The sequence below is a fragment of the Protopterus annectens genome, chromosome 3.part1 (genome assembly GCF_019279795.1).
Source record: "Protopterus annectens isolate FY-2018-M chromosome 3.part1, PAN1.0, whole genome shotgun sequence".
Lineage (NCBI taxonomy): Eukaryota > Metazoa > Chordata > Ceratodontiformes > Protopteridae > Protopterus > Protopterus annectens.
The window spans coordinates 1,628,262,318-1,628,334,406 of NC_056732.1; positions in this window are offsets into that span (position 1 = coordinate 1,628,262,318).

Consider the following 72,089-nt stretch of genomic DNA (forward strand, 5'->3'; position numbering starts at 1 on the left):
TGGCAGTTGCTAGGCCTCCCGTGTCCCTCTGGATTGCTAGTAAACCTTCCAGCCGCAAACCTACTCACAAGCAGGCATCGGCCTCCCCTCCTGTACCTCAGTCCCAGTTGGTAAAGATGGCTGGTGATCTTCTTTCCCTGAGTAGGGGCTCTCATCCCTCCTCCCCTTCAAAGAGGGCTAGGGAATTATCTCCTGATGTTTTGTCTGTCTCATATTCTGAGATTTCCAGTATATCTGCTGGTGAAAAAGGAAATTCTCAACTTTTTTCTGGCTTTGAAGATTCTGATGCTGAGAACTCTATCCCTTCTGCCTCCCCTCCAGAAGATTCTTCCTTTGGGGATGCTTTGAATACACTTAGGGAGCATTTTAAATGGGAATGTCAGGATTTTCCACGGTCTAAGAAAAGAATCAGGGAATTTTTAGATTTGCCACAGCATAAGCCTCTGGCTATACCTCCAGTTTTGGAAGTTGTGGATGATGTTTTCAGGGAAAATTCTTTAACTCTTAATTCTGTTCTCAGAAAACCAGATTGGTATTACAGGGTTCCTGAATCTCATCAATTCCGTTTTAAAAACTCTACTGCTGATCCAGAAATTATTTCTCAAAGCCCCAAGGGTGTTAATGCTACTATTGCTAAAAACCCTGTGCCTGCTGATAAGGAATCTAGGGCCTTGGACAGGTGGGGTAAAAAAGTCTATACCTCTGCAACTCTTGCCATTAGATCCGTGAATTGCCTTTTTCACATGCTTAAGAATCAGCAGCATACTTTGGAGGCTGTTAAGGCTAAACTTGGAGATATTCCTTCCATGACGGAGATCAAAGACTTACAAGACTTACTGAATTTTGCCACTTTAGTTAATAAGCATTCACTTCATTGTGGTTTTGACACTTTGGAGGCTTCCTGCAGAGCAGCAGCCACTGGTTCCGTAATTAGAAGGCATGCTTGGCTCAGGGAGCAGCCTCTTTCTGAACCAGCTAAATCTAAATTGCTGGATGTTCCTTTGCACAAGAACAGTCTTTTTGGTAATAAGGCTGAGGGAGGTACTAAAGAAGTTGGAGGATAAGGCAAAATCAATGCAAGCTGTAAAAGATTTCCTTCAGGTTCAGCCTCCTCGGTTTAGTAGGCATTATCCTTCCAAAAATTGGTCTTTCCGTGATCCTGGCAAGCAGATTCATCTGCACATAAACTTAAAAGAATTGATGGCAGTGCAGCAGGCCTTGCTGGCTTTCAAGGACGTACTCTACCCTGGGACTCTGCTGATCAGGACAGACAATACCACAGTCATGTGGTACATCAACAAGCAAGGGGGGACTCACTCTTACCCCTTGTGCAGACAAAGCATGAGACTATGGTCCATAGCAGCTTCCATGGGCTTACATCTAATAGCCCAGTATCTTCCAGGGAGGCTGAACTCCTTGGCGGATCATTTGAGCAGACATGTTCTGGATCCTCACGAGTGGCAACTGAACAGGGACATTTTCCATTGCATCACTCATCATTGGGACACCCCACAAGTGGAGCTTTTCTCCTCTCGCACCAATCATCTCCTTCCAACCTTCTGCACCAGGGAGTTTCACAACAAAGCTTGGAGGGTGGATGCGTTGTTCTACCCATGGACACATCTCTCAGTTTATGCATTCCCCCCCTCTGACTCTTCTTCCCAGAGTGCTGCTAAAGATAAGGGACGAAAAATCAAAGGCTATTCTGATAGCTCCAGATTGTCCCAGGCAGCATTGGTATCCCCTCCTTCACAGCCTTTCTCAGGCTCAGCCTGGGCATCTTCCCCTGGTACCAGATCTGTTGGTTCAGGGAGGGGGGGAAGTTCCTTCATCCTCATCTTCAAACTCTGCATTTAACTGCCTGGCTAATACTTTATATCTTTCCCAGCATGTGGTTGAAGATGTTCATCGTGTTTCACTGTTGCAGTCATAACTGCCAGAATCCAAAGTCTGGGGTCCGGCCGGGCTGTACAAACCAGTACCCTGGCGTCAGCACGGCTCTGGTACATAGCCCTCAGCCAGTCTTTCTTGCCGTATTGGAAAAAGCAGCTCGCAAGTCGTTGGTTGAACAGAGTTTTTGGTTGTTGTCGGTCAATCTTTTCTTGTTCCTCAAAGATTTCCTCTTACTGTCTACCTTGCTTAGGCCCTGACCATCTGTGCCAGGTTTAATTCTCATACTATCAAACCCAGGTACGACTGGGCTCTGAATTACTTTGGCAGACACTTCAATTATAGAATGTGTCATCAGTGAGGCACTTAGCCATCAAGGCCTTCTATTTTATCTGCTGCTTTCGCCCGCTCCTCGATGGGTCTCTCTATTTCAAAGGCAAAGGTGGATTCCTCTGACCAGGCTTCTATATCTTCTGTCTCTTCCTCTGATCAGGAATATTCTTTTCCTCCTTATGAGACATGAGATGAGGGAACATTTTCATTGGGAAGGTCAGGATTATTCTGCTTCCAAGAAGAGGCTTAGAGAATTCCTTCTTCTTCCTCAACATAGGCCTTTGGCTATCCCTCCTGTTCTTGACATTGTGGATGATGCTTTCTAATTTGAATCCTGACTACATGCGCCTGATAGGTTTTATAGGGTTCCTGAGTCTCATTTGTTCTTTCCTGCATGTGCAGAAGATAAGGAACTACAGGATGTATTGCATGCAACTGAACAACTGAACAAACATAGCTTGCATTGTGGTTTTGATGCTTACTGTTATCAGGGAGAGATGCTTGGCCATTGAGCAAAGTTTACCTGAACAGCAGCATGATGTTCTTTTGGATCTAAGGCTGAGGAGGTTATTAAAAGATGGAAGAAAAGGCAAAATCTATGCAAGTTCAGCCTCCTAGATTTTCCAGGAATTGGCCCTCCAAAAATGGTCAAAATCTTCCTCCCTTGACAGGGCCTCAAGGGAAGATATAGAGGCTCCCAGAGTTCGTGCCAAGCTCTCAGGCCCCTACAGATCGAGACAATGACCTGGATGCCCTCGGAGGAAAACTTTTCTTTTTACAGAAATTGGACTCAGATTACCCAGGACAAATGGATTCAAGACTGTTTCTGGTTCCAAGAAATGGATGGTGACATTGGAAGGAATCTTATATACACATTTACATCAGCCCAGTCACCAGGCAGGTTCAATTCCTCAAGGCAGGTTAGGTTTTTCTTTTTCTTCTTCTAAGCTTATTTACATTACACATTCCCATCAGCCACAGAGGAAATTCTTCCTCAGGTTTCAAGGCAGGTTCAGACTTCACTTTCTCTCTACTGCCCTTTGGTTTATCTACCTGGCCCAGAGTCTTTACCAAGTGCCCAGTGAACACAAAAAGTCACATTTTGATCCTTCTCAAACAATGGTATTTCATGGCCCTCCTCTTAACAACCTTACAACAAAGGGCCTCACTACAGAAAAAACAATACAGCTGGCTTTCAATTTTCAAGTCCCCTGCTCCAGAAGGAGTCCTTTGGGTGGGGTGTGTGTGTAAGTAAAAGGAAAAGAAGCCTTTTCTTCTCCTCAAACCTTCTAAATCATAACCACGGACACCCGGATTATGCTTGGGGAGCACATTTTCTAGGCAATTGCCAGCAGGGAACCTGACAAAGGATCATCTTCACTGGCACATCAATCTGAAGGAAATTGGCAGTTCAAAATGCTCTTCTAGCCTTCAAGAACCTTTTTTTGCATCAGGACCTCTTTTGATTTGCACACAACACCACAGTCATGTGGTACATAAACAGCAGGGGGTTCTCATTTGTACCCCCTTTGCAGACACATCTCCAGGGCCCAATTCATACCAGAGACAGAGTCTGCAGGAGCGTTTTAGATCCCTCACGAATGGATGCTAGACACGATAAAACAGGACAAGCCCCAAGTCCTCATCTTGATTGCTCCAAATTTTGGCCCTCGACAGTTTATTATCAGTTTTTAAGCCCTGTTCTTGGAACCTCCTGGATTCTCCCTCTGTATCCTTCTCTTCTGTCCCAGCATCAAGACCCATTGTCTGGCAGCTGGCTCTTCAAAAGGAATTTGATCTCTTCTAGTCTTCCCAACAAGTTTTGGATGTTCTTTTGGAAGCTAGATGATGCCTTTAAATGGAAAAGATTTGCATTTGGATGCAGGACCGAGGCTTGGACTTCCATTAAGATTCATGCTCTGCTATTTCTGCTCATTTTCGATACTGATCCACCTGTTTTTTCTCATCCTTTGGTGAGACAATTGGCCTCCCAGAACCCCTCCTGTTCCTGCTTGGGATCTTAATTATGTTTTAGAAAAACTTACTTTGCCTCCTTTGACAGTTCTTTTTGTTAGCTGACTTCTGCCAGGGTCTCAGAGTTGCAAGCTCTCTCATGGCTATGAAGACAGTTTGTTTAGCTTGACTTCTGCCTGAAGAAGGGTCTCAGAGTTACAAGCTCTCATGGCTATGGAACCAAGTTCGTACTTTTTTTTTCCAAGTCTACAGTCTCCCTTTGTATTCTAAGACCAGGGATGGGGGCGTACTGGGGCAGTTGCTGTTGCCAGCCAGGTACTGGGTAAAGTGCACGCCGGCCGGACCCAGACTTTGGGGGATTCTGCCGACCTCGGGCTGCTTCTTCATGAGGCCAGGAGGCCTAGCACAAGAAAATCCTATGCAGATAAATGGAAGAGAGTTTGCTCTTGGATGCTAACTAAAGGAGAAGAATTCTTCTATTTCACTCATTTTTGATTACCTAGCAGGATTGCTTAATGGTGGACTTTCTTTTTCTTCAATTACAATTCACGCTTCAGCAATTTCAGCTCATTGTTCTTTTGAGCAACCCATTTTTTCTCACCCCTTGATGAAACAGTTCCTGAGGAGAGCTAGTAATCTTAGACCTCCCAGAAGAGCTCCTACTCCTGCTTGGGATCTTAATTTTGTCCTGGAAAAACTTAATCTGCCTCCCCTTGAACCAGCTGCCTCTGCAGATTTGAAGTTTCTATCCTGGAAGACTGCTTTCCTTTTAGCTATTACTTCAGCTAGAAGGGTATCTGAGCTGCAAGCCTTAATGGCAGTAGAACCTTTCATTATGTTTCACTCAGATCGGGTTTCTCTGAGAACCTATCCCTCCTTTATACCTAAGGTGGTTTCCAGTTTAACCTTTAACCAGTCTATTCACCTGCCTACATTTTTCAACAGTCCCCAAAATAAAGGGGAAAGGATTCTGCAATCTCTTCATGTGCATAGACAGCTGAGATTTTACTTGGGACTAAATCCTTTTGAAAATCTGAACAGTTGTTGGTTAGCTTTGCTCCTGGGGCTCAGGGTAAAGCTATTTTAAAACAAACCATCTCCAAATGGATTGCTCATTTTATTCACTTTTGTTACCTGCAGCATGGGAAGGTTCCTCCTCAGGGTATTAGGACCCATTCTACTAGAGCAGCCTCTACCTCTGCAACCTTTCTGAGAAGTGTGCCTACTAAGGACATTTTAGAAGCAGCTACTTGGTCTTCTGTCTATACTTTCACAAAGCATTACAGCTGGTTTTGCATCTGCAGTTTTGCAGGGCCTCCTTACCAACCCTTAATCTGTGATCCTTTCTCCCCCCTTTGTTTTTTTTTTGGGGGGGGGGGGCTTTGGGAATCAACCCATATGTGAGGACTGCAACAGTGAAACATGAAGAACATAGTACAGTTGTGTACACTTACCATAAATGTAGATGTTCAAGTGTATTCACTGTTGCAGTCCTGGTTTCCCACCCTCCATTCCCCCTTTTTTCCTAAGGCACAGACTATAGATTTTTATTTTTTGTATGACGTGTCCAGGGTGCTACCATTCCTGGGTTAGCCTTCTTTTGGGGGCTCCTGACAATTAAGGCAAGAAAAACTGAGGAAATGGCATTGGCTGCCTCCCTTTATACTTGACATACTGACATCAGTTTTACAACCGGCGGCAGCCGACGTCATATACCAAGGACTCTGGTATTCGGGCTGACTGAGGGCTACCGGGAGCCGGATAACCCATATGTGAGGACTGCAACAGTGACTAACACTCTAACATCTACATTTATGGTAAGTGTATACAACTGTACTTTATTATGATTTTTGCAAGTTCTTTTATGTTCTTTGTGATATAATATTAAACAAGTACATTTGTTTCATTTTGGGATACCCTAGGGCTGAAGCTGAAGTGGGTTCACAGAGTTCAGTGCTCTACACCAGGCAAAAAGATGTAAATAAATAAAATAAATGTACTTTAAACAGTCAGGGTTGTTCCTGAAAACTGACAGCAGTTTATTAATTGTACCTATCCATGTATATTTAAGCACACTAATCTTCAGGACTACTGTAATAGGAGCCTGAATAACATCTGGCTTTCTTCTGTGAGTGTTTAAAAAAAGAGCTTGGACTCTAAGCTGTTTTATTCCTAAATATTTAAAAACTTTCTTTTATTTTTCCTCTTTGTCATGACTGAAATATTTTCATTCCAGATATCATAGCTGTTCAGACTTGGGGAGTTGAACTTGACTAAACACGTAGTCATGGTGATGTGTTTTGTAACCCTTGTACTAGTCCAAGAAAGTAATGGGTGCTTATTTGTTTATTTTTCCAATGTAGATAATTGACAAGGAAATCAATCCCTTTGTTGATAAATGGGAAGAAGACGAGCAGTTTCCAGCACACAGAGTGTTCAAAATCCTTGGCCAGGCTGGTTTCCTGGGAGTAGATAAGCCAACAGGTAGTACATATTTATGTACGGATTCAGGGTTTTTTATAATCAGAATGTTTGACCATAGTGTTTCTGATGTGAAAAAAATGTATAAAATAAGTCGCCTTATGGTTCTGCTTTGTGGCATAAGTTTTCATTGAGAAAATAGATACCTGCACCTCCAGTGATAATTATTTTAAAACATGAGCCTTCCATGCGTACAAGAGACATATGGCATATGTTGTAAATGTTAAGTATTGTCTATTAAGTGACAAAATAAAACCACAATTAATTAACGGTTTCATATGGCAACTAAGCACTAAACTAAGATGGTTAATAATTAAAGCCTAGTGACATTTACTGTACTGGCTAAGATTTAGCGAAAATACATGGTCTAAGCAATTTCTGAGAATAAATGCAAAATGGGAAGAAAGATGAGGACCTACCATTAGCTAGCTTTTAAGTTTTATATCTGTATTTAACTGTCCATCTGTCATGTAACTTGGACAGTGTTTATGGTCTGCTATCATTGTTATATGTGAGATACAAAATTGATGTAAGCAGCAACTTGCATTAGTAGTTTCATTAATAATTTGGACAAAACAGTGATATTTATTTTTAAATGTATCAGAAAATTTAAGAAGTTAAGGCTGACAATGTAGTATGAAATACAAAACTCACATAAGTAGTCGTGGTAGTCAGAGTGCTGTTAAACTCCATCCATTGTTTTCACAAATATGAACACTATTCACAATTTGTTGGTACTAGTGTTCTATCATAGAGGCTTGTTTCTCCATTTCTCCAGAGAATCCAGTCACCAGTGGAGGTCCCCCAGAGTTCTGTGCTGAGACCTCTCCTGTTTGCAGATGAGTGCAAACTAACTGGCTCATCCAGACTCTGCTACACTTTGCTGTGAGGGAAAGGTTAGTTTGCTTTTATTTTTTGTATTACTGTATTGCATTTCTATATTTTGAATACTGTAGTTTGTTTTGCTTGCATTCTGTTTTAACAGCATATTAAAACTTCAAAAGAGACCACAGCTCTCTCTGTTCTGAGTCAGGCAGAATTTTTTCCCACCTTCCCACCCATTTAAGTTGTCTTGTTAAATACCACTGTCTTTCTAGTTGCCCGCCTCTTATGTTAATCTGACCATATATCTCATTTCTCTCTACTTTCACTGGCTTATGTGAGTAATCACAAATTCATCATTTTTGAAATCCCACCCCTTCAATTATTTAAATTTATTGGCCATACTACAGTATTTCATAGTACCAAAATAAAAAAGTGACCACCCCTTTCAATCCATCTTGCTGTTTTAAAAATAGTAGCTCTCCACTAAACCTTAACTTTTTAAACAGGTAAAACTCAAGTTACCTACTTTCACATCTAACTTCTCTAGTGCACACTGCAGAGTGCATTCTTTTCAATCTTACCTTTAAGCATCCCTGTGACTAGCACTTTCTCTAATACCTGCTGGAAAGCACTAGGAAGCCTTAAACTCATACAAACACTGAACTCTCCTTGTTAACAAGGAGAAATTAATAGTAGGCACTAAACAGCCTATAATTGCAAAGTACCTTGCTAAGGAAACAGCTCCTATACTTTACAAAGAAAAAAAAAGCCCCAAACCAGTCATGTCCAAGGGTCAGCTTCCGGTGATTTCTCCTGTCCACCTGGTGAATCTGGGCATACTGGGGCAATGCAGCAATTGCCTCATGTACACAGACAACCCTCTCCTCCTACCACCCAACACTACAACCTGTGAGAGATGCACTTACATAGCCAAAATGGAAGCAAAGCTCTCCACCCAAGATTGTGCTAAACAGTCAAGAGGAGAAGGTTAACACCCACACTACACCTCAAGCAACACATAGCCCTTCTAAACCCGCACCACCAACACCCACATATAGCAACACTAAATCCACATATGCAGAGGCCCTTAACTGTAACCTGCCCAAGCAACAAAGACCTCTGAAGCTGAAACGCAAACAAACACCAATCACAACCAATGTGTCACATAGTTCAAAACACCAGTGTGCCACCCAGCAACAGCCCCTAAGGCAAGACAATGTACCTAACACTTTAGTCATAGGTGACTCTATAGTCCGACACACTGATGTCCCTCTCTCCAGGTTGAATAAGGAGAAAATTACAGTCAGCTGCCTGTCGGGTGCCAGGATCCGCCACATAACGCATGCACTCAAGTCACTCCACAACAAGTACAAATATGACTCTGTCATTGTCCATGTTGGAGTGAATGACTTGAGACATACCTCCCTGGAGTACATGAAAAGAGACATGGAAGAGCTCTCGGATCATGTGGCCCAGGCAGGTATGACCCTAGCCCTGAGTAGCATCCTACCTTCGCCCAGAATGATACCACAATATAAGGATAAAATGATTGACTTCAACAATTGGCTAAGCTTATGGTGTCATTCAAAGGGGATCCAGTATCTGTCTGCCTGGGATGACATGATTGACAGACCACGATGCTTTGCCAGAGATGGTCTGCACCTGTCGCCCCTGGGATTCAGGTTACTGGTTAAGGCTCTTGCCACCTTTATAGTGCCTTTTTTAGGCAAACTTCAAAGGACAAAACCACCACTGTAACAGGTACAAGCATGCAAAATCTGAAGGTAATGCTACTCAATGCTAGAAGTCTAAACCTCGAAATGCACTCTCTCGAGGCACTCCTAAAAATGGAGAACATCGATATCTGTGCAGTAACTGAGACCTGGTTCAAGGCTCCAGAGATCACCCCTGCAATACCAGGCTACAACTCTTACCACACTTTTCGCCACCAAACCAGGACCGAAACACTAAAGGTGGAGGAGTGTCAATATTCACCAAGGATATTCACGCCACCAGGCTAGTTGGCCAACACAATGTGTCTGAAATTCTCCAGGTGCAACTAACACTAGGTAAGACTGCAATCCAAATTGTAGCTTGCTACAGATCCCCCACCATACCCCAAGATTCTCACTACACCTTTCTAAACATACTGGAAAATATTAAGATAGAACCAAACACCCTAATACTGGGTGAGTTTAACTACCCTGCCATTAACTGGGAAAACTACTCATGTCCCAACACCTTTGCAGCGGTTCTTGGAATTCATAAATTCCAATGCCCTGGATCAACTAATCCATAGTCCCACCAGGGCTCCAATATCCTAGACCTGGTCATTACCAACATGGGAAATCAATGCTCCATACCTATGGTCACCCCCTCGTTAGTCAGGTCTGACCATAAGCTAATCACCCTTAACATCCACATCCCACCCCCCCCCCCCGTAAAAAAAACACCATAAAAAATTCTCCAAAGCCAACTTCATGCTACTCCAGTCAGAAGTGGGAAACTTCATGACACCCATGCAGGCAGGAACTGAAAGTTCAACTGCTAAATCCTACACTAAGTCACTGTCACGAGCACATCCACTCATGCATGAATCGTGCCATCCCAAATAGAACCAAAATGCTCTCATCCAAAAAAGGAAGCCAATCTGGTGGTCCCCTGCCATAAACAAACTTTACAACAAAAGGAAGAAACTTTTGCAGAAAAGAGGAAAATCCCAGGATGCAAAAACTCCTTACTAGCCTCAGTAAGAAACTGAGATGCCTCATAAAATCCTCCAGAGCTAGTTACGAAAATAAAATTGCCAAAGATTCCAAAGACAACCACAAAGCATTCTATAACTATGTCAAGAATCTAAATGGCAATGCTCAGATCTGCTCTGAGCTAAAACAGAATGGCATTAAATATACTGATCCGAAGGATATTGCCAATATCCTGGCAGATCGATTCAGTGCCAACTTATGGTTCTGCTTTGTGGCATAAGTTTCAAAATAGAAACCTAAAATTTTCAAGCCTTCCAGCTAAAATATGGCATATGTTGTAAATGTTAAGTATTGTCTATTAAGTGACAAAATAAAACCACAATTAATTAATGGTTTCATATGGCAACTAAGCACTAAACTAAGATGGTTAATAATTAAAGCCTAGTGACATTTCCTGTACTGGCTAAGATTTAGCGAAAAATACATGGTCTAAGCAATTTTTGAGAATAAATGCAAAATGGGAAGAAAGATGAGGACCTACCATTAGCTAGCTTTTAAGTTTTATATCTGTATTTAACTGTCCATCTGTCATGTAACTTGGTGGATAATGTTTATGGTCTGCTATCATTGTAATATGTGAGATACAAAATTGATGTAAGCAGCAACTTGCATTAGTACTTTCATTAATAATTTGAACAAAACAGTGATATTACTTTTTAAATGCATCAGAAAATTTAAGAAGTTGAGGCTGACATGTAGTATGACATACAAAACTCACATAAGTAGTCGTGGTAGTCAGAGTGCTGTTAAACTCCATCCATTGTTTTCACAAATATGAACACTATTCACAATTTGTTGGTACTAGTGTTCTATCATAGAGGCTTGTTTCTCCATTTCTCCAGAGAATCCAGTCACCAGTGGAGGTCCCCCAGAGTTCTGTGCTGAGACCTCTCCTGTTTGCAGATGAGTGCAAACTAAGAGCAGTCATTGAATCCACAAATGACTTAGCCATCCTGCAGGAAGGTTTGTCTTACTGGTGCCAAAATCATAGACTGAAACTAAATGCCATAAAAGGAATTATTGTGTCCTTTGGAAAGTCATCTACCCTAGCGAACTACGACATTGACAATGTTGCTGTTGTTGTTGTTGTGTCTTTCGGCTTTTCCTGGTTAGGGGTCGCCACAGCGGAACTCCGGTCTGCTAATGATTGGCAGTAGATTTTTACGTGCCGAGTTGCCAACTCTGACACACAACCTTCAACGAAGGTACGCCCATTCACGCATGTCTCCACGCAGAAGACGCTCTAGCTGAGAATCGAACCGGACAGCGTCTTACTGGGAGGCGACAATGCTACCGCAGCACCATATGCCCATAAAATCAACCCAGTAGCTTGGGATTTGGCAACTTAGGTAAACAGTGATCTTACTTTTGAACAGCATGTCTGTTGTTTTAAGAAAGCCTTTCTGTATTCCACAGCTTATAAACAAAGGAATTGTGTCTAGATCTAGGGATGTCATTGTCTCTCTTTACTCAGCCCTTATTAGGCCAGTCATTGAATATAATGCCACCTTTGCATGAATCTGTCCAGACACATGCAACAACTGGAATGCCTGCTGAGACACCTTACTAAAAGGATGCAAGGCCTAAAGAACGTGTCCCACATGGACCAACTCAGAGCCCAGTCACTGTACTCAGTATCCTGCAGCCTGCTAAGAGGTGACCTTTGTCTGGTATACAAGGCATCCTCCAACCCATTACAGATGGACTTACTGCACATCAGCAAGTCAAATGGCATCAGAAATGCTCAGTCTTGGGATCTAAACCTTGTTTGCTACTTCAAAACAATGGTTTGGAGAGTCAGTATGTCTCACAGAGGATATCACTGCTGTAGAACAGACTCCCCATCCATATAAATTTATTTATTTGTTTAACATTTGTTTACTAGGAAAGTCCAACTTGGAACAAAGCCAATTTTCAGTGGAGGCCCGGAGAGAAATGCTCTAGACACATGCCTTTGTAACGTGAGAGGAAACAGTAGCAATAAACCAAAAACAAGCTTAAAGAAGCGGTTCACTCGAAGTTATTTGATGAAATTATTGTTTAATAATGTTAGCACACGCTTTCGGAAAGCTCCATGTCCCTCCTTCCTCAGACACAAAGATAAAAGTGTGATTAAATGGGTACATTTTATACACTCAAATTCAATTAATTAATTATACTAAACAGATACAATTACACAAACCTACACACTAAACCGGAAGCAACTGCAAGTACATTTGAGCACTATGTTTCTTCATAGGGGGTATCCTTTTTGGTTTGTTTCAGAAATAAAATTTGAAGTTATTCGTAAAAGTCAGTCTCGTTTTTATAAACCAATTCTGTCTGGCTTTTGTAATCTTCCTTCAGGTGAAGGGTTTGTGGCTAATAAGACCCAGACCAACAACAACATTGGGGATGTTTTTGGCACTAGTTTTTTGTGTACATTTAGTTTGGACCATGGTAAGATTAGGAATGTTGTCCATAAGAATTGGGCTTTTATTGTTGAAAACCCTTTTCTGTTTGGACAGTTAGGTGACAGTCCAAAAATGATATTTAAGAGAGGGTATAACTTGAAGGCACTTTTGGAGAGTAAGCCTAAACCCAGCGGTCACCATAACCACGGTATGAGTAAATGTGGAGCATGTAAGCAGTGTAGGTACGTATGTACAGACCCTAAAGTTAAACTAAGAGACTAAATGTATAATGTGACAGGTAAATACAACTGTGAAACTAGAAGCGTTGTGTATGCCGCTGTTTGCCAAAAATGTGCTGCTTTTTATATCAGTAAGACCGAAAGTAAAGTGAAGCAGCGCATTTAAGAACATGTTTATGCTATAAATAGGCTTGATCTTAATAACGCCCTGGCAAGGCATATTAATGATTTTCCGGACCATCATTTTAAATTTACGGTCCTTAAGAAAATCAATTTCGATATTAGGGGTGGTCCTTGGCAGAATAAGTTAGAAGTGGATGAACTTTTTTGGCAAATTCGTACTGCTTCATATATTTTTCCTGGTTTGAACGATCATGTGTCTATTAGTTGTGTGTTAAACACTACAACCTGTGAGAGATGCACTTACATAGCCAAAATGGAAGCAAAGCGCTCTCCACCCAAGGTGTGCTAAACAGTCAAGAGGAGAAGGTTAACACCCACACTACACCTCAAGCAACACATAGCCCTTCTAAACCCGCACCACCAACACCCACATATAGCAACACTAAATCCACATATGCAGAGGCCCTTAACTGTAACCTGCCCAAGCAACAAAGACCTCTGAAGCTGAAGCATGAAACAAACACCAATCACAACCAATGTGTCACATAGTTCAAAACACCAGTGTGCCACCCAGCAACAGCCCCTAAGGCAAGACAATGTACCTAACACTTTAGTCATAGGTGACTCTATAGTCCGACACACTGATGTCCCTCTCTCCAGGTTGAATAAGGAGAAAATTACAGTCAGCTGCCTGTCGGGTGCCAGGATCCGCCACATAGCATGCACTCAAGTCACTCCACAACAAGTACAAATATGACTCTGTCATTGTCCATGTTGGAGTGAATGACTTGAGACATACCTCCCTGGAGTACATGAAAAGAGACATGGAAGAGCTCTCGGATCATGTGGCCCAGGCAGGTATGACCCTAGCCCTGAGTAGCATCCTACCTTCGCCCAGAATGATACCACAATATAAGGATAAAATGATTGACTTCAACAATTGGCTAAGCTTATGGTGTCATTCAAAGGGGATCCAGTATCTGTCTGCCTGGGATGACATGATTGACAGACCCGCGATGCTTTGCCAGAGATGGTCTGCACCTGTCGCCCTGGGATTCAGGTTACTGGTTAAGGCTCTTGCCACCTTTATAGTGCCTTTTTTAGGCAAACTTCAAAGGACAAAACCACCACTGTAACAGGTACAAGCATGCAAAATCTGAAGGTAATGCTACTCAATGCTAGAAGTCTAAACCTCGAAATGCACTCTCTCGAGGCACTCCTAAAAATGGAGAACATCGATATCTGTGCAGTAACTGAGACCTGGTTCAAGGCTCCAGAGATCACCCCTGCAATACCAGGCTACAACTCTTACCACACTTTTCGGCCACCAAACCAGGACCGAAACACTAAAGGTGGAGGAGTGTCAATATTCACCAAGGATATTCACGCCACCAGGCTAGTTGGCCAACACAATGTGTCTGAAATTCTCCAGGTGCAACTAACACTAGGTAAGACTGCAATCCAAATTGTAGCTTGCTACAGATCCCCACCATACCCCAAGATTCTCACTACACCTTTCTAAACATACTGGAAAATATTAAGATAGAACCAAACACCCTAATACTGGGTGAGTTTAACTACCCTGCCATTAACTGGGAAAACTACTCATGTCCCAACACCTTTCTTAGCGGTTCTTGGAATTCATAAATTCCAATGCCCTGGATCAACTCCAATATCCTAGACCTGGTCATTACCAACATGGGAAATCAATGCTCCATACCTATGGTCACCCCCTCGTTAGTCAAGTCTGACCATAAGCTAATCACCCTTAACATCCACATCCCACCCCACCCCCAGTAAAGAAACCACCATAAAAACTTCTGCAATGCCAACTTCATGCTACTCAAGTCAGAAGTGGCAAACTTCATGACACCCATGCAGACGGGAACTGAAAGTTCAACTGCTAAATCCTACACTAAGTCACTGTACGAGCACATCCACTCATGCATGAATCGTGCCATCCCAAATAGAACCAAAATGCTCTCATCCAAAAAAAGGAAGCCAATCTGGTGGTCCCTGCCATAAACAAACTTTACAACAAAAGGAAGAAACTTTTGCAGAAAAGAGGAAAATCCCAGGATGCAAAAAACTCCCTTACTAGCCTCAGTAAGAAACTGAGATGCCTCATAAAATCCTCCAGAGCTAGTTACGAAAATAAAATTGCCAAAGATTCCAAAGACAACCACAAAGCATTCTATAACTATGTCAAGAATCTAAATGGCAATGCTCAGATCTGCTCTGAGCTAAAACAGAATGGCATTAAATATACTGATCCGAAGGATATTGCCAATATCCTGGCAGATCGATTCAGTGCCAACTTCACCCCCTCTCACCCCCTAAATGGCCCATCTCAATACCGGAAGATTGCCAAATTCCAGTAATAACGGCCACACAGGTACAAAACACACTCTCTAAAGCCAAGAATACAGCATCCATGGGACCAGATGACATCCCGGGCTGTGTACTGCATGAACTACAATATGAACTGGCACCTCACCTAAGTGTCATGTTTAATCATAGCCTCACCTCAGGTTTCGTGCCCACTGAGTGGAGCAGAGCTACAGTTATCCCAATCCACAAGGGGGGGATCCACCTTGGATCCCGGAAACTACCGTCCCATCAGTCTGACGAGCCTTATCTGCAAGGCCATGGAACGTATTATCATGGAACTTATAAACAAAGACATTGGCAACCTTCAAACACTGGACCCCACCCAGTTTGGGTTCGTGAAGGGCCGATCTTGTCTCCTGAACCTGATTGACTTCTTTGAATCAGTCTCCAGAGCCATGGACAAGGGTAAGGTGGTCCACACAGCCTATCTAGACCTTGCCAAGGCCTTTCACACCATCCCCCACTCTGGAATCATAGATAAACTTACTAAGTTGGGCATTAATCCCTATGTCACCCAATGGGTTGCTAAATGGCTTACTGAAAGAACCCACACTGTAAAAGTAGCCGACTCCAAATCCAGTTCCAGACAAGTGACAAGTGGAGTACCTCAGGGTTCAGTCCTGGGGCCGCTCTTGTTTGGCATCTACTTCTCTGAAGTACAGGTCAACACTAAGGGACTCTGGCTAACAAAGTTTGCAGATGACTGCAAACTGGGAGCCATTATTGAATCCCCAAATGATGTGGATACTCTACAAAAGGGCCTTACTGAAACAGATGCTTGGTGCCAGAGCCATGGGCTCAAGCTCAATGCCAAGAAATGTATTGTTATCCCCTTTGGGAAAAAACATTTATCCATGAATTACCATATAGGTGGCAGTACACTAAACACAGAAAGTGTGATAAGAGACTTAGGGGCACAGGTGGACAGTGGTCTCACCTTCGATAACCACATCGCCACAACAGTCAGGAAATCCTTCTATGTGGCACACCTCATCACGAAGGGCTTTTCATCCAGAAAAAAGGAGGTCATTGTCCCACTGTACTCATCCCTCATTAGACCCATTATAGAATACAACGCCCCATTTGGTATGTACCTCTCAAGACATCTGCAACAACTGGAAAGGCCTCAGAAATACCTCACTAAAAGAATCACAGGCCTAAAGCAGATGCCTATGCTGACCGCCTTAAAAAACTCCAGCTATACTCTGTCGCATATCGTCTACTCAGAGGCGATCTCTGCTTAACATACAAGGCCATGTCAAACCCAGAGCTTTTGGACATGCTACACTTAAAGAAATCCCAATCCCTCAGAGCTACACGCTCCAGGGATCTAAACCTTGTCATCACAATAAACAAAACATGCTGGAGGGATAGGTTCCTGACCTAGAGACTTTCCAGACTGTGGAATAGATTGCCCATACATGTCAAGCAGAGTGCCTCTTTGGACCTCTTCAAGAGGAACCTTGACGATTGGATGGGAGAAAGGAAATTCACCCCAGGGATCACGTCAGTCGCCCTGCTAGACAGGGGTCCAGGAAAGTAAATAATGTGGGAAGAAATAGCCAGGGAATTCTTATGGCTAGGCTTGTATAGGCCCTAGGGCTGATAGCCTAGTACCAACCTATGAACCTATGAATCCACAAATGACTTAGCCGTCCTGCAGGAAGGTTTGTCTTACTGGTGCCAAAATCATAGACTGAAACTAAATGCCATAAAAGGAATTATTGTGTCCTTTGGAAAGTCATCTACCCCAGTGAAACTAATACATTGACGATGTTGTTGTTGTTGTGTCTTAAGGCTTTTCCTGGTTAGGGGTCGCCACAGTGGAACTCCGGTGTGCTAATGATTGGCAGTAGATTTTTACGTGCCGAGTTGCCAGCTCTGACACACAACCTTCAACAAAGGTACGCCCATTCACGCATGTCTCCACGCAGAAGATGCTCTAGCTGAGAATCGAACCGGACAGCGTCTTACTGGGAGGCGACAACGCTACCGCAGCACCATATGCCTGTAAAATCAACCCAGTAGCTTGGGATTTGGCGACTTAGATAAACGGTGATCTTACTTTTGACCAGCATGTGTCTGTTGTTTTAAGAAAGCCTTTCTGTATTCCACAGCTTATAAACAAAGGAATTGTGTCTAGATCTAGGGATGTCATTGTCTCTCTTGACTCAGCCCTTATTAGGCCAGTCATTGAATATAATGCCACCTTTGCATGAATCTGTCCAGACACATGCAGCAACTGGAATGCCTGCTAAGACACCTTACTAAAAGGATACAAGGCCTAAAGAACATGTCCCACATGGACCAACTCAGAGCCCAGTCACTGTACTCAGTATTCTGCAGCCTGCTAAGAGGTGACCTTTGTCTGGTATACAAGGCATCCTCCAACCCATTACAGATGGACTTACTGCACATCAAGTCAAATGGCATCAGAAATGCTCAGTCTTGAGATCTAAACCTTGTTTTCTACTTCAAAACAATGGTTTGGAGAGTCAGTATGTCTCACAGAGGATATCGCTGCTGTAGAACAAACTCCCCATCCATATACATTTATTTATTTATTTAACATTTGTTTACTAGGAAAGTCCAACTTGGAACAAAGACAATTTTCAGTGGAGGCCAGGGGAGAAATGCTCTAGACACATGCCGTTGTAACATGAGAGGAAACAGTAGCACCCAGGGGAACCCACACGAACACAGGGAGGATATGCAGACTTCGCACAGAAGGCACCCCAGCTGAGAATCGGACTGGAGGACCTCTTACTGTGAGGCTACAACATTAACTGCTGCACCACTGCGTCGTCCAAAACAAAGTTCATCCCTGTCCATATTCAAGTGCAACTTAAATCTGTGGATATGAAAATAGAAAATTTACCCCACGACTGCTGCCTGTACTACTAATGGGCAACAGCAGCTCCTGAATGTTTTGGTTTCACTCAAATTATCTGTGGTATGATTCCATTTATTCTTACTATGGAAAATACATACAGTAATTATTGACCATGGGATGGTTAAGACTGGTTTATAACCAGTCAGGATAGGTTATTTTGAGCACAAAAAGGGAAACTGTCTAGCCTTAAAATGGCCTGTAAGGGCAGCTAGCCTGGTACTTACCTATGAGCCTAAGAAAGACAGCACCTTCTTAAGCAGTTTTGGGATAGACTGCACTGTTTAAACCATGTCTCTATAATGCATACTTCTTAACTATCCAGATTTTTGTCTCATATTTTGGTCAGTTCCTCATAAAATGTGTGGTTTTCTGGAAAATCATTGAGGATTGAAGTCACTAAATAATGACACACATTTTAGTTTCAGACTTTGTATCCTTCAGAAAATGCATACTAACATAAATCTTGTTATTCTAGTAACTTTCTAAGTTTATAAGACTGATGTCTAAAATCTGTCTCTATTTTTGGGCCTTACACACACACACACACACACACACACATTATTTTAGGCGTTATCCAGATTTCTTGAGAGGTATACTGTAGTGATATGTGTTAATCTGTGAACAGTTGAATCTGGACTCTACCTTTTGTTACTCAATTAGGGTGTAAAGTGTAATTTTAAATTCTTGATTTAACCAAAATGTAACTAAACAGCGCTCAGAAATGGCTGTATGTACCTCCTGATTTACCTGAAGTGCAACTGATTGATCCTGGAAGCATTAATCTTTATATACAGCAGGTCAGTTGGCAAAGAGGAAGGGTTCCAGTCTTTTTCTCCCCATTGCCTGCCAACCATCAATCCTACTGTGACCTAAGAAGCAAATTCTTTCCTAATGGGGAGGAGTCAGCCTTAGGAAGTTATGATCTACGCTTACACTGAATTTTTCAGTGCCTTACTACCTCTGCTGCAGAAGATTTAACCAGAAGAAATGTCACAATGCAGGTTGTATTGGGCCTCCTTCATGCCTAATGCCTTGTTACACTGCACATGAACTACTAGGTTAATTTGAACATAAAAAAGGGAAATTGCCTAGGCTTAAAATGGCCCTTAAGGGCATCTAGCATACTACTTACCTATAAACCTGTTATGCTGAATTTGCTAGGCAACCAACCTCTGGTTGTCAATAGCACAGTGGACTGTAATGACATCCATACCCCACATGTAAGCTAACCTGTATCAAATACTTATTCTGTGTCTCCAGCAGAGGTCCATCCTGCTGCTGTATCACGTCTTGTGTCTGGATCACAGTTAGGGGTTTATCCTATTCTGCCCCCATTTGGCAGAGGGAGGAGTTGGACAGCCAGCTGCTGACCTTCATTTCATAAGGGAGATTCCAGATTCTTGTGCTGCCTAGTAATCACTTGGTGGAAAGCTGTAGTCCTCAGTGAGCAGGCGGTTATTTTTGGGTGGTCATTGGCAGATATCTGCAGTGAGGGACATGTTCGTGTTAGTACAAGTGGTATCACTGCCAATCTTACAGTAAAAGGTGTAATAGTAAAAATAAGTACCTTTCCCTATAGTTTAATGGTTGAGGACCTTCCTTACCTGCTGTCATCCCTGATTATTGGAGAGAATGGGAAGGATCCCATAGCAGGCTGGGATCTCAGAAATGACACTATGGCAAGTAATGGCAATTAAAAGTGAAAAATTAGGCAGAGTATCATTAATATTCATATGAGTACTTAAAAGTATTGCATAAAAATCATTAATGAAGGTGTAAACAGTGCCTCTTACCTGCATTGTTTCCTCATCATGCAAGCCGAGGTAGAGTCATGCAATTTGCGTCAGTCAGTCTTGTCATTTCCAAATAAAAGTCTGCAGATTGTGCAAGTTCCCGATTCAGCAAACGTGCTACTGCTACATCTCTTGCCTTAAGGTGCAACAACCTCATACTTGACTATTACCTACACATAACTCCAAGAGGATAAAAATTTAGGTTTTGTGTTTTTCTGAGTTCACTGAAATGTCTTTTCACTATTGTCAGTTAACAGCTGGCCTTCATATGCCCAACCTACAACCAAGTTTAGGAAAGTAATGCATGAACCATGCGTGAAGACAACAGAGAGGGACAAAAAGCTGAGTAGTAAAACAAATTCTGTTACTATTGAAGCAGCAGCTAGAAATCCTAACCACTGGACCACAAAAGACTCCCCTAAAAGCACACAACCCTGCATTCTTTGCTATAATAAGCAAATATGTGAAACAGTTAGACAAGAAAGCAGGAAAAGCAGTCATGTAAAGTAAATAGTGAGATGAGGCTGCCACCTCTGGTCAGTGATTCCATTGTAACCAAAGAACATGATGGAACTTAAAGGAAAATAATGCAAAGTGCAAGGATTATGGACAGAAAGTCTCAAAGCCATGTCCTTCGTAAAAACTACTTTTGAGGCGCAGGATATAATATTTGAAAGGGAGAGTCAAACAATGCGTATGAACTGTGGGAGCTATCACATGGCATCTTTCATCCAACATTGGCTGAATAACAGAACTAATGAAAGAAAAACAGAATCATGTAGGTGCAATTAGTAAAACAAATAAGCCTGAGATTTAGTGAAGTCCACGATACACGTAGCTAGAGGAAAGGAGTGTGCATGCATCAAGATGGCTATTCATATTTTACTATTGTGTCAGCACAACATAAAACACAGCTACTTTGTTCAGTTTTGCTCTGTAATGGGTAGATGAGAAAGAATGTGAACCAGGAAGCCCATTCTGTGTGATGATTGTGCTTTTGTGTAGACTTGGATGGTCAAATTTCTTTGGGTTGGCAAAAACAAGCGAAGATATTAGACTGCACTTTAGAACTGTTGGTCTTGTTTTTCCTGTCTAGCTGCGAGGAATTCTTCAGCTGGCCTCTGATGCTCTTTGTAACTGAAATAAGTTATGGCAGCGTTTACAAATTAAATTCCTGACCATGCAGAAACAATGACCCTCACAAACAGGAAATCGGCTTGATAAAAAATGTGAGGCAATTTTATTAGCATGTTTGTGGTTCAAAGCACAGCAGATCAGTTCAGATAAAAGTAAGCGTTCAGAATAGTTTGAAAGTTTTGCCCAAGAGAAGGCTGCAGATCTGAAAGCGATGAGATTGTTTTGATAGAAGGAAGGGTGTAATCTTGAAATTCATTAGTAAATATAGGATGATGGTAGATAGTGGTATTAAAATGCCATCAAATGGAAACTAATTAAAAAAGCAGTAACATTTGCACATAATTAACATAGCCAAATTAATTTTGTGTAAATGAAAACAATGTGAAAATGCACTAAAAATGAAGCGGAGTGCAAACACAAACAGTTTTTTAACGTTACAGATGATATCAGGAATTATTGTTTCCAGAGAACACACTTTTAAATTCCACTTTTGCATGAACACTTTGATATGTCAGACACATTCTGTAATTTTAAAACTCTAATGCATAAGCACAAGTCCTATTTTTTTCTGCAACAGAAAAATCTGTTTTAATCGGTTCTTTAGAATGCTGTTAAAATTTTGCATTTGAATCGTGTTGCGTCTTTGCACGTTAATGGTTCTTACTGTCAACTGATACTAATGAACAATTGGACTAGGTAGGGATGCCCCAAATCCAAAGCAAAATCATGTATAGAAGTCTGAAGTGACAGACGACGTTTGATCTTGTCATTCATTTCACTAATTTCTTTTTCAAGTGTCTTAACTCATTAACATCTGTGTGGTGTAGAATGTCATACCTCTAGCAGCCGACACACATCCTTGCAGTCCATAGCCTATCCATCCTTCCATCACCCCTTTTTCCCATTTTTGGTCATGAGGTCAGGATGTACTTCAACAGTGACAATCATTTAGAGCCAAGGTTTATACCACCTGGTGGCTAGCCCTACCCCAGTAGTTCTTCCACACCACATACTGACAAGCACACTCTCACCTATGGCCAGTTTAGAGTGTCTGGTCCACCTACTGCATGTCTTTGGAATGTGGGAGGAAATCAGAGCACATAGAGGAAATCCATGCAAATACATGGAGGACATGCTGACTCTGCACAGAAGCCACCCAAGAATCAAACTGGAGAACCTCTTGCTGTGAGGTGACATTGCTGTCCACTGTGCCACTATTTTCTGAAAAATAAACTTAAAAAGCAAAAGATAAACAGATGGAAATATTTTGCGAACAATCTTTTTCTTCTTTCGGCTTTTTCCCAGTTAGGGGTCGCCACAGCGGATCACCTGTCCGCTCATGGTTGGCAGTAGAGTTTTACGGTGTTGAGTTGCCAGCCCAGCGCCCAACCTTCCACAGAAGGCACACAAACACACACACACACAAACACACACACACACACACAAACTTAGGACCAATTTAGAGTGTCCAATCCACCTATAGCATGTCTTTGGGATGTGGGAGCAAACCGGAGCACCCGGAGGAAACCCATGCGACTACAGGGAGGACATGCAGACTCCACACAGAAGGCACCCCAGCCGAGGATCGAACCAGAGAACCTCTTGCTGTGAGTCGAGAACGCTAACCGCTGCACCACCGTGGCCATTTTGTGAACAATAAAAGCTACTAAAACCGTACAAATAGCAATGTTATCAGAAAGAAGTATTCTTTATAGTGATAATAGTCAGTTTATTCATAATTTTTCCATAAATTTTATAATATTTTATGATGCACTCAAACCTAGAATTGCATTTTTGCTAAACTTTCATAAGCAAACTGTCATATCTTAGAAACCGTACAACCTAGACATATATTGTTAGAGCACTTTTGTCAACCAGACATAAGCTTTCACATGACAGCAAGAAATCCCTGTCTTAAGTACATGTTCACTAAGATATTTACAGAAATATGAAAACATGTTTGATTGTATAATTGGCAATATAAATAACATTAAATACCTCTCAGGATGTGCATCTTAGAGTGCAGATATCATTGGCAGTTTACTTAAACATCTAAGGTTTTACCTTATGCATTGCAGTAGTTTGTAAGTCACTTTTTTGAAGTATTAATTATGTATATGGAAATATTGCTTATTTTTTTATAATTACTAGCAGTGAAGTAGCAATATCTCCAGTATTGTTGATATAAATGGATAATTACAATTAATTTTTCTGTTTCACACCATGGCACTTCACACCATACCCCTCAATACCATGTAGGTCTCTCAGGTAAGAAAATATAAAAATATGTAAATATGAAAAGTAAGTGGAAAACAGTGATTAATTTCTCTACTGCAGGACATCCTACATTAACAATCTTAATCTAGTTTTGTTAATTACTCCTTCCCTTTCCAATGATGCCTGTTACTATCCATTAAGTAAAACCCAAAAAAGTTCTAGATGCCACAAAGTAGTGTGAGTGTTAACTAGAAGTATACAGAAATATACAGAAAGGCATTATAGGCTTCATTGAGTTAATAGTTTGACATTTGTGTTTCTGTCATTTTATTAGTTGCAGTAATGAGCCATTAAATAGTTCCATAACTTCTTTATAAGTGGTATCATTAATTGTGTTACAATAAACTTATACATTCTAATCCCACAAGGGATCTCCTTAGCCTAGTAACCTCTTATGATCATATCAACCCGGTCATTTCAAGACTAGCAGTTTCATCCTAATGTAATATCAGTGATACTCAACTCAATACCCAGGATTGTATTTAGTAATGACGGTCCATGTCCAAGAGGGTTGTGGGTGCTGTCCCTGGTAAGAATTTGTGTTGCCCCATCCACTCATATGCACTGGTGAAAATACAAGTTATTGTGGATGAGAGTCTTGTATTTTATTGATTCTCAGTGTTGCTGATCAAATCCTTGATACAACTTTGTCTAACAACATAATTTGACATTTCAGCACTTGCGTAAGTATCAGAAAAGGGATGTATAGGAGTGCCAAGCAAAGTTCCAATGGTCATTTAAGCTACTATTCTCATTAGCCCATTGTCATCTTTGCCTGATTCATCGCTAAATAAATCAACTGAGGCATTATCTGCAACATTCCGATGGACCATATCGGACGGCGCAGTGGTGTAGCGGTAGCGTTGTCGCCTCACAGCAAGAGGTACTCCGGTTTGATTCTCGGCTGGGGTGCCTTCTGTGTGGAGTCTGCATGTCTTCCCTGCGTTTGTGTGGGTTTCCTCCGGGTACTCTGTTTTCCTCCCACGTTACAAAGACATGCATCTAGAGCATTTCTCCCCGGGCCTCCGCTGAAAATTGGCTTCATTCCAAGTTGGACTTCCCTGGTTAACAAATGTTAAATAAAAATAAATAAAATATAAATAAATTCCTACCACTGTTGGTCAAGGAAGCAACAGAACATTGAACTTGCTCATTAAAATTGTTAGGCAGTTGCAGTCCCAGTGGGACAGGGTTCAGTCCGAGGGTCATACCATTAGTAATAGACTGAATGTGTTTTTGTGTCATTGTGGTTCGCCATTTTGTCAGGAAGGAAACTGAAACCTGTGACTAAAAGCACACCAACAGTTCCAAATCCAGCAAAGTGTACAAAAAGAAACACCAAAAAAGAAAACGTACTTAAAATGGACTGTGAACCATAAACAGTGACTTTTATAAAAAAAAAAGTTAAGCTCTCTCATTCCAGCCATAAAATGAAAACTTCATCAGACTTGAATAAAATGTATGTTTTTTTCCTTATATACTCAGAGCTGTCACATAATTTTAGTTGCACGCCTATCCATCCAAATGTTTTATTTATGCCATTAAGAATATACTGTAGTTCATTTTCCTTGCAAATGTTCTGATTAAAGTATTCATTAATTTTCTCTGCTAGTAGTACTGGAAGAAAATATTTTAGACATTAGTTGTTCTTGCCAACAGTTCAATAAACCCTGGTATCTTACTGAACTGTACTTACTGAATCGCAGTGTTGAGTGTATACATTTCAAGAAATTTGTCTTTCACTGTTAGTCATCAGACAAAAGGGAAGAGATGTGGTGATTTTAACAGTAAATTAGAAGTTAAATAATTAAAGTTGCAGATACTACTAACAAACTATAGAAGCTCAGACTTAAGTGTGAGCATAAACATAAAGTAACACTTGAAATATTTAGCCATCAGATATAGTCCAAAGCTGAATGGTGTTGAATTTTTTCGAACTTAGATTATTACTCACTTGCCGGTGCTGTCTTCTCTACCACTTGTATTACAAGCAGACACTGGTTTTAATAATGAGAAAGAAGCTAGCAGGGTCTTGGAAGAAACTCATCCTTTTGCCCAGTATAACTGTGTAGTATTTCGTATTGTCAGTGAGTCGCATACTAGTAGTGGTGTGGCACATAACTCTCAACCTCTTAGTGTAAGAAATCTGAACAAAGCCTGGCAAAATGGGGGGAACAACGGCCCAAAAATAAGGGCACATTTTAAATCTTGCTCTTATAAACTTAAAGCTGCTAGATTAACAGGATTTGTGTTACCATGCATTTTCTGATGGATATGAAGTCTGGAACTGAAATGTATGTCTACTGACTTTTAACGCCAGCTCATTCCAGTGTTTTGACAGAAAACCACACATTTAATGAGGAACAGGACAAAATATAAAGCAAAAATCTGGACATTCTGTCAAATCTGGTCAGTTGAGTGGTATGTATGGGCCGTTTTCCATGAACTACATAACAGTTTATATTAATTGCGAAGTTGTTGCAGAGGGAGACTTGGGGTACAAATGAACGTAGTAGCTTGAGTAGCCTCTACCAGTGACTGTGATAATGAATGACTTACTGTAAATATCCTGTCATCCTCCAGACACTACTCACTTAGCCATCACCTTCCTCCCACCCGCACCACCCCTGACAAATTTCAGAAAAGCTCTTGGACCTCTCCAGTCTTGGGAGACTGTACTATCAACCTTCTAGGTCGTCACAGACATCAAATCAAGAATATCATTATTGCCCCCCCAAATCTTTCACAAATAATAAACTCCCCAACAAGGCCAATGTCCAAAACAAACAATAGCTCCCTATTTGATTTCATTATTACAAACTCTCCAAGCCACATTTCTGACATAGACACCCTACCACTCCAGTGACTACTCACCCATAAGTTTTTTTCTACTCTGGGACCAATTAAAAATCCCCACTGGAAGGGCATCAGTTTCAGCCCAGAAAGTCTAACTAAATTAAAATACTAAAAGCTGAACCAGCCTCCCATCAGCTTGTCCACTATCCTTAGCAACCTCACTGAGACCACCAAAATGCCAACGGCAGAGAAACCAAGCCTGAGTGATGGATTACCAAAGAACTGAAAGTGCTGATTAAAACCAGAGATCTAACCCATCAGGAATGAAAAGTTCCCCAAACCTTAATAATAGAAACAAATTTATTAAGCTGAGAAGCCTAACAAAAAAAATGCTAGTGGAAGACATAAGGTTTTCCATCTTTGTTTGCAACAAACATCCCTCAAAAACTATCCTAAGAACCTATGAAAAACTAATTAATAACAGGATACATCTCAAACAAAGAACAAGTCAAGGAAGGCAGCATTAAAAGCTCTGAGTCAGCCCCCCTTTCACCACTGGACTGAATGTTCATAGTTGCCCAGAGCCTCTTCCATCTCAGATGAAACTAGCGCCTCCTACAGATCCACCTTTTGAAAGACACTTGGAACCAAAAATGAGTTGCTACATATTATTTAAAAGGGAAATTCAACAAGGAGAGTATGGAGAGTTGTGGTAGCTTTAAATGTGGGCCCCTTTTCTGTACCTTTTGTGAGTTTTTATTTATTTTTTTTTATTTATTTTACATTTGTTGACCAGGAAAGTCCGACTAGGTTCCATAGATCCTGTTTTCAGCGGAGGCCCGGGGAGAAATGCTCCAGAAGCATGTCTTTAGAATGTGGGAGGAAACCGGAGTACCCGGAGGAAACCCACGTGAACACAGGGAGAACATGCAAACTCCACACAGAAGGCACCCTAGCCGAGAATTGAACCAGTGAACATCTTGCTGTGAGGCGACAGCATTAACCGCTGCACCACTGCGCCACCCTCTTCATGAGCTGCAGAGATTTTTTCATCTGCTCCTTTACGGGGTAAGAAATGTAACAGTAAGGTGACGGGGAACTGTAACAGTGAAAAGATTTTTACAGAGCTCACTGCCCCAAGTGTCAATTTTTTATGTAGGGAAGATTATTTCTAAGTTTAAAAGGAGGATAGCCCAACACACATCTGAAATTAGAAATTGATTAAGCAAAAAATCCTCTTGCAAACCACAGCACTGAATCACCAGGTCATTCTTTTGCCAGGACATGATCAGGATGTGTCCATTCGAGGGGAACTGTAATGTAGGCATTTATAAGCTACTTCTGTCCATAAGGGACATGGGTGTCACTCCCTGTGTAAATTTCCTCTTCCCCATCCACTGGTCTAGGTTGTGTTTAAACTGGGTAATAGCTTCACATGGATGAGAATAGGAGGTGCAGTCTCAGGGACACATATCTATCTCTCCAGCATGTTCCGTTTGTCACAGACAACTTTTGGGTGGCATAGTGGTGCAGCAGTTAACGTTTTTGCCTCACAGCAAGAGGTTTTCCAGTTAGATTCTCATCTGGGGTGGCTTCTGTGCAGAGTCTGCATTTCCTCCCTGTGTTCATGTGGGCTTCCTCCAGTACTCTGGTTTCCTCCCGCATTCTAAAGACATGCGTCTGGAGCGTTTCTCCCTGGGTCTCTGCTGAAACTAGGCTGTGTCCTAGTCGGACTTTCCCAGTCAACAAATGTTAAATAAATAAATTCAGGTCCCTAGACCTTGTATTTCTGGTACTGTTTGACTTATTAATATGCAGGATATTACAGATGTCTTGTAAGCTAGGCATAGATCACCCCTCAGCAATCTATAGGAAACTGAGTAGAGGGAAAGGGCTTTAAGGCGATCTGCATAAGGCAGGTTTGTTACTCCTTGTATTTTTTTTTTTGTAAGAAACCTCTGAGGTCACTCCAGTTGCTGCATAAGCCTGGTCAGGTACATACTGAAGAGAGTATTGTACTCTATAATTGGTCTGATATTTCTTTTTTGTTTGATGTTCATCGTGCATACAGCTGCAGTCATAACAGATGGGTTGTCCTGCCGTCAGGCGGGTCCTCGGTCGGCCGAATTCCAAAGTCTAGGTCCGGCGTCGGTTGTCATCGCTTCTTCCCTGACGCCAGTGCGACAGGGGTATAAAAGAACCAGCCAACGCCATTTTCTTCTGTCTTTCTTGCTGCGCGGTGCCTGAAGCAGAAGCAGTTTGCAAGTGCCGGTCGGCCAGCTCCTGAAATTACGAAAATTTTGCAACCGAAGTCTTCTTGAAAGCTAAGTACCCCGTTGGGGAAACTTTTCTTGCCTCAGACCGATGTCGGACAAAGTTAATAATTGTATTTCATGTGGGAAGCAAATACCGCATAAGGATTTTCATTCCCTCTGTATTCCTTGCTTAGGCCCATACCACGACATCTCGGTCTGTCGTTCTTGTGCTACATTCAATAAACACACCATTAAGCGTCGGGCGGAGTTCGCCCAGCATTATTTTGGCAAAAAAATTAACTATATTATGTCATCGGATACTCCGACTCCAGTTTTGTCTAAAAAACACAAAGATAAGGACCGACACCACGACAAAGCCGACTATAGGTGGTCCGGTTCTCAGCGAGGTGCCTACGCAGCCCCTGACTACCAACGACACTTCATTGGCGGTGTCTTCTGTGCCCGAGGTCGCAGGCTTCTCGGCCCACACCCCGACTACAGATACCGAAGCCACTCTTGGTGGTGAATCTCAAAATGTAGACAGGTCTGCCTCCTCTCCAGACCTTCCTCTTCTTTTTCCATCAAGGCTTTCACTAAGTCTAAAGTAGCCATGCATTCTAAGAGACAAGCTACACAGGGCCCATCTCCAGGCCCCATGCCTAAAAGCAGATGCTTAAAATGGCTGAGGATTTAATTACTCTTATCAGGGGTTCTCAGGAAGAATCCCCCTCCTCTGACCAGGCCTCCATTATATCAGAGCACTCTGATGAACAGGAACATTCTTACTCCCCTTTTGAAGATTCTGATGCAGAAGAGTCCATTCCCTCTGTCTCCCCCCCCAGAGGATTACTCATTTGGGGAAACCTTGCATACCTTAAGGGAACACTTCCACTGGGAAGGCCAAGAGTACTCAGATTCCAAGAAAAGGCTTAGGGATTTTCTCTTGCTACCTCAGCACAGGCCTCTGGCTATACCTCCTGTCTTAGACATACTAGATGATGTGTACTTGGAGGCCTGCCTTAACCCGGATTCTTTACCTCCAGTCCCAGTCAAGCCTGACAGGTACTACCGGGTTCCTGACTCACATCAATTTTTATACAAAAGCTATGCGGCTGACCCAGAAACTATCTCACAGGGCCCCAAGGGAATTAAGGCCTCCACTGCTAAAAATCCATTACCTTCCAAGAGAGATTCCAGATCCTTAGAAAGGTGGGGAAAAAAGGTATATACCTCGGCCACCTTAACCATGAGGGCATTAAACTGCCAGTTCCATATGCTAAAGTACCAACAGTTTCTGTTAGCACAATTGAGAAGTAAAATGTCACAACCTGAACAACCAGACTTGAAGGAGTTGCAGGATTTGATGCATAGTGCAGAACAAGTGGGTAAACATACCTTGCAATGTGGTTTTGATGCTCTAGAGGCCTCATGTAGAGCTGCTGTTACAGGATCAGTGATACGTAGACATGCCTGGCTCAAGGAACAAACCTTACCAGATCATGTCAAAGCTAAATTACTAGATGTCCCTCTTCATAAGGATGTATTATTTGGTGTTAATGCTGAGGAGGCATTAAAGAAAATGGAGGAAAAGGCTAAATCAATGCAAACAGTGAAAGATTTTCTACAGGTACAACCTCCACGTTTCGGTAGAAATTGGCCTTCCAAAAATTGGTCCTTTCCAGCCACAGACAGACCCCAAAGAGGGAGATACAGGCGCCCGAGGGGCAGAGGGCAATCTCAAGGATTGTTTAGAGGCAGACAATGGCAAGCTCCTACACAAAGAGGTGGTGAGGATAGTTCACAACCATTCAGAAAGCAAGCCCAATGACTTTCCCCTTTGCATGCCAAGCAAGGCTCAAATGGCAGCACCCTTAGGCGGAAAACTGGCATTATTTTCAAAAAACTGGCATATTGTCACAAAAGACAAATGGATCCTGGACATTATAAACAGAGGCTACAGATTCCATTTTCACACCCTTCCAAAAATGAGAGGCATGCCAAACCTGCCACACAATCAAAGGGCAGAGGCACAAAGACAAATTTCAGATCTCATGGACATGAAAGCTATTCAAGAGGTACCTGCTCACAAACAAGGTCAAGGTTTTTATTCCAGACTATTCCTGGTACCAAGGAAGGGAAAAGATTGGAGACCTATTTTGGACCTATCCATCCTAAACACATTTTACTCGTACCAAAATTCAAGATGCTCACTTTACAGCAGCTTCTTTCCATGCTGGGCAAGGAGTCTTGGCTGGTAACATTGGACCTCAAGGAGGCATACCTGCATGTCCCAATCGGACAAAATTGCAGAAGATACCTCAGATTTTTTGCAGGTTCAACCCATTATCAATTCTCTGCATTGCCCTTTGGCTTATCTACTGCCCAGAGTATTCACGAAATGCCTGGCATCAGTAATTGCCTACTGCAGACTTCAAGGGATACAAATATACCCCTATTTGGATGACTGCCTGATCCAAGCGGACAGCAAGCACATACTTCTGAAACATCTGGCTTATGTAATAATGTTGTTGAATTCTCTGGGATACACAGTCAACAAAAAGAAATCAAGGCTAATACCCTCTCGAAAATAATTTTCCTGGGTGCCAACTTGGACACAAACACCCAGATGGCCTACCTCACACCAGAGAAGCAGGGGCAACTAACTCAATACTTCAGAACACTAGCAAATTTCACAAGGCTGACTGCAAGGAAAATCCTGCAGGCTCTGGGATTCATGGCATCTTGCATCCTACTAATCCCATGTGCAAAGCTGCATATGAGGAAACTTCAATGGTACCTGAAAAACCTATGGTCTCAACACAGCCACAGTTTGGAAACAATAATACCACTAATTCCATGTCTTCAAAAGGAATTTCTGTGGTGGGTTCAAGCATGCCAAACAAACACTGGCCTCCCATTCAGCAAGCCTCAAGCAAATCAAGTCATCACAACAGACGCCTCGGACTACGCTTGGGGGGCGCACATGACAGATCGGTGCATTCAGGGCAAATGGTCCCAAAAAGAAAAGCACCTTCACATCAACCAAAAGGAAATGCTAGCAGTAATAAATGCTATTATAGCTTTCAAAGACCTACTGCATCCAGGTCAACTATTGATAAGGACAGACAACACCACCATAATGTGGTACATAAACAAACAGGGAGGAACCCATTCATACCCCCTATGCAGGCTCGCCATGTCACTTTGGAACATGGCTCTGGACTTACAAATCGAACTTCAAGCACAGTACTTGCCAGGCAAGGAAAACACGCTGGCAGACAACCTAAGAAGAAATATGACAGATCCACACGAATGGAAGTTGCATCCTCAAGTTTTTACAGAGATAATTCAAGCATGGGGAAGGCCAGACATAGATCTCTTTGCCTCCCACAAAAATCACCAATTGACAAAATTCTGCTCTAGGATTTTTCATCCAAAGGCCTGGAGAGTGGACACTCTCTCTTTCAGTTGGACAACAATGACAGCTTATGCCTTCCCACCTCTTCCTCTGCTGCCCAAAGTTCTATTAAAAACCAGAGCAGACAGACCAAAGATGATTCTTATTGCTCCAGACTGGCCAAGACAACACTGGTACCCACTCCTGAGGAGCTTGACGCATTCCCCACCATGGACCCTGCCTCTAATGCCTCCTCTTCTGACTCAGCACAGCTTCAAAACTCTTCACAGTCAGCTGAAAACACTCAACCTGGCTGCATGGAAGATTCCTTAACATCACAACAGACCCTACTCTCCAAGGAGGTGCAGGATGTCATCTTGGAGGCCAGAAGGCCGTCTACTAGAAAAGCTTACTCCGCAAAATAGAAACGGTTTTGTGCCTGGAATGAGAAAAAGGGCCAGAATCCTGGAAAACTGAATTTACCTCAAATATTACAGTATCTAGCTGAGCTGCTAAGCAGTGGACTTTCATTCTCCTCCATCAAAATCCATGCCTCAGCCATTTCTGCAGAATACAACACTGATCCACCTTTATTCTCTCACCCCCTCTTAAGACAGTTCCTCAGAGGGGCTAAGAATATGAAACCCCCAAGGAAACAACCAATACCTGCTTGGGATCTCAATTTAATTCTAGAAAAGCTGACCTTGCCTCCTTTTGAGCCAGCTGCCTCAACAGATTTGCAGTATTTGTCCTGGAAAACAGCTTTCCTTCTGGCTATTACCTCAGCTCGTAGCATATCAGAACTACAAGCCCTCATGGCTGTGCAGCCTTTTATCATCTTCCATCAGGACAGAGTTTCCTTATGAACCAACCCCTCCTTTATGCCATAAGTGGTATCCAGGGTAGCTTTGAATCAGGCTATACACTTACCTACCTTTTATCCTAATCCTCAAAACAAAGGGGAGAGATTACTACATTCCTTGGACATCCACAGACAACAGCATTATTATTTGGACAGAACAAAGCCTTTCAGAAAATCAGAACAGCTCTTTGTGTCCTATGCTATAGGAGCTCAAGGGAAGCCAATTTCCAAACAGACAATCTCAAAATGGATAGCCCACTGCATACGCTTTTGTTAATCTTTTCATGGCAAAACTGTACCTGCAGGCATCAGATCTCACTCCACAAGGGCGACAGCTACCTCTGCAGCTTTCCTCAGAGGAGTTCCTACCAAAGATATTTTGGAAGCAGCCACTTGGAGTTCTGTGCATACCTTCTCCAAGCACTACCACCTACCATTATACTCCAAAACTAGAGCAGGCTTTGCCACTGCAGTCTTGCAGGGCATCCTGGCTCCTCCTAGTTCCACCTAGTGCCTACCACCCCTTTCTTAGCTTTGGGATTCTACCCATCTGTTATGACTGCAGTTGTATGCACGATGAACATAGTACAGTTTTGTACCTACCATAAATGTAGATGTTCGAGTGCTAATACAGATGCAGTCCAGGTTTCCCTCCCTCCTTCCCCTCTTGGAACAGGCCTATTGGCTAACACCTCCTCATACAACCTGAATGGGGTATTCATTTATGGTGTATTTGTTTGCACTACTGTATTTTGATTATATGGCATTGCTTTATTACACAAAATTTATGTATTGCCTTCCTTCCGGGGGCACCTGACATCTGGGGCAAGAAAAACTGAAGAAAATGGCGTCGGCTGGTTCTTTTATACCCCTGTCGCACTGACGTCAGGGAAGAAGCGACGACAACCGACGCCGGACCTAGACTTTGGAATTTGGCCGACCGAGGACCCGCCTGACGGCAGGACAACCCATCTGTTATGACTGCAGCTGTATTAGCACTCGAACATCTACATTTATGGTAGGTACAAAACTGTACTTTTTTGATTATATTTTTTATTTTGATTGTATTTGTTATGTGTAATGTTTCTTTTTATTGCATCTTGTCCAACGTTACTATAATGGGTGCTGTTTTTTTGATTCATGTGTTTTATATATTGTGTCTAATTTGCAATAATTATTTAAACTGTGGATGTTTTTGTTTTATTTTTGAAGATTATAAAATTATTCTTAAAATGTTTTATAATAACTTAGAACTTTTTTCCGTGGGCCTCTGCTGAAAATGGGCTCCTACCCAGTCGGATTGTTCTGGTAGTCAAATGTAAGTTAGTTAGTTAGTTAGTTAGTTAGTTAGTTAGTTAGTTAGTTAGTTAGTTAGTTAATTAATTAATGTGCCTATTAATTAATTAATGTGCCTATTTTCATACACACACTTTTCTTCACTCCAGCTATCTGATTTCTTTTTTGTTTTGCATCTTTTTAGTTTTTATCATCCTCTTGGAAGGATCTTGTTACCTTGGTGCTAAGTAATCTTTAGTGATGGGAATTTTGTGATACCTTGTTCTGGTCTGGAGGCACACTAGGAATTATTTATAGTTCTGCACTTCAATTTATTTGGACTTTGTTTTATTAGTATCCCTTCTGTTTCTTATTTTAGTTTGGATTGTAAAAAAAAATGACTTGTTACATCAGGCTAACTTTTAGTGGTAGGTTAGGCTCATTACTATGTAAAAGGTTGTCAGTCATGATTTATGACCTTTTGTGTCTTTTATGTATATATTGGTTTTCCATGGATTAAAGCTGTTATTGAAAAGTTGATCTGATAAAGTCTAGTTTGTGGATGAAAGGGCTTATCATAAATTAAAGCAGAGTTATTCCGATAACTAATTCTGCTGGAGTTTGTTTCTTTGGTACCTTCATAGAAGAGGAGTTAACATCTGATGTTTTGGACAATGCATTACTGTTGCTTAATATTGTAATATTTAACTGTTTTTATTTTTCATTTTTCACAAATAACAAGGACTGAAGTCAGCCCTCTGCCTTTAACGTATTGTAATATTTAACTGTTTTTATTTTTCATTTTTCACAAATAACAAGGACTGAAGTCAGCCCTCTGCCTTTAACGCTGGGGATAGCTATCTCCTCACATGAATGTTGTGGTTTTTGTACATATTGTTTTTTTTCTGCAGACTCCCCTCCCAGTTTATTAAATGAATCCATGGTCATCTATCGTATCCCTTATGCTGCATCTGTAGTGTATGCCTCTGTAACAACACTGTGCTATTTATACAGATGATAGCCAAAGTTAACCACTATTAAAAGTTCTCAAACCCTCCTCCACTAGTGATTTCAAGCCCATTTTCCATTTTTCCAACTCTTGCAGAACTTTTTAAAAGTTAGCATACACTCGTCTGTTTGCCTGTATTTAAAAATATAACGCACCATCTCCCACCAGCGTAGCTTTTGGCTGGGCAGAGGTGCACTAAAAGCACTGTATATCTTAACTTATGGTATTCTTCTGAATGTGGACAAAGGCAAACGAACATGCTGACCCTTCGCCGACCTTAGCAAAGCCTTTCCTTGAAGTCCTCGCTGCTTTAGCCTACAATTTTTGACTGACTCAGAGATTTTCATCTCTTCTCTTCTTTTTTTGTATCTTCATTAACAGACTTTGTCAATCATCTTGCATGGTGTGAAATGATTATTTAAAGATTCAGGCCAATAACGACGACAAAGACATGTCTGTACTTTTTATATGGCTACAAGAAATGCATCTGCAACTAAATATTAGTATGTGTGTGCTCACAAGCAAACACGCACACAAAAGCTATTCAAACCTACTGAGAACTTAGCACTCCTGATTGGCGCATCTGCTGTATAAACTAAAGACTGCAAATCATTTACAGTTTCCAGGTTTATGGTTTGGCCAGCACTTAGATTTATAGCATCACATTAATAAAACAAGGGCCACAATTAACAGATTATTCCTGTACTTTATAAATATTTGCCACTTTCTTTCATTAGAAAGTAGATATGCAGTTGACAAAGGTATCCTCCATGCACAACTAAAATATGCCCTTTATATCACTACTGCAGCAGCAAAAGGATCCTTTTATCCCTACATGTAATTAGCAAGCATATCTGCCAGTTTGTTACACTAACCAAAGCAAAATGGCTATCTTTAAAACAGAGATTTCGGCTACTTTGTTTTCACACTGTTATAACCAGAGTCCTTCCCTTTCCTAGCCAAACACCTACTATCCAGATCCTCAGACTATCAGTTTAGGTCAGCTGTCACCTCGAGGCATGCACTCTAAACAATGCAGACAAAATATAAACCATAGTTAATACCTTATCTTTTGCTGGCCCAAAAATGAGGGAATTTCTTCTCTCTCTCTTAAAAGGAAATTGGTCATACACTGAATTTAGATTGGATTTAAAATATTCTTTTTTTCAGGGATTCTAAGTGTACCTTCCTCTGTACTCCAAGTATTACTTGATCTCTGCTTTCCTGACACTACCCACAGTCTGCCATTTCTTTAAAATGCATTAAATAAACATGTCATAGAGGAAATTCTTTTTCCTTGGCATACCCCTACCATCCCTCTCACCCATTTATTTTTTATCCTTTGTTGACCAGGTTAATCCCACTAGGCTAGTAGTCTTTTTTCAGAGGAGACCCAAAGAGACATTTATACTACTAAGGGAAATTTGGCCAGGGCATCTTTTCTTTTTTGTTTTATTGTAAACACTTTATACAGTTTTCTCCTATGTGCTTTTTTCAGTACTTCAGTATAGTGCACTGTTCTGTTTTGTTCATCTTAAACAAGGTTCAAGGCTCCAGAGAGCACCCCTGCTATACCAGGCTACAACTCTTACCACACTTTTCGGCCACCAAACCAGGATTGAAACACTAAAGGTGGAGGAGTGTCCATATTCACCAAGGATATTCACACCTCCAGGCTAGTTGCCCAACACAATGCATTAAAAATTCTCCAGGTGAAGCTAACACTAGGTAAAACTGCAATCCAAATTGTAGCTTGCTACAGATCCCCCACCATGCCCCAAGATTCTCACTACACCTTTCTAAACATACTGGAAAATATTACGATGCAACAAAACAGCCTAATACTGGGTGATTTCAACTACCCTGCTATTAACTGGGAAAACTACTCATGTACCAACACCTTTGCCCAACGTTTTTTGGAATTCATAAATTCCAACGCCCTGAATCAAATAATCCATAGTCCCACCAGGGACTCAAATATCCTGGAACTGGTCATTACCGGCACCATATCGGTTTAATTCACATTAACATCCAGTTTACCCATGAACCCATCAAACTGACATTATTCTCCAAAGCCAACTCTCCAAAGCCAACTTCAACTCCACAGTCAACTTACAACTCATGTTGGAAGTGACAAACTTCGACGACACCCATGCAAGAAGGAGCTGAAAGTATACTAAAGCACTCCTATATTAAAGCACTGTAAAAAGCACTAATACCGCCAAATAATTGAAAGCAAAACTCTCCTCCACGTAAGCCACCTCCCAAAAATAAAGGGTCCCAAACAATAGATAAAAGAAACAAAACAATAGAACAAAGAAAACAAGAACAACAATGCAAAAAAAAAAACTCAAAATGCAAAAGCAGTCAGAGAGAAAAGTCCTCCAAATAATAAAAATAAAAAAAAGTAAAAAAAAAAAAAAAATGAAATTCCCAACACACCCAATATAGGCATTCTATTCTTATGTCAAAATCTAAATTCAAATACTCTCAGATCTTACAACAGAATGGCATTAAATATACTGATCCCAAGGACATTGCCAATAATATCCAGATCGATTCATTCAGTGCCAACCCCTCTTACCCCCCTAAAGGGCCCATCCACAGAAAGAAGAAAGATTGTCAAATTTGTAATCATGGCCATAATGTAAAACCCACACTCTCCAGAGCAGAACACAGACCAGATTGGGACCGAACACCATCCCTGCTGTGTACCACACATGAACTACAAATGAACTGGCACCACCAAAGTGCCGGTGTAATTCAGCAGCATTCTCCTCAACCTCCTCAGCACTGTGCTCACTGGCCATGCACAAGCCACTTATCCACTCCTCAAGGGGATCCACCTGATCCTCCGAACATCCCATCCGTCTGACGATCTGATCCTGAAGCATATGGAACTTATAAACAAAGACATTGACAACACAACCTTCAAACACTGACCCCCCACAGGGTAAGTTCAAAAAGGCCGATCTTGTTTCCTGACTGACTGACTCTCTTCTTCAAATTCATCTCCAGATGGTCATGGAGAGTAGTAACCACACACACAGCCTATCTGGACCTCACCAAGGGCTTGGACACCATCCCCCATTCTGGAATCATAGATAAACTTCCTAAGCTGGGCATAAATCCCTACATCACTCGATGGTTTCCCAACTGACTTACTGACAGAACCCACACTGTAAAAGTAGCCAACTCCAAATCCAGCTCCAGACAAGTGACAAGTGGAGCACCTCCGGGTTCAGTCCTGTAACCGCTCATGTTTGGGATCTACTTCTCTGAAGTACAGGCCAACACTGATGGCTAACAAAGTTCGCAGATGACTGCAAACTGGGAGCCATTATTGAATCCCCAAATTATGTGGATATTCTACAAAAGGGCCTTACAGAAACAGATGCTTGGTGCCAGAGCCATGGGCTCAAGTTCAGTGCCAAGAAGTGTATGGTATCTCCTTTGGGAAAAAAAATGTAGCCATGAATTACCACATAGGTGGCAGTGCACTAAACACCGAAAGTGTGATAAGAGACTTAGTAACACTGGTGGACAGTGGTCTCGCCTTCGATAACCACATTGGCACAACAGTCAGGAAATCCTTCTATGTGGCACACCTCATCACTAAGGGCTTTTCATACAGAAAAAAGGAGGTCATTCTCCCACTGTACTTATCCCTCATTAGACCCATCATAGAGTACATGTACCTCACAAGACATCTGCAACAACTGGAAAGGCCGCAGAAACACCTCACTAAAAGAATCGCAGGCCTAAAGCAGATGCCCTATGCTGACCGACTAAAAAAAAATCCAGCTATACTCTGTCACATATCGTCTACTCAGAGGCAATCTCTGCTTAACATACAAGGCCATGTCAAATCCAGAGCTGTTGGACATGCTACACTTAAAGAAATCCCAATCCATCAGAGCCACATGCTCCAGGGACCTAAACCTTGTCATCACAATGAACAAAACTTGCTGGAGGGATAGGTTCCTGACCCAGAGACTCCCCATACTCTGGAATAGACTGCCCATACATGTCAAGCAGAGCGGCTCCTTGGCCCTCTTCAAAAGGAACCTTGACAACTGGATGGAAGATAGGAAATTTACCCCGGGGATCACGTCAGTCTCCCTGCTAGACAGGGGTCCAGGGAAGTAAATATTGTGGGAAGAAATAGTTTGGGAATTGTTATGGCTAGGCTTATATAGGCTCTAGGGCCGATAGCCTTGTACCAACCTGTGAACCTAAGAAATATATCGCCAAACTATGAAACTGCTACAATCATTTATTGTTGTAGTCTATGATTCTATGATTAAGCAATTAAACCATTTTCTGAAACTGCTTGAAAATTTCTTTCTCATTCTTTTTTGGATTATATAAACTTTGTTGAGAAAGTTCTGATAATGAGTCATTTTTTCTTCATCTGCTGCATGTACTATATGTATTACCCCTTTAAGGTTGTTAAGTAGTCACAGGTTTTGTATTGTGAGCTGGATTGAAAATGGTCCATTGGGTTAAGTGTAGTACCCTGAAAAAACAATTTTAAATAAATAATAAGCAGCAACTTTTCAAATTTTATTTATTCGTTTAACTGCTTAAGCCCGCTGGACTCTTGTCCCTTTACAAAGATGACCTGGGAGCACCGCCTGGTTTATTGACTTGCTCAGAGTCACACTGCAGGCAGATTAAGGTAGAAGGAATTGAACCCTGTATTCTGGAGTACAGGAAGCAGCTCCTTAACAGCACAGTGCTGAACTCTTCTGGACTAATTACCAGACATATAAGTAAATAATTGTAAGATGCTTTACCTGCTCTCAGAATTCACACATGCTAGTTTGCCTTCGTATACTTTGAATATGACACAACTTTCCACTTTTGTTATAGCTCTCACAGCTTGTTTGCTCAAGAATTCTGGATAGAGTCAAAAATAATGGTGACGGGGAGGATTGGGGGTAGTCCAAAAGCCCACAGTCAGGATAAATTTGTAAGTATTACTCTAATTCTCATATAAAATTGAAAGAATGACAGGTTTTGAATTAATATGCATTTTTTGAAAAATAAAAAGTACAAAACTCTAATGTCTTCCATTATTGGCTGACTGTAATCGCCAAGAATTTACCTGAAATTCTAAAATGTTATGATTGACAGGGCAAAAATGTAAGATAAAATCAAGGGCAGTTGATAGGTATAAGTCAGTCCACCTTATTAGTTAATGCATAAAATTAAAAGTATTATCTTTATTTTGCTCATAGATATTGCATCTCCTTAAATTAATTCCAAAGTGTCAGACAGCACTAAGTGCATTTTGCATACAAATCACAACGAACAAAGTCGAGAGATATGGAATCATTCTCTTATCTGTATTCAGACAGTGCTCTAGGTTTTTGTAGCATGCTTGCTATAGCTTCTGTTATGCTTAGTCATTCCCTTTAATTGGTTGTGACTAGCAATATATCACCTCTATCACACATTTGCGTCTATAGATAAGTTTTAAAAATCAACTCTGACTCAGACTTTTATCAGATCTTTCAACTAAGTGTTTAACCCATTCTATTTTATAATAAAAGTAACTCCTGACCGGGAATGGTCACTATACAAAGACCAAGCAAACGTTCACCTCAGGCTGAATTGCTGTAAAGTCTCTACAGCACACCAAGAAAGAAAACTCTATTAAGTGGAGCAAGTCTGAATAAACTTATTTATTTCTCATCAGGAAACCTGAAGATGGCAGATGTGACAGATCTAGGGTATTTTCTGCCCTTGTATTTGCATGTTAAAATATGCCATTCCTTGATCTAAAATTGAAGGCTGCTGTGTAGGCGGCAAAACTAAGCAACATTTTATGCAGCTGTAACCGTAGATCACTTAGACTTAAAATTCAAATTAAGCTCTACGTCATGTATTATAGTTATTATAGAATCAGGTCTATCTGTCCATCTCTTTCTCTTTTTTAATGTGGTTGCGCATCCTTAAACTGAGAAAAACCCATATGCCTGTACTTGTAAGAAGTGTGTAATATGTACAAGTGTGGTCTTTACCAGACAGTTTTGCATAACATTTACCTACAAAAAATCAAACAAAATTAGTGTTTTTAAGGAAGGTAAGCTGTAAGGCATAAGGCAGTGAAGAAGTGCCTGATGTTGGCCATATTTCTTTCTCATGCTCATGTCCCAGCTTGGGACAGCAAGAGTGGAGATGTTACTGTTCCAAGAAACTCAGGGCATATATTCAACCCCTCATAAAAAGATGGAGGAAAATGCAAATTCTTCTGCAGTGTTTTAAAAGTCTATGTATTGTTGCAGCTCATGTTTGAAAGTCATGTGCCATGTTTGAGGGGACATTTCATAGCAAACATTGAGACTTACAGGACAGATTTTTTTCATACGTTTGTACACAGATAAAGACTTGTATTTGTAGAATTTCAGATTTCTCTGATGTTTCTTAATATACTACACTATTCTGCATAGTTGGATCACTTTTTGCAATATTTAGATGAAAGTTAGAAAATGTTTATCTCACGAAATAAAGATATTTCCATTTTTCATCTTTTTCACACTCAGAACAAAAAGGACAGAAGTGAATAGTAAGAATTTTAGACAGTGATAGGGTTTTTGTGATGGCATCAGAATGTCAAATAGTAAAATTGAATATAACCAATATCTGTACAGTAGTACATCATATATCCATTCATACTGTAAAACATAATTTGATTACAGTTAAAAAATGGTTAATATAATTGATTAATACAGTGATTCTGGTATTAGTCTAATTATAGAAGATTGTGATTGGTTCTTTGGTCAAAATCATGAACATCATCATAACCTATCCTGATCCAGTATGTGCTCATCACAAGGTTAAAACTTGTGTTCACCGTACCATAGTCTCCAAATACTTCCCTTAAACATAATATTCTCAACGTCTTACTGAAATGACAGAGTAATTTTTATACATAACTGCTGCCTGTACAATCCACTAAGTTACACGTGTGCTTTCTGCTTTCTCTTTAGTAACTTCCACCTCTTGTAAAATCTTGGAATGTATAACTACTTTATAAATGTAAATAGAAATGTAACTACTCTGTGTTTGACTGGAACTTAGTATAATGCAATGTAAACAAATGGAGCTGTTTTACCCGTGCCTCCTCTGAAAATGGGTATTACACAGTCAGACTTTCCCAGTAAACAAAGACGTATATATAAATAAATAGATACATAATCAAGTTGTTATATTTTTGAAACATGGATGTCAAAAAATTCACCATGTGACTGAAGCGAAATTTGAGAGGTGACTCGACATCTGTGTTGAGCACACATAAGTTATGATCACAGAGACGCAATCATCATTTTTTACAGTACATATTACTTTAACTACTCCAGTGTATGACAATGTGCGTGAGCAAGAGGTGTTTTACACCTTTGAGTGCCATAAATACTTAGTGCTGCCATGCAGACAGCGGCTAGAAGCTGTCGACAATGTGTGTGTGTGAGAGAGAAGTGTTTTACACCTTTGAGTGCCATAAATACTTAGTGGTGCCATGCAGATAGTGGCTAGGAGTCTGTATGAAACTGGGCAGAGGGATAGGGCTTTTAGCCTATCAGTGTATGGTAGATGTTTGAGGCCCTGAATTCTCCTGGTGAGGAACCTGTGTGGTCTCTCCAGCTGCTGCATGTGCTTTGCAAGGTACATGCTGAAAGGGGCATTGTACTCAATAATGGGCCTTGTAATGGAAGAATACAGGGATGTTACGACCTCCTTGTCCCTGGATGAGATACCCTTACTTATGAGGTGGGCCATGTATAAGGCTTTCCGTACAATGGAAGCAACATGGTGGTCAAAAGTCAGGTTGCTATCAACCTGGGTGCCCAAATCCCTCATGACTGATTGAGTGCTTAGGATGTTATTAATGTGATCATTTGTGGGGGTGACACTCTCTCACAAAAGGGGATGATGCATTTTTTGGTGTTCAGTTTAAGGCCATGTTTCTGGCACCAGTCATTTGTCTGGGTGAGACCCTCTCGGAGGATGTCCACATCACTACGGGAATTGATGACAGCACCCAGCTTGCAGTCATCTGCAAACGTGTCCAGCCATAGCCCACTGGTTTTGGCCTGCATCTCAGAAAAGTATATCCCAAATAACAGAGGCACCAAGACCGAACCCTGGGGTACGCCGCTTGCTACAGGTCTACTGCTTGAGGTGGCTTCCCCTATTTTTACTAGGTGGGTTCTATCAGTGAGCCAGCTTGCTACCCATCTGGTAACATATGGATTGATGCTTAGTAGAGAAAATATATCTATTATGTCCGAGTGGGGAATAGTGTTGAAGGCTTTGGCCAAGTCAAGGTAGGCAGTGTGCACAGTCTTCCCCTCGTCCATGGCTTTGGTGACTGTCTCAAAGAAGTTGACCAAATTTAACAGACATGACCTCCCCTTGATGAAGCCAAACTGTGTGGGATCGAGTGTTTTGGAGGCTGCCAATGTCCTTGTTAATGAGGTCCATGATATTCCGTTCTATGGTCTTGCAGATCAGGCTAGTTAGGCTGATGGGTCTATAATTTCCTGGATCGGTGGATGCTCCACCTTTGTGCAAAGGGATGACAGTGGCTGCCCTCCAACTCACCTAAGATGAAGCCGGAACTCAGGCTTTAGTTGAAAAGGGCACCTAATAGTGCTGCAAGTTCCTGCCTGAGTTCATGTAGGATGCAGCCTGGGATGTTATCAGGTTCCATGGAGGCTGTATTTTTCGGCCTTTGAGAGAGCAGTGATGACCTGTTCCCTAGATATAAGGGGAAGAGGGCAGGTACTGTGGATGTCCTGATTTACTGGTGGGGGTGACAGAGGGGTGAAGTTTTCACTGAATCTGTTAGCCAGCAAGTTTGCTATATTGGCTATATCGACATTTGTATATGTGGTGTCCTTGACCACCAGTTCTGAATAGATCTGGGTGCTTCCTTTGAGTTTGCAGACATATGTGAAGAAGGCTTTATGATTGTCTCTAGTAGATGGGGCCAATTTGGACTCGAAGTTTGCATTGTAGGATTTCACTAGTGCTCTTATTTGCTTGTTCAGACAAAGGAGACATTGCTTCGAATTGGGCACCTGCTTCTTCCTGGTCTTGGACAGCAGTTTTTTCTTTTGTTGTAGAGTTTATTTAATGTAGATGTCCACTAAACAGGTGTACTCTTGCTTGCGGAGGATAGTTTAGTCCTGATTCCATGCATCTATATAAATGCTTGTATAGGGTTTTGGTATAGTTTTGGATATTGTTGCCAATTCCTACAGAAGGGTAGGGGGCAGTGAAGCTGTTTATACCATCCCTCAGGAGGCTGTAATCATCTTTGGAGAAGTTTTTATTTCTGATCCTAGGTAGGGGGGGTTGGGGGAGATGGTGACTTCAAAAGTGACCGCTTTATGGTTGGATCTTACCAGGGAGGATATTACAGTAGGGATGCTGAATTGGTTACTCATGTTAGTTAATACCAAGTCCAAGATATTATCACCTCTTGTGGGGGTATCGACTAGTAGTTCTTCCAATCTATACTTGGGTAGTTAGTCATCCAGGATCATTGTAAAGGGTTGAATCTTGATAGATTCGAACAGGTCCAGATAGGCAGATTGGGCATCTTGAGTCAGATTTGGGGGCCAGTATGATTTGAATAGGGGTCATGTCAGTTGTTAACTGCACCTGGAGTGTCTCCCGTTCATCACACTGTTTGACCAGCCTGGAGGTGTGTATGTCTTTAATATATATATTAAAATTCCACCTCCTTTGGCTTTACAGCCCACAATTTGGGGTCTAAATGTATGATAGGATGAGTAACCAAGTAAGGCTGGTGTGCTCTCTGCAGCTTTGAACCAGGATGTCCTTCAAGGATGCATCTGCAGTCCTTATAAATGGGTTGTCCTGTTGTCAGGCAGCCCTTCGGTCGGCCGGATTCCAAAGTCTGGGTCTGGCCTCGGCTGATGTCGCACTTCACCCGACGTCATAGCTGCAGTTCTTCGGGTATAAAGGTATCAGCCGACGCCATCTTCCTCAGTCTTTCTTGCCGCGTGGCGCCCGAAGCAGAAGCTGTTCGCAAGTGCCGGTCGGTCAGAACCAGAGATTACTACTACCGAAGACTTCTAAAAAGCTAAGTACCCCGTTGGGGACTCTTTCTTGCCTCAGCCGATGTCAGAAAAAGTGAATAACTGTTTAACTTGTGGGAAACAAATACTTCATAAAGATTTCCACTCTTACTGCTTACCTTGTTTAGGCCCAGACCACGACGTAGCAGCTTGTCTAGCCTGTGCTTCTTTCAACCGACGGACGCTTAGACGTCGGTCGGAATTTGCTGAGGAGTTTTTCGGCTCCGCTTTTGCTTACATTATGCCGTCGGATACTCCGACTACGCAAATATCTAAAAAGCGCAAGGAAAAGGACCGAAACCACGGTTAAGCCAACCGCGAGTGTCTCGGTTTCGGCTGAAACAGAGTCCACGGTTCTTCCTTCGGCCGAAAGCTTACCTCCTACCGAGGCCTCATCCAGCATGGTTGAATCTGCTACTGAAATCCCACCCGCTCTTGCAGGTTCTCAGGATTTATCTGATACTATCCCTTTGGATATTTCTACCCCTGCACGTGGAGCTGCTAGGCCACCTGCATCCATGTCGATTAAGGCCTTTGCCAGGGCTAAAGCAGCAAAATCTACCAAAACTGTGCCTGCTAAGACCCCTTCTCACAGGCCTAGCTCTAGTTCACAAATGCTTAGTCTAGCAGAGGATCTCATTTCTTTGATCCGGGGATCCCAACCACACCCAGACAGGGCCTCTCACCCACCTCCAGAGAAGAGGCCTAGAGTAGAGCCCCCTGAGCCAGTTTCTTCAGATGACTCCTCTGATGAATCAGATAATTCAAACCCTCCAGAGGGCCCTTATTCTCCTTATGAGGACTCTGATGCTGAAGAGTCCATTCCTTCTGCCTCTCCGCCTGAGGAATTTTCTTTTGGGGAAACCTTGCATGCTATGAGGGAACAATTTCAATGGCAGGGCCAGGATTTTTCAGACTCTAGGAAAAGGCTTAGAACCTTTTTGCATTTGCCACAGCATAGGCCTTTAGCCATTCCTCCAGTACTTACTGTTGTGGATGATGCATTTAATGATGCTTGTACTGCTCCTGATTCTCTTCCTCCGGCCCCTGCTAAGCCCGATAGGTACTACAGGGTTCCGGACACACATTATCATTTGTATAAGGCTCCTTTTGCAGATCCCGAAACTATCTCCCAGGGACCCAAGGCTGTAGCAGCTACTTCTGCCAAAAACCCCCTCCCCTCTGAAAGGTAATCAAGGGCCTTAGAGAGATGGGGTAAAAAAGTTTACACTTCTGCTACTCTTTCAGCTAGGGCCTTGAACTGTCAATTCCACATGATTCAGTATCAGGAATTTATGTTAGACCAGTTAACTAAAAAACTGTCCTCGGATGAACCATTAGACAAAAAATCTGTTCAGGAAATGGTACATAACATTCAGCAGGTCAGTAATCATTCCTTAAAATGCGGCTATGATGCACTGGAGGCTTCCTTTAGATCAGCCATGACTGGTACAGTGATCAAAAGACATGCATGGTTAAAAGAGCAGTCCTTACCAGACCATGTTAAATCAAAGCTCCTAGATGCTCCCATGGATAAGCTCAATTTGTTTGGCTCCCCTGCACAGCAGGTGTTGAAGAAGGTGGAAGAAAAAGCAAAATCTGTCCAGACAGTCAAGGATTTCTTGCAGGTCCAGCCTCCAAGGTTTAGCAGGAACTGGCCTTCCAAGAATTGGTCCTTTCCAGACACCTCCAGAGCTCAGAGTGGCAGGAATAGGCGCTCAAGAGGCAGGGGTCAATCCAGAGGTGCCTACAGGGGACGTCAGTGGCAGGCTAACAACCAGCAAGGTACAGCCACAGATCCAGCCACCACCACTTCCACAGGACAATCACAGTGACTTGGCTCTGGCACCGCCTACCAGGGAACAACTAGAAGCACCCTTAGGCGGGAAGCTAGCCTTATTTTCAGTAAACTGGCATTACATCACAGGAGACAAATGGATTTTACAGACAATAGACCAAGGTTACAGGTTTCACTTCCATACTCTACCAAGGAAGAGAGGAATGCCAAACCTACCTCCAAATCAGAAGACAGAAGCTCTAAAACAGATAACTCACTTACTAAGGATGAGAGCTGTAGAAAAGGTACCATCTATGGAACAAGGGCAAGGATTTTACTCCAGACTATTCCTGGTACCAAGAAAAGAAAACCAATGGAGACCTATTCTCGACCTGTCCGCTTTAAACACATACCTCATTGTTCCAAAATTCAAAATGCTGACCCTACAGCAACTTCTTCCCATGCTGGGCAAGGAGTCTTGGCTGGTAACTCTAGATCTCAAGGAGGCATACCTGCACGTCCCCATACGACCAAATTGCAGAAGATACCTCAGATTTCTTGCAGGATCAGAGCATTATCAATTCTCAGCATTGCCCTTTGGCTTATCTACTGCGCCCAGAGTATTCACGAAATGCCTGGCATCAGTAATTGCTCATTGCAGGCTTCAGGGAATTCAAATCTACCCTTACCTGGACGACTGCCTGTTACAAGCGGACAACAAAAACAAATTAACAAAAGACTTGCAAAGGGTCATTCATCTACTGCAAGCCCTGGGATACACAGTCAATATAAAAAAGTCAAGGCTGATACCATCCCAAAGGATAACCTTCTTGGGTGCAGAGCTGGACACATCAAAACAAATGGCATTCCTAACAGTAGAAAAACAGGAGCAACTCCCTCTCTACTTCATGGCATTAACAAAGCAGAACCAGCTAACAGCAAGAAAAGTACTGCAAGCCCTGGGTTACATGGCATCCTGCATAATATTGATTCCACATGCCAGACTACATATGAGAAAGTTACAGTGGTACCTAAGGAATTTATGGTCTCAGCACAAGCACAGCCTAGAAACCCAAATTCCAATAATTCCATGCCTGAAGAAAGAATTCCAATGGTGGGCTCAGGCCTGTCAATCAAACAAAGGACTGCCCTTCCACAGCACTCAACTAAGCCAGACCATCACAACGGACGCCTCAGACCTCGGTTGGGGGGCGCACATGCTGGACAAGTGCATACAAGGCTTATGGACTCAAGACCAGCTGCACCTACACATAAATCAAAAGGAAATGCTGGCAGTAAAACTGGCAATTCAGGCATTCAGACCATTTCTTCGACAGGGTCAACTCTTGATAAGGACGGACAACACCACAGTTATGTGGTACATCAACAAACAGGGAGGCACACATTCTTACCCTCTATGCCGGATGGCAATGGACCTCTGGAATGTGGCCCTGAGCTTCAACATTCAGTTACAAGCAATTTTTGTGCCAGGAAAAGAAAATATACTAGCAGACATCCTAAGCAGAACTACCACGGATGCCCACGAATGGATGCTGCATCCGGACATCTTCAAAACCATTACAGGGAAATGGGGACTACCAGAAATAGACTTATTTGCATCCCCACACAATCACCAACTGAAAAAATTCTGCACGAGGACGTACCACCCACTTGCTTGGAAAGTGGACTCCCTATCTTTCAGTTGGAAAAACCTGACAGCATATGCATTCCCACCTCTTCCTTTGATGCACAAGGTGCTATTGAAGATCAAAGAAGACCGTCCAAGGATCATCCTGATAGCCCCAGACTGGCCAAGGCAACATTGGTACCCATTACTGAGGAGTATGTCTCGGGAACAAATATGGCCTCTGCCCCTAGTTCCCTTACTGTTAACACAGAACAACTTCAAAACCCTGCATCAAAACCTGAAAACACTGCAGCTGGCTGCCTGGAACATTGCATAAGACCAAATAACCCAGATTTATCTCAAAGGGTTAAAGACATTATCTTGGAGGCTCGCAGACCCTCAGCAAGAAAAAAATATTCAGCAAAATGGAAAAGATATCTCATTTGGAGTACTGCAAAAGGAGAAAATGTGTCACTGGTAAACATAGCTAACATCCTGGAATACTTGGCAGAGCTTTTCCACAATGGCCTGTCCTATTCTTCCATTAAGATTCATGCATCAGCTATTTCAGCAGAATACAACTTGGATCCTCCAGTCTTCTCACATCCTCTGCTCAGGCAGTTTCTGAGAGGAATTAAAAATGTAAAACCACCTAGGAAGCCACCATTGCCAGCATGGGACTTGAACTTTGTGCTAGAAAAGTTGACACTCCCTCCTTTCGAGCCAGCAGCAACAGCAGAATTACAGTACTTATCATGGAAAACTGCTTTCCTGCTTGCAATCACTTCACCAAGAAGGGTTTCTGAACTACAGGCATTAATGGCAGTACAGCCCTTCCTGATCTTCCATCAAGATAGAGTGTCCATGAGAACTAATCCTACTTTTATGCCAAAGGTGGTCTCCAGGGTATCTTTAAACCAGGCTATCCACCTGCCTACATTCTTCCCCAACCCACAGAACAGGGAGAAAGACTGTTGCATACCTTGGATGTACATAGACAATTACGTTACTACCTGGACAGGACCAAGAGCAATAGAAAAACTGACCAGCTACTGGTAGCATATGCAACAGGAATGGAAGGAAAAGCAATTTCAAAACAGACAATCTCTAAGTGGATAGGAAATTGCATTAGATTTTGTTACTCTTACCATGGGAAGAAAACTCCAGAAAACATCAGACCTCACTCTACAAGAGCTACAGCCACTACCACAGCTTTTTTACGAGGAGTGGCTACCAAAGACATTTTAGAGGCTGCTACTTGGAGCTACGTGCATACATTTGCCAAGCATTATAATTTACCCTTATACTCCAGATCCCGAGCAGGTTTTGCCACTGCTGTTTTGCAAGGGATCTTAACTACACCATAATCTTATTACTCCTCCTCCCCCAGTTTGGCTATGGTATTCTACCCATTTGTAAGGACTGCAGATGCATCCTTGAAGGACATAGTACAGTTTTGTACCTACCATAAATGTAGATGTCCGATAGGCATGCATCTGCAGTCAGGATTACCCTCCCTCCTTCCCCTCTGAGGTACTCCTAGGGTTTTTACCCATCTTCTAGCTAGCTGGGGGAATCTATTATGGTGTATTTGTTTGTATATATGTATATACATGTTTATTTTTATTTGCTCTCTCTTATTTGGAAACTTTTGCAATTATCCAAATTTAACCTTCCTAGAGGGCACCTGGCATCTGGGGCAAGAAACACTGAGGAAGATGGCGTCGGCTGATACCTTTATACCCGAAGAACTGCAGCTATGATGTCGGGTGAAGTGCGACATCAGCCGAGGCCAGACCCAGACTTTGGAATCCGGCCGACCGAAGGGCTGCCTGACGACAGGACAACCCATTTGTAAGGACTGCAGATGCATGCCTATCTGACATCTACATTTATGGTAGGTACAAAACTGTACTTTTCTGTGACTGCACAGATGTCAGCATCTGCCAGTGTTAAGAATACTTCCAATTAGTTGAGATAAACCCCAAAACTTAACTTCTACAAGCAAACACGGTCTACCTTTCATATTGTATTTTTTCTGTTGCTGGCAACCCACTCATACATGATCTCCCTTTCAAAAATAGTTTACATTTTCTGTTTTCAGCAACATGGTTTGACCCTCTTGTCTGATTGGTTGCCCCCTGGCACAGTACTGCACTAACACTACAAGTTCATATCCAGTAATTAAACTACTTCACTATGACCATCACCTGGTCATTTGTTTCACTCTTATTTCCCATCCTGCAATTGAAGGATCATGTCTGTATGCTTCCAGTCTTAACTACCTTGCTTAAATAGTATTTCCTGCCTATACTGTACCAACGTCTCCTTTTGTTCATATCTGTATGTCTGACGAGCACTGTTTACTTCTGAACTACATTACCTTCTACACCTTATATATTTGCTTTCTGTATATACTTGATGCTTGCTGTGCGAGTTCTGTTTTTTTTTTGTCACTATTTCTTAAATGCACGCATGTATAGTTATCTCTGTAGTGTATGCTTATAGTTTACATTTTTGTAATCATTTGGATGGTGGTGTTCTGTTCCTTACATGAATATATCTTTGATTTTTCTTTGATTGACTTTATACTGTTGTGAAAGTAATATTTGGAGCTTTTCTTCCTTGGCCTCTGCTGAAATGGATTTTTTCCCAGTAAACAAATGCAAATGAATGAATAAAAAATTCAGAGTGAAGCAGCAAATGATTTTAATGTCCTACTTTCGGCTAGGTTTAATTAATCCGTTTATCTGGATTCTTCAGTCACTGATGGTGTTTTCACTGGGTCTATATTAGAACATCGAAGTTAGAAAATATCGAATGTTCTAATACCTAACCCAAAACAGCGAACGCTGAAAATAGCGAAGCTGCAGAACACCAAATTTTTTCCTAGGGAAAGAATTTGGTTGGCCGTTTCTGTGGCTTCGCTATTTTCAGCACTGTGGTGGAAAGTTACGGGTCGGATTCAGGTAAGTGAGCGATTGTGCGGATGTTAGGGTTAGGGCGCGGGTTAGGTGAGTTAGGGTTAGGGTGCTGGTGAGGTGAGTGTGCGACAGTGACAGACTTTAGGGTTAGGGCACGGGTTAGGTGAGTTAGGGTTAGGGTGATGGTGAGGTGAGTATGCGATAGTGACGGACCATAGGGTTAGGGTTTGGGTTAAGGTAAGTGGATAGATCGTAGTGTAAGTACAGTTTAGTGTAGGGTTAGATGTAGGATTTTAAGTGTATGTGTGTGGATTGCTGTTTTTTTGGTGTGCTTGTGTTGTGTGTGTTTCTCGGAACAGCAAATTTTTTCCCAGGGAAACAATTAGCTGTTCTGAGCTTTCGATGATGTCATATTTCAAGATTTCAAGTTCGAGCTTATGGTGTTCGATGTTTTGGAATTTCGATAATATGATATAGACCCGTTTTCACTTAAGTGTGAGTATACTTCTGAACTTAGATGATGTCAAGATGATGAATGAAAAGGAGTGTCCTTTTCATGCCATTGTCAAACTGTCACTTTTTCCTTTTGCTTGTTAGATTATAGTTCCTAGCACTGAACATCACTGAAGCTAACAACATAATAAGATTAGGGTGTTGGGAATTATATTTTTAATTTGTAAAACTCTCTCAGCTTTGAGTGTACCAGAACATAACCAATTATCAGTTTTTAGCCTTATTCGCTGTAGGTGGCATTCTCTGAAGCAGTACAAATTAGCATATCCAAAAGAACTGTCATGCAGTCATTTTAAGCTTAATTATTTTATAATACATATAATTCTGTCAGTGTATCTTCTCTAAGCTGAAGAGATAGTCTCTTTACTGGGATAAAAAACAATAAACAAATCCTGTTAGTAATGTGATTACAAACCCTACTGTTGCAGGCTATTACTTCTAGCATACTTCAACGAATAGTCCAAATTGGTTTAGTCACTTATAAGTGCATTTAACCTTTCCTGTCTTTTGAGATTCAGCTAAGCGTATTAATTAGTGAAGGGTCACTAAACTGCTAAATCATTCTGTTATCTTTGTCTGTGTTATAAAATGATAAAAGCATGCTATATTCAGCAGTGATGTGCATGTGTTTATACAGAATGGAATTATAGAAAACAATTGTGATGATTCATGTTTCTGCCTGAATTTCTTCAAATCATTTTCACTTTTCTGAAGTGATAGAAAAAAATATATGTGCTTGGCATACCTCTGCATGTTGCAGAAGACAAAACAAGAATTTAAGCTTTTATGAAGAGTTTTCCAGATGAAGCAATTCCTAGCTTACTCTTGCTTATTTATTTATTTTATTTTTATTTCTTACTTTATTTTCATTTGTTAACTTGGGTAAGACAATGGAAGGTTAAACATCAGAAGAGAACAAGGCTGACATTTTCAAATTTTCATAATGATTTGTAGAAATGTTTTACAAACAAGCAAATTGGCACTATTAAACATGTGACTAAAAGTAAAAGAGCAACTTTAACTTAAAACAAATTATAAGCATTTTAGACGTACAGACAAGTAACATAACTGGATTTAAATGCAGCATACACAGTTAGAATTCACTATAAACAGTACATAAAATACAGTACATATACAATAAGGTGTACAGGGAAACTGGAACATAAAACAGAGTGAAAGGTTAAGGTAGGGTGGAAGAAAGGTAGATGGGAAAGAAGCGAAAGAAGGGGTGTAGAGGATATTGATTGTTTATTTAGTTGATGAACAAATCCAAACAAACCCTTAGAAGGAGCAGTCCAGGTACATCAGTAGGATAACTGAATGTATCACTCGCGTATGTTTTGCAGCTATTACACAGTATGGAACATTTTGAAAGTTGGCTGTTTGTTGGGTTGACACATTTTGTAGTCAAATTAAAAATAATGTTTTGCATTTGGCATATAATTCATTTTTTCTGATACCCCAAAGTATAAGAAACCATGAGTAAGAAGACTGCCTTTGTAAAGATTACAAAACTTGTACTATAAACATTTTGTTATTATGCAGTAACTGACTAATTAAAATATTTCAATACCTAGTAAGTTGGGAGTCAATCATAACAAGCATTTGCTGGAGAGATTGATAGTCATATATGTGCAGTGCCATAGGTAATGACTTTTTCCACATTGAAAGTTTGATAGTGTCATTGTTTTCTCATACTGGAAGGTTTTGGATTTCTTCAGGTGATTTCACCTGTAGCTTATAATAAAGGAAATCTAATTTGCATTTGAAAGTTATTACCTCTGTCTTAGTAGTGGAACCTGTCTCGTGGTGAGGCTATCACCACATGCATTTACACTTGGAACTTTACCTGTTAAATACCCTGACTTTGTTTTATTAGAGTATAAAAGTTTGAAAATGTTACAGCTGAAGGTCATTTGTCTCTTGATGACTATAGTAACACTTCTGATCGAGACCAGATCTGAGATGTAGTAGATCATCTTTCCCACAAACTGTAAGCTCGACTGTGGGCCTGGTGAGTGTGTGTATCACATAAATTATGCTCCATAAGAAGGCTAAAATAAAAAAAAAAATCCATCTGTCTATCTATAAAAAGTATAGATCCTTTTAGTGAAGCACAATGTTTTTTCAGCCTTAGAGGGGTAAGATGTCTCCCTCCATAAGGAAAAACAATAGACCACAGGGAAAACTTGTACTTGTGAGCAAAAGAGCTGCTGGCTAAGAATCCTAAAAACTCATGAAAAAAGAACCATGTTCTGTAGACAAGCTCAGCTGAGACTTCAGAGTAATGAAGTGTCATATGTTGTTATATTTCTGTTTGTTGTAAGACTCTGTAAAACAGTGTATTTCATCTTCTTCTGCTTCTTTTCTCTGTTGGGGGTTGCCACAGTGGATCACCTGTCCGCTCATGATAGACAGTGAAGTTTTACGGTGTCGAGTTGCCAGCCCGGCGCCCAACCTTCCACATAAGGTACACACATGCACACGCAGTCATGCCTAGGGCCAATTTAGAGTATCCAATCCACCTACAGTATGTCTTTGGGATGTGGGAGGAAACCCACGCGACCACAGGGAGGACATGCAGATTCTGCACAGAAGGCACCCCAGCCGAGGATCGAACCGGAGAACTTCTTGCTGTGAGGCGGCAACGTTAACCACTGCACCATGGTGGCCGCCCAAAAGCCTTTCAGCTTTTCCCAGTTAGGGGTCACCACAGCAGATCTCCGGTCCGCTTATGACTGGCAGTGGATTTTTATGGCATTGAGTTGCCAGCCCGGCGCCCAACCTTCAGAGAAGGCACACATGCATTCACACACCTACCTGCATGTCTTTTTAATGTTCCATCGCTCACAGGGAGGACATGCAGACTCTACACAGAAGGCACTGCAGCCAAGAATCGAGCCAGAGAGCCTCTTGCTGTGAGGCGACAATGCTAACTGCTGCACCACCGCGGCGAGTTAAGTGTAAAGATTTTGGTAGTGTGTTATAATTGTAGTAATTTCACTCAGATTAGATAACTTTTATGTGTGTGTCTGTGTGTGTAGGTAAATGGAATACTGTTTTGAGATGCTGGTTAATCCCAGAATTATTCTGAGTGATGGTGTTATATTGTACCTGTTAGTGTAGTGCCATGTTCTGATAATTTGTTCAATTCAGCTGTATATTCACACTGCCTTACTGTGATTCTCTATCAGTATACTTTCTGCTGCAACTACTTTAAGCTTACCTGCATAAAGTTGCTTGCCATCACTCTACTCTCATATTTCCATTGTATTCTCTTGCTATGACTCACAGCAGTCCTTCCGCCATCTCTTTTTTGTATAGTAAGCACTAACTCTATTGCCTCAGTATCATTTTACAGCTTAGTAGAGTTTATTTTTTATTCCTTTCATTTCAGAGCCTGTGGTCACTACATCTACATACAAGTTTATTGAGGCTTTTTCATTGTTTCATAGCCTGTGGTCACTACATCTACATACAAGTTTACTGAGGCTTTGCCATTGTTTCATAGCCTGTGGTCACTACATCTATGGACAAGTTTACTGAGACTTTGTCATTGTTTCATAGCCTGTGGTTACTACATCTTCATACAAGTTTACTGTGACTTTGTCACTACATCTACATACAAGTTTACTGAGACTTTTTCATTGTTTCATAGCCTGTGATCACTACATCTATGTACAGGTTTACTGTGACTTTGTCATTTTTTCATAGCCTGTGGTCACTACATCTGCATACATGTTTACTGAGACTTTGTCATTGTTTCATAGCCTTTGGTCACTACATGTACATACAAGTTTACTGAGACTTTGTCATTATTTTATAACCTGCGGTCACTACATCAATGTACAAGTTTACTGAGACTGTGTCATTGTTTCATAGCCTGTGGTCACTACATCTACATACAAGTTTACTGAGGCTTTGTCATTGTTTCATACCCTGTGGTTACTACATCTACATACAAGTTTATGAGGCTTTGTCATCGTTTCATAGCCTGTGGTCACTACATCTTCATACAAGTTTACTGTGACTTTGTTTCATAACCTATGGTCAGTACATCTACATACATGTTTACTGAGACTTTGTCATTGTTTCATAGCCTGTGGTTACTACATCATCATACAAGTTTACTGAGGCTTTGTCATTGTTTCATAGCCTGTGGTCACTACATATATGGACAAGTTTATTGAGACTTTGTCATTGTTTCATAGCCTGTGGTTACTACATCTTCATACAAGTTTACTGTGACTTTGTTTCATAGCCTGTGGTCAGTACATCTACATACAAGTTTACTGTGACTTTGTCTCTACATCTATGTACTAGTTTACTGAGACTTTGTCATTGTTTCATAGCCTGAGGTCACTACATCTACATACAAGTTTACTGAAACTTTGTGATTCCTTCATAACCTGCAGTTACTATATATACATACAAGTTTGCTGTGACTTTGTCATTGTTTCATGTAAGCATAGTTATCACAAGCATCCTTGCCATATATTAACTTTAATCAGTTAAATACATGCCTGCTCTATGAAATAGTAGGACCCCTTACTAAATTGGCCACTGTCTCCTTTTTCACGACAAGTAGACTGCACTGCATATGCCAGATATTCAGTCTCAGGAAATGACAATAGATCTGTTTTACTTGCATTTCTTTCTTAATTGCTTTGTTTTGGCAATACAGTGATTGCACTCAGGTGTAAGTTGACCTATAAATTGGCTTGACATCATTATAATAGCTATTGATATACCCCCAGGTAACAATCCAGAGATTATTGAAGACCTTCTTTGTTGGTGTGACTCCACTTTTAGTCAAGAAACAGTAATAATGGGGAATTTCAACATGGACTGGCACACCTGCTCTTCGGAAAATCCCTTCTGTTTTATTAGCCTCCATGATTTCTGTCAAATTATACAGTCTCCTACCAGCTTTGACATACATAGCAAAAAAAAAAAATCACTCCTAGACTGGAGACTTACAAATCTTATGTCTGTCACCAATCTGGATGTCTCTCTGACAGTCTAAGTGATCACCTACCCACTTACCTTCTTAGGCACTGCATTTGCCCTACTAAAAGTATCATTTACAAACCTCTCCACAACAAAAGACGTTTCTCCCCTGAAGTCTTCAAATTCCTCCTCCAACAATGTGACTGGTCCCCTTTAAAGTATTTGCACCTTGACTCAGCTATTCAATATTTCAATGACAAATTCCTTAATATCCTAAACAACCTAGCTCCCCATAGAAAGACCCGTTCTAACTCCAAGTATGTACCATGGCTTACCAGTGACACCAAGCAGCTTCTCAAACAGAGAGATAGAGCCTGGTCTCTATACTACAAGGCCAAAAATCAAGATTCCCATCTTACCTACCATCAATTACATAACCTTGCCAAAAAACAAATCAGGCATGACAAAAAGCTATACTTTACAGGAATCCAATCCAAGAAAAACACCAAAACAATCACCAGAAATTTTGGGGAGCCATCAAACAACTACTAAAGTATGGACAGATCACAACCGCAGGTCCAACCACAACAAATTCCAAAGGTAGCATTGCCTCACAATTTAATTCACGCTTTATAAACTCTATACTCACAATTAACAGAACCCTCAATCCTGTTTCAATCAAATCAATTCAAACTAATACCATCAAACAACATCTTTCCAAAGTTAAGCCCTCCCACTCGCAGCTGACCAACTCCACAGTGAATTTCTAAAGCTAGTAGTAAATGCCATCTCTTACCCTATAGCTCTCCTAATAAACCATCCCATTGGCGAGCTGTACATCCCCAAACTCTGGAAAGTCTCTTATATAAATAGGTTCATAGGTTAGTACTAGGCTAACTGCTCTTGCGAGCCATTTTAAGCCTAGCCAGTTATCCCCTGTGAGATTCAAACCCTGTATCTTGTGTTTGTAAGGCAAACACCTTAACCATTAGGCCACCCTCCCAACCCTCTTCACAAAGGCAGCTCCTGTACTGAGTTCTCAAACTACAGGTCAATTGCCCTCTTCCTCCCATAGCCAAGATTCTTGAAAAATGCATATACAGACAACTCCTCGACTACCTGCTAACTAATAATCTCCTGTCTCCATCTCAGCATGGCTTCAGACCTAAACACAGTACAACCACTACCCTTGTTAGTTTGACAAAATCAGTTGACCAGGTTAGAAATGACAACCAGCTCATCTCATCTGTCTTTCTTGAATATGTCTAAGGCCTTTGATACAGTATCCCACCAAAAGCCACTAAAAGAACTAGCTTCTTTAAACCTAACCCAGCCAGCCCTCTTCTGGTTTCTCAGCTACTTAACTGACCGCCGGCAGGCTGTTCAGTGGCAAAATGAACTCTCCACCCTATTACCGGTCTTCGTAGGAGTACCCCAAGGCTCAGTTCTCAGTCCATTACTCTTCACCATATTCACCAACAGGCTCAGCATATCCACCCAGCATACAACCATTGTTCAATATGCAGACGACGACTCCTTCATATGTTCAACTCTCTCCCTACCAGAACACCTACAAACAACTCAACTATCTTTCCAAGACATTAAAAAATACCTGTCAAACTCTCAACTCATACTCAATCCAAATAAAACAAAGCTTATGCTCTTGACTAATAGCAATGTTCCTGATAACTCTCCCACTTCACCATCTACTCAGTCAATAAAATTATAATTGGACCTGTCCAACACGCCAAACTCCTTGGAGTCGCAATTGACAGCAACCTAAAATTTGACAAACACCTTGCTCTAACTATCAAAAAGGTCCACATTAAGTTAGGCTTACTATACAGAGTCAAGCCATACCTAACCAAGGCCGCTAGACAGTCCACATCTAGGACTCATCTACTCTCAACACTTCTGTATGCCTCACCAATATTCAGTAATCTCAGAAAATCTGATTTAAACAAACTGGAGTCCTGCTATAACAAAATCACAAGATTCGCTACTAACCTTCCTTACAGATCACATCACTGCACGGCACTTCATAACCTAAATTGGATTGAACTACCCAGTCTGCTATCCCTAAACCAACTAACTTTCATTCATTCCATCTTCCACCATCCAGACAACTATCCAGCACTTGAGCCTAGTGCAGTCCTACTCAAATAGCAAGCCAGTAAGATCCTCAAACAAACTACTACTCAAAGTAACTAAATCTAATAATTGTTACAGCAACCTTCTATTCTCCCACCAAATATCGAAGTCCTGGAATTCCATACCTCAGACAATACTAAATTCTAACTACTGTTTAAGGAACACCTAAAAGCTGACTTTGCTCTTGCACTAATCCAGGTTGATCATTCTGGCCGTCTTTGTTCTGATAACCAAAATATCTCTTCCCTTAGTAATTCTAACATCCAAATTATCCCTTCTCTCACAGAATTCCAATTTCTCTCTACGTATCTCAAGCACGCTGCTGCTCTTATCTATATCTATCTATCTCAAACTTCATACAATTTCATCATATTCCCTCCTCCTTCTTGTACTTCACATCAATATTGCCTTAGCTGTCAAGGTTTAGAAGAAGTAACACTAGCATAGCAACAATCTGCCATATTCTTGTCCATGTACCATACATGTATCTCATAAATATTTACCACCAATAACATGATATTGATCTATTGATCAGTCATTTCTCTGTGATAGCACAAGCTATTTCATGCTAGTTTATTTGTTGCTTTCTTTTTTTTCACTGTGTATTACTCTCTGAATTTTTATTGTTTATGTATTTGTTTATGTATAAACTATTTGCTACCTATATTTACCAAAGTTATGTATTCTTGACTGTTATCAATTTTTTGTATCGTTTGCAATGTGTTTTTGTAATGGAGCTTTTCTCCCCTGGCCTCTGCTGAAAAAGGGTCAGTGGCCCAGTCGGACATCCCTGGTAAACTAATGTAAAATAAATAAGTACATTATAACTTGTTTAGTAATCAAAATATCTTTACTGAAAAACAGATAGATGAGCATTTTTTCCCTTTGATAAGTAAACATGTTGTAATTGCGTGATTACTCTGAAGTCTCAGCTAAGCTTCTCTACAGTGAATATTTCTTTTTTCATGAGTTTTTAGGATTCTCAGCCAGCAGCTTTGATGCTCACAAGTACCAGTTTTCCCTGTGATCTCTCTCTCTATAGATATATTTATGTGTGTGTGTATATATGTGTGTATGTGTATATATAATTGCACACACACTATACATATATTTGGAGGCACCTTCCTGAGGTCATACTTAAGCTTGATAAACATTATACTGTGTACTGTACAGGACATTTCATGAAAAGGCTGTGTTGTGTTGTTAAACAGAAGGATTTTTGCTTATTCCAACTGACTTTAACTTCAAATCTTTCTAAAGGCATTCATAGATTATGTAATCCAGTTTGTTTAGCCATTTAGAAAGTACAGTTGTGTAAAATCTTAACATAACAGTAGATGCCCTTCTCTTTATTGCTGCAGTATCTAAAACAGAATGGATCTCCTGCCCAGGGCAGCCTGACATTTTGGCCAGTATACAAAAGCTTAATGATCTTGTATGGGCTGTATGTCGCATTTATGCTCCCCGCACAGAACATAGGGCATAAATAGATGTATGGACTCAACTACCCAGAACCGAATTGCCTCAGAAGAAAACATTCTCCATAGGACAAAGGAATCCATGTATATCCAGAAGAAAAATGCAGAAGAAAAAGGGGAAACTATCAGCAATAAGGGAATCTTAAACAAAAAACACAACAAACAAGAGAGGGTTGGAGGGAGGGAACAAATACTGCAATAGTGAAGAGAAGGACATCTACTGTTATGGTAAGATTTTACGCAACTGTACTATATCACTGTTGCAGTATCCAAAACAGAAAGGAGAGTAAAAAAAAAACCTCAAGAAACAGAATGGGAGGTGGAAGGCAGAGAAGAGCCTCAAGAAACCCACATAAAATGGTTTAAGCAAAACATGCTATGGTCCTAGAAACCATATCCAACATGTAATGCATAGTAAAAGTAAGCGCTGAAGACCAAGTAGCAGCTTCAAGGATGGAACTTGTGTCCAACCCCTTGAAGAAGGCGCCAGAAGAGGCAACAGCCTGATGGAATGAGCTCTAACAGAAGACAGAGATTTGCCATGAAAAGAATAACAAAAGGAAATGGCCTTAGATATCCAGGAGGAGATGGTTTGCTTAGAAACAGCCAAACCCAATGTCCTGGGATGAAAGGAAACAAAAAGCTGGTCAAACATACAAATGGCCTTAGCTTTATCCAACAGTACCTGAGCTGTCTGTGCAAATCCAAGGTAGGCAAGACCTCTCTCTAGCAGGCTGAGGAGAAAGGAGAAAGGAAAAAGGAAGGGAGTTATACTGACTGAGTCAAGGACAACTCATTTACTACCTTGGTTATAAAAGAAGGATTAGTATGAAAGGACACCCTGTCCCTAAGAAAAACCTAAAAAGCAGGAATGACCATGAGGGCCTGGAGCTCAGAAACCCTCCGAGCAGAACTAAGAGCCAAGCAACAAGACAGTCTTTCGGGTACAAAGTTGCAAAGAAGCAGAATGTGCAGGTTCAAAAGGAGCTTGAGTCAATTTTTCCAAAACAAAATTAAGGTCCCAATGAAGAGGAATAGGTTTCCTTGTAAGCCTAATATGCAGGACACCTTAAGAAATTGTCTGCCCTCAAAACTAGAAGTCAGAGGAAAATTCAAGGGCAGGCAAGCAGAAACAGCTGACAAATAAACCTTCAGAGAAGAATAGGCCAGACTGGAGCAACTCACACAAATATGAGAGGACCAGCGCGGCCCCCACTGAGAAAGGGTTCTGGCTACGAGCATGGCACCAGGCAGAAAATCTTTCATGTGGACATATAAGACTTCCTGGTTGAGGGGTTCCTTTGAGGACATCCTCAAAAAAGAGGTGCCTGAAAGGGATCAAAACCCTATCACCCACAGTGTCAGTTGAAGAGTGGACAAGTAAGGATGGATGAGAGACCCCTTGTCCTGTGTGAGGAAATCCAACTCATGAGGTAACTTGTGGTGATTGTCCCTGGCCAGATGCATTAAGAGTGGGAACCAGTGCTGTGTTGGCCAAAAGGGAGCCACTAGCAAGATTTTCAGGGAGTCCAGCTGAATCTTCTGCAGGACTCTTGGCAGTGTAGTAAGGGGAGGGAAAGCATAAAGAAACATCCCCTTCCAAGGAAAATAAATTGTGTCCGTCTTCCTCACGAGTTGGCATGGCACTAAGGAGCAGAAGACAGGAAGCTGCTTATTCAGTGGGGAGGCAAAAAGATTTACCTGAGGAATACCCCACCGATGGGCAATGTCCAGAAACACGTCTCTTTAAAATATCCATTCGTGAGTCTGAGTTTTGGACCTGCTTAGAGAGTCTGCCACTAGATTTTACTCTGAAAGAACGTATACTGCCTGAAAAGTTAACTGATAACCAAGAGCCACCTCCCAAAACTGAAGGGCCATCGTGCAGAGGAGGTATGATTTTGTGCCTCCTTGCTTGTTGACATACCACATCACTGTAGTGATGTTTGTGTACACGTTCATGGGGCCCTGGAGAGAACATGGGGTGAAATACTTCAAGGAACATTGTGACGCCCGTGCACTGGCCCAGTAATCAAGGAGCCTCAATCCTCACCACTAGCACCAGTGAGGGGCATGCACATTGGGAAGGATGACAAGTGCACACACAGTAAAATACAATTTCCCTTAAGAGCATACAGAGATCACAGTCAGTCTGGGGCTGGTTTCTCCATTTCTCTCCAGATCCCCAGTAAGACTCCTCACTGGCACAGCTGTAGGGTCCAGATCTCAGCCTAGTGGTCAAGCTAAATCCTCCAGCACTGTCTCTGTCCAACCAGTGCTTCACAAAACTGTGCTTGCCATAACAAATGCTACTTTTCCTTTTTTTTTTTTTAATTATTCAGTGAGGCCGTATTATTTCTTTAAATAAGTGACTAAAATAATATGTTTTTTCATAAGCTTTTTCTTTTATATGCATGCAGGTAAAACAAAGTACTAAAATGAGTACTGCTTTATTTTATGTTGTTTCAGTAGCTAAACCTAAAAATCCTTTGTGCTTACCTGACGTGTGACCTAGCTGATTGACAATTAAATATAAGACCCGTGTCCATTTGAGGTCTTTTGTTCTGAGATGGTGGTGAAAAAGTGTGTATGTGCGTGGGAAGGGGTGCACACATTTTCCAGCCATGGTTATTATTCCATTTCTTAATATAAAGCTAAGGCAACTCATGTGTAACTTGTCCCTTTTGTACATTTCATTTAAACAGTATTGTATCTTTTCATCAGTTTTGCAAACACTGTCACAAATCCAAATTCTCTTGAACTACCAAAATGCACTTTCAGTGAACAGATGACCCAGTGAGATCCAGGGAATTTCAGCACAAGTTATTCTGTTGTTTATATGACTAGTGCAGTTAAGACAGCAGTAGTAATAATTTGATTCCACAAGTGAACACGATCAGCTTTTTACCTTCAACAGGAAGCAATGGGTGTGGGAAGCATTGTATACTCAGCTTGACTTTCATGATAGGCCATTGTTTTAAGAATCACAGCTGTAAAATCACTGTTCTAAGAGAAAAATAATTGTGGTGTGAAAGGTCAGACGTTTTCTGTTTTGTAATACCTTCATTGCATAATCAGTTAAGAAGAGCACCCCTCCCCCCATATTGGATGAAATTCTAAGCATAATCATAATGTTGTCTTACAGAACATGACCTTTCTGCATGACTCATATTTCGCAAGAGAAGTTGAATGAGGAGGTCAAAGCTAGAATCATATGGGCTGTATTCAACTGGCACAGACTGTCAGGTTATAATGTGTGACAGAATATTGCCAAAGAAGCTTAAAAGTAATGTATACAAAACAATGGTGTGACCAGTACCAGTATGATACAGAAACCTGAGCAATAAAGCAGGGGTATCGGAAGATACTGAATACTGGGGGGGGGTGCAGAGAGGCATTTAGTGACCCAAAAAAAGGATTTTATTAAATGATATAGTAAAAGAAACATAGATGTAACATAGGTGCATAGGTATAAATCCCTATGTCATAAGATGGGTTGCCAACTGGCTCACTGACAGAACCCACACTGTGAAAGTAGCAGACTCAAAATCTGACTTCAGACCAGTGACAAGTGGAGTACCTCAGGGTTCAGTCCTGGGTCCTCTCCTGTTTGGTATCTATTTCTCAGAAGTACAGGCTAACACAGAAGGTCTTTGGCTAATGAAGTTTGCAGATGACTGCAAACTAGGAGCCATAATCAAAACTCCTAACGATGTGGACATCCTACAGAAGGGCCTCACTGAGACAGATGCCTGCTGTCAAAGCCATGACCTCAAGTTCAATGCCAAAAAGTGCATTGTCATCCCTTTTGGTAAAAACTCTGAACCCATGAACTACCACATAGGCGGTACTCTACTTAACACCGAAAGTGTGATAAGAGACCTTGGGACACAGGTGGGCACAGTAGTCAGAAAATCCTTCTACGTGGCACACCTCATCACAAAAGGTTTCTCATCCAGGAAAAAAGAGGTCATTGTTCCCCTCTACTCATCACTCATTAGACCCATTATAAAGTACAATGCCCCTTTTTGTATGTACCTCACAAGACATCTACAACAACTAGAAAGGCCGCAGAAATACCTCACAAAGAGGATTACCGGCCTCAAACAGATGCCCTACACAGACATTCTCAAAAAATCCAGCTTTACTCTGTCACATATCACGTACTCAGAGGCGATCTCTGCCTAACATACAAAAGCTATGTCAAACCCAGAGCTGTTGGACATGCTCCACTTAAAGAAATCTCAATCCCTCCGAGCCACACGCTGTAGGGACCTAAACCTTGTCACCACAATAAACAGAACATGCTGGAGGGATAGATTCCTGTCCCAGCGACTTCCCATACTCTGGAACAAACTACCTATCTATATCAAACAAAGCTCCTCATTAGCACTCTTCAAGAAAAATCTTGATAACTGGATGGGCGATAGGAAATTCAGCCCGGGGATCACTTCTGTGACTCTGCTTGACAGGGGCACAGGAAAATAATTTTCTTGGATGGTGAAAGCAAGGGTACCTTTTAGGCTAGGCTCATATAGGCCCTAGGGCCAATAGCCTAGTACCTACCTATGAACATGAACTACATTAGTGTGAATTGGAGTTGCATTAAGAATAATTCCACAAAAAAGTTCATATACAATTACAAATTTAAACTACTACCTTTCTTCACCCCATTCCATGTCTGAGTCAGGGACATAGTTTCACCTGTATGCTTGGCCTTTGAGTATATTGTTCACATGATGGTCTGTGTGCCAAGAACTTAGAAGGCTACAGGATAGAGGAGGGAGGGATTAGTAGACATTAATAAAATACCTTGTATCCTGTGTAGTATTTGGGTATTGCAATACTAACTAAAACTGCTGAATTGCTAGGACTGTGGTTTCAGTCTGTTTTTGGCCATAGTCCTGGCAGCTCACTCTGCGCTTTATATAGCGAATTTGGAAACAGTGAAGCTATATACCGTAGTTATTTCTAAATTCATAACACCATGTGCAGGAGGCTTAACACCGTCTGCAGTAGGCTGTCAGGACTGTAATCAGAAACAAACTGAAACTATAGAGTCCATGATTCTTCTTTCTCTTTCTGTCCTACTGTGCTGGGGACAGTCTACACAGGTTGAGTTTGATTAAGCATTTTAACTGTAGAAAGCAATACTGAAAGATAATGTACACTTGCATGTAAACTTTTACAGCAGTAAGACAAGCTTTGAATAATCAAACAGTGCAGCTGCAGACAGTATGCCATTATCACAGCTCTGCTTGATGGCATTTATAAAAGTCATAATAAGAACTGACCCCAGCAAAATCATGGCAGCACTTGAAAGGACTTAAGGTTTAGCCAAACACAGTCAGCTGTTGAAGAATTAACCTTTCAGAGATACTGGAGTATGGTGACAAAATAGCAGTATATTGAAAACTACTCAATAGTAAAAAAACGTTTTCCAGAATCCTAAGGCTACTTGTTCCATGAAATTGTTACTTGCCCTACAGTATAGTGGTTCTGGGCTCTGTTTGGTCAAGGGCAGCGCAGTGGTGCAGCAATTAACATTGTTGCCTCACAGCAGGAGGTTCTCCGGTTCGATTCTCAGGTGGGGTGCCTTCTGTGCAGAGTCTACATGTCCTCCCAGCATTCACATGAGTTTCCTCTGGGTACTCCAGTTTCATCCCATATTCCAAAGATGTGCATCTGGAGCATTTCTCCCTGGGTTTCGACTGAAAATATGCTCTGTCCTAGTTGGACTTTCCTGGTCAACAAACGTTAAATAAATAAAAAGGATAAGTAGATGTTTTGCAGCTTCCAGGATTTAGGTATAGGTAAACCTTCTGTTATCTGTTCCTGGTTAAGTTGATTCATAAACCAGTAGCACTTTTCCACTAGAACCTCTAAGCCTGCAGATACCAGTATTTCAGAATTCCGGAATTTCAGTCTCATTAGCTTCTTTGATGAGTTTTCATGATTCACTTATTGTAACATAACATCTGCCAATGCTTCAGCTGCAAGGTACAGAAAAGAATGTTATACCCAACTAGGTAAATGTACCTATAAGGTGTAACTATAATAAAATAAATAAATTAATAATGAGAAGTTTAAAAGACCACCCTGGCGCTCCACTAACATAAGCTGTACAATAAAAGAAACGACTCATTAAAGTATACAGCATATCTAAGCATCCTCAAATAAAAAAAAAAATGACTTAAAAAAAAGATATATATATATATATATATATATATATATATATATATATATATATATTCACTTTATAATCTCAAAATACTGAAATCTCGAATTTCACTATCTAAAGACCATAAAGTTGAATGATCCAAATCCCAAAACTGCAAAACACAAAATCATGAACATAAATATACCATACACCACACAACGGGAGTGCTACAGAATCCTGAAAGCCCCAAATCCTGAAGACCAAAGTCCTGAGACCAAAATCCTGAAAGTTCAAAATACTGAACACTCAAAATCCTGAAAGCACACTAGATACTTACGCTTAACTATATTCCAGCACAAGTACATACAGAAACATGTTACCCTTCAACTGTATGCAGAGGGGAAAGCCCCACTGTACCCCTCACTTATATATACTAACTCCGAGATTGCACAAACAGGAAAAGACGGCAAACTCGCACACAGACACACATCACACATATACAAACACCAACACATCCAACACTTACACACTCATACTTTCACCTGCCTACTCTAACCCACACGTACAGCTTACAGACACACTCACATACATTCAAACTCCCACCCAAAACCCTTACAGAATACTCACTTACCTTAAATCGCACCTAAATCCACACACAACACCATACACCATCCACAGAAAACACCGGGTGTAAGGAAGCGTAAAGCCATAACCAGGAATTTGAGATATTCTAATTCATGATTATGCACTTTCGCTATTTTAAAAATTTGCCTTTATAGTCTCGAAATACTGAAATTCGAGATTTCAGTATTTTGAGATTATAAAGGGGAGCTATATATATATATATATATATATATATATATATATATATATATATATATATATATATATATATATATATATATATATATATGTTAGGAATACTAAGGCAACTCATGAATTGAGGTTAGCATCAGAAGCAGGAATACCAAGGCAAACCATGAATTGAGGTTAGCATCAGAAGCTAAGTACAACTACAAATGTTTCTTTAGTTGCATTACAAAACTAAGAAATGGCAACCAACATTGCTCAGAACTTATGCAAGATGGCACCACCTACTGTGATCCAATAGACATTGCCAACATGCTAGCTAACAAATTCAGTGTCAACTTCACCCTGGTAACAACTCACTTATCCCTGAAGCCCTCAGACCCCATCATCATTACCACCAAAGATCATGTACTAAAGGTGCTCTGAAAGGCTAAAAATAATTCCTCCATTGGACCAAATAATATACCTCCCTGTTTAATAAGCAGTACCAAGCAAGCCTTAGCTGAACCACTCCTTAAACTAGTTATGCTGAGTTTAGCCATTGGCTTCATCCCTGAAGTTTGGATCACATTGTTGGTGATACTACTCACAAAGTTGGCCCCACCACTCATCTTGGGAATTTCTGGCCCATCAGCCTTACAAGTCTTATAAATCAAATCAATCTAGACCCACAGCGGTTTGGCTTTTGGGGTAAAGCCTGTCTAATGAACTTAGTTGATTTTAAGAGTAACACCATGCTCTACACACAGCATAGCTCATCCTAGCCAAGGCCTTTGACAGTATACTCCATGCTGGCATAGTTAGCAAGTCAGATTCATTACAAATAGAGCCTAGTGTGGTAAGATGGCTAGTACACTCACAAATTTAACTGCGGCTGTACTGGCCTAGCCATCCTTGAGAAGGAAGGTTCACTCTGAGTATGGGAAGTTCATAAATAGTCAAACGACTCAACTGCCTTGTATTTCCTTTGATCCTGTGATCTGGTATGCATATCCCGGGAAGCCATGGATTGCTGGATGCTTGCATTAAAGTAGTCAGTTATGCTTAAGATGATAAGATTAATAATTCTATCATAGGATGTCCACTCACAATTATACAACTATAGACAGTTGGGTAGATCACCAAATTACCTGTGGCATGTGTTTAGGATGTAAAAGGAAATTGAAGTACCTGGCAAAAATCCATGCACTGGGAAGATTTGCAAGCTTTCCACAGCAGGCTTCTCAGTTGAGAATTGAACTGGAGAACAAAGCACTCTGAGGCTCAGGTCTTCAAAAAAATTATGATCACAGCTATGTAATCCAACCTATTGCTTTTAAACAGCATACTGCTCCTAAACAAGCTATAGTGATCACCTATGCAAATCTCTGAGGGTATGTAAGGAAAGTTAAAGATATAATGACCACACCATCCCTAGTACCCACACAGTCTACAAAGACCACCCAAATCCTATTCAGGTAGATGTATCCATCCTTGACCTTCTAACTATTTGCATCCCAAACTTAGTGTCTTACCCGAAACGGCATCCTTTTTCCCTCAGTGACTGTTGCCCGATTACATTTTGCCTCTTTCTCTCTCTAAACTCACAAAGAAAAGCCAGCAAAGATTACTTTCTACCTAAAATCATGAAATAATACAGCAAATCTAAGGACAGGCCATCAGTCCATGGACTAATAACACATTCCACAATGTCCTGATCCAAATATAACAACTGTCACTTTAAGTACTGTAATAGAGCTACAAAACAAACATTTCTCTTTCATCACCTGGTATCAAAATGCCAGCTCAAAAACTGGCAGCCTCTGGAACACATATCTGTCTCTTCCAGCATGTTCTGTTTAAGTCACAGACAAAATTCAGGTCACTAGACCTTATATTTCTGGTACTGTTTGACTTACAAATATGGAGGAGATTCATAAGCGTGGGGTTTGTGGATGCCTTGTAAGCCAGGCATAGATCACCCCTCACCAACCGTTCACATTCAGTATTCGTAGTTACATTATTAACAGTAAACTTAAACTTTCTTCTGTTCAGTGTATTCATGGCCAGATAAAAAACAGTAAACAAAACAAGGAAACCAAAAATTGTACATAAAGAACATATCTCATATGGTGGTGCCTCTGTTTACAACTGATAACTATTCTGGAATGCAGGAACCAAGTATTTACTGTCTCTCTCAGACGCACACACACACATGCACACACAAAAGACCATCAACTGTATATGATTACACACCCTGGATATCCATCAGAGATCACATGACTGAATAAATTCATAAGTAATGATCCAGAAACGTATCTCAATTCATTGACATCAGAACAATAGAGTGCAATCCACTGCAACTTTCCTCTGCCCTTTCAAATTCTTAGAACAAGAATTAGAGACAAAGACACAAAATTAGAAGCAAATTTTACATATTTCTCTAATGTGTACAGAAAGTTGCTAAAATAACAAGTGTTGCATTAGCATGCATTTTCTGTTGGATATAAGACCTAAAACTCACATGCCTGTCATTATTTAGTGGCTTTAGTCCACAATAATTTGCCAAAAAAGACAAGGTTATCATATCCCCTTTATTCTTTTTCCAGGATTACAAAGAAGAACAACTCACATAGAACATTATGGTAAGTACATAACTTCTTTATGTGAAGTTGTTCAGTCTCGCCTTCATTCCTACTTATGGGTAGCATCCCCAGCACCCCAATCTTGGGTGGCTCACGGGAGTACCTGCTTAAGGGCAGCAGACCCAAATGAAGCTCTGTCCCTAGAGGCCTTGTCTACTTTGTAGTGAGATATAAAGGTATGTGGCTTTCACCAGGTGACAGCTGCACAAATTGACTCAGTAGGTTGCCTGGTCAAAAAGGCTACAGAAGTAGAAACCGCTCGTGTAGAATGAGCCTTAACTTTGTCATGTAATGCAATGCCCGCTTCACGGTAAACAAAGGATATACAATCTGAAAGCTATTTAGACAAGGTAGATTTGGAAACCGGTGCACATTTTTTAGAATCCAAGGAGGAGACAAACAGCTGATGGCAAAAATCCATGCACTGGGAAGATTTGCAAGCTTTCCACAGCAGGCTTCTACCTGAATAGGATTTGGGTGGTCTTTGTAGACTGTGTGGATACTAGGGATGGTGTGGTCATTATATCTTTAACTTTCCTTACATACCCTCAGAGATTTGCATACCCTTCTATGGTATTTTGTCCTGTCCAAATAGAAGCAAAGTTGTGTATGGACGTCAAGTTTGTGAAGCATATATTCCAACTGATTTGAGTGATTGGAAAAGAAAACAGGTAATTCAATTGTCTGATTAAGTGTGAATTCTGAACACACTTTTGGTAAGAACGATGGATGCCTTCTGAGGGAGACTCTATCTTTGTGAAATATTAAGTATGGCTGCTTAATAGAAAGGGCTTGCAACTCCGAAATTCTGCGTGCTGATATAATGGCCACCAAGAAAATGGTCTTCCAAGTAAGATATTTCAGCTCACAAGAAGAGGCAGGTTCAAAGGGCGGGAGAATAATCTTGGACAGGACTAGGTTTAAGTTCCACGGAGCAGTAGGATATCTGATCGGTGGTTTTAAGTGCATCGTACCCTTCAGAAAAGCCTTAGCCAACTTATTAGACATAATACCATTTTCAGATGCACCTATATGAAAATTAGAAGTAGCAGCCAGTTGGACTCGAATGGTTGCTGCTGCAGCTCCTTCATTGAACAGTTTTGTTAGAAATTCCAAAATATCCGAAATGGATGCCAGAAAAGGGTCAATGTTATTTTGCTGTGCCCAGATGGAAAACCTTTTCCACTTACTGAGATAAAGTTTCCTGGTTGAAGATTTGTGTGATGACAAGAGAATATGTCGAGCTTCTTCTGATAAATTCTGGAACCTGGCTATTCTGGGAATTGGAGCAGCCAAGCTGTCAGTTTGATGGACTGGAGAGAAGGGTGAAGAGCTCCTGACAAGTAGGTCAACATATCCAACACTGGGTCCAGGATCCAAGGCTCCTCCAGTAAATTTTACAACGAACAGAACAAAATACCTTCTTTGCTCAAGAATTCCGAGCAAAGTCACAAGCAGACAACTGTAATTCAGAGTGGAAAGGAACAATGCTTTCACAGGGAGGAAGCTCAAGAACTAAGGAGAGATTAGGATTTTTGGATGCAGACTTAAGGAGAACAGCCAAAATCACATAGAGTATTATATTCATAAAATAGCAGGGAGCATTCTAAGAACCAAACCAGCATGAGAATGGAGAAAAGAGATTTTGCCGATAAGGATGACTGTGGTCAAGGATACAGATGATAGGCAAGAGTGGGTTGGAATTTATTGGAGAAAACCGGCAAAGGAACCAAGGTATTGGGAGCAGATAACTAGAAAGAGAAAGGTAATAGAATGGGAAGAGGCCAAGAATTTATTTGGGACTGCAGGTTACAGATTGCCTTCCCTATCAAGGATTGATATCAGAGTGTAG